Source organism: Benincasa hispida, chromosome 12 (assembly GCF_009727055.1).
Source record: "Benincasa hispida cultivar B227 chromosome 12, ASM972705v1, whole genome shotgun sequence".
Taxonomy (NCBI): Eukaryota; Viridiplantae; Streptophyta; class Magnoliopsida; order Cucurbitales; family Cucurbitaceae; genus Benincasa; species Benincasa hispida.
This window is the reverse complement of record NC_052360.1, coordinates 74,466,793-74,538,881: the sequence shown is the minus strand read 5'-3', so window position 1 is coordinate 74,538,881 and position 72,089 is coordinate 74,466,793. Positions and strand designations below refer to the sequence as shown.

General features: G+C 35.9%; 3 protein-coding genes and 1 long non-coding RNA gene across 7 annotated transcripts; all 4 read right to left on the bottom strand.

The window, feature by feature from the left end:
* Positions 1-2,737: 2,737 nt before the first annotated feature.
* On the bottom strand, positions 2,738-23,822 carry LOC120067079 (probable inactive histone-lysine N-methyltransferase SUVR2). 4 transcript variants are annotated; one of them, XM_039018469.1, is made up of 12 exons: positions 23,738-23,822; positions 23,383-23,455; positions 22,672-22,862; positions 22,336-22,547; positions 22,214-22,246; positions 21,681-22,122; positions 14,590-15,851; positions 14,190-14,455; positions 12,892-12,958; positions 12,571-12,621; positions 4,023-4,119; positions 2,738-3,202 (listed from the first exon to the last, which is right to left on the bottom strand). In XM_039018469.1, the coding sequence occupies exons 3-12, from the start codon at positions 22,688-22,690 to the stop codon at positions 3,174-3,176; spliced, it is 2,478 nt and encodes an 825-aa protein (XP_038874397.1). In that variant the 5' UTR covers positions 22,691-22,862; positions 23,383-23,455; positions 23,738-23,822; the 3' UTR covers positions 2,738-3,173. The 4 variants fall into 4 exon arrangements, with proteins under 4 accessions (XP_038874397.1, XP_038874401.1, XP_038874399.1 ...); XM_039018473.1 differs by lacking the exon at positions 23,738-23,822 and having other exon boundaries at positions 14,590-15,438; positions 15,643-15,851; positions 23,383-23,728; XM_039018471.1 differs by lacking the exon at positions 23,738-23,822 and having other exon boundaries at positions 22,699-22,862; positions 23,383-23,728.
* Positions 23,823-33,989: 10,167 nt separating this feature from the next.
* Positions 33,990-34,988, bottom strand: LOC120067637 (nucleophosmin-like). Its single transcript, XM_039019179.1, has 3 exons — positions 34,833-34,988; positions 34,542-34,712; positions 33,990-34,244 (listed from the first exon to the last, which is right to left on the bottom strand). Exons 1-3 carry the CDS (start codon positions 34,986-34,988, stop codon positions 33,990-33,992), a joined length of 582 nt encoding a protein of 193 aa, XP_038875107.1.
* A 5,905-nt stretch (positions 34,989-40,893) lies between these two features.
* Positions 40,894-45,991, bottom strand: LOC120092945. The gene is made up of 5 exons (XM_039051206.1): positions 45,584-45,991; positions 45,105-45,159; positions 42,466-43,396; positions 41,497-42,278; positions 40,894-41,414 (listed from the first exon to the last, which is right to left on the bottom strand). Exons 3-5 carry the CDS (start codon positions 43,382-43,384, stop codon positions 41,046-41,048), a joined length of 2,070 nt encoding a protein of 689 aa, XP_038907134.1. The 5' UTR covers positions 43,385-43,396; positions 45,105-45,159; positions 45,584-45,991; the 3' UTR covers positions 40,894-41,045.
* An 8,238-nt stretch (positions 45,992-54,229) lies between these two features.
* Positions 54,230-58,026, bottom strand: LOC120092946. The gene is made up of 4 exons (XR_005486229.1): positions 57,544-58,026; positions 57,079-57,454; positions 54,491-55,929; positions 54,230-54,369 (listed from the first exon to the last, which is right to left on the bottom strand). It is a non-coding gene; the product is annotated as an uncharacterized LOC120092946 (long non-coding RNA).
* Between the last annotated feature and the right edge of the window lie 14,063 nt (positions 58,027-72,089).

Below are 72,089 nucleotides of genomic sequence, written 5' to 3'. Positions count from 1 at the left end.
GAGCTTTTCTAAACGATCGCATACTAATTGCTAGACGATCACTTAGTAAAACCTACATGATCATGTACCTTTCTCTAAGCGACAAGCACCCAACTATACGATAGTCACCTACTATCTATCACTTGTTTGTCGTTCATACGATCGTCCTTTCCTCCTCCTCTACCAATTCTATCAAAGTCCACTCTTTGGATTCTCACTCCGAGAATATCAAAGGCTTCAAGTGGTGGTGGTCCTCGGTCGTGTTTGTTCGTGCACTACCGTTCGTGTAGACGATCATGTTGGTAGGCGATTGGTTGCTGGGCGATTTTGACCGTAGAAGAGTTGGTTCTGCTGGATTGTGTTTAAGTGAAGATAGTCTTCAACTGATACGTTTACTCAATATATTGTATTTTATTTGTCAAAGTATGCCTATAATAGTGCATAAATATTGTTAGAATGTATGTGTGGTAATTCGATCGAAATGAAATAGGAAAAATCTGATCACGCTCATGGATACTCTTGTTTAAGAGTTCCTTCATCGCACCCATGCAAATCAAAGGACCACCCTCAAAGGTAAGAGTTCCCAACTCACTCAGGATTAAGGTCATGTTACCTATGGTCATCCTAGTGAAGTGAAGTCTCTATCATGAACGACGTTATATAACGAGACTATAACAACACTTCGTAGTCCGGTCTTATACAAACTCCTTTGTATAGGACGCCCCCGTTCGCATGTCTCCACATGAATGATCTAGATCAGACTATCTGTAGCAAGTCACAACACTTGTAACTATTCTACAAAGCGGGTCGTATCCGTAGCGTTACCAAGATAAGGTTTCTCTCCTATATTCGTATACTACGGACCATTTTGGTTATCACTTAAGACATGATCCACTTGTATGTCTCCACATACATGCTTAAGTTACAAACGACAATCAGAGATCTTAGTTTATTAGTTTGTGGTAAAGCAATTAAAACATCCAATGTTCATAGACAAAAGTGAAGAAAAATATCATATATTATTACATCATAAGCGTTTGTTCAAAACTGTGTTTACAAACTACAAGACCCAACGAGAGTTTAGAGCATCATCCCTAATAGCTCCAAATTATCTGCATGATTTTTCATAGTTCGTAGATAATCACACATTTTCATTGAACCCTTACGAGTGGTTTGAAATACCTGGCGGATATAGTCTTCCTCAGAGCGAGATTGGATTCCAAATGGCTCCTGAATAGCATTCCACAGACTTTGGGCACTTTCATGACCCATAACTAGTGTTGCAACCTCCATGGTCATGGAGTTATAAAGTCACCCCTATAAAAGTTGGTTAATGGCTGCCCAAGACTGTTATAGAGGATTTACCGTGACAGAAGAAATGGAAGAGGAGCTTGATGCTCCATACCCAACTTCTTGTTGTGATTCGGCTTACGCAATGATTCTGGCGATCAGATTAGCGACTAATTCGGCTGCTACTTGCTCAGTCATCATGGGAGGACAAACATCCTCCCCAGTTAAGTGTCCTTCCAGTCGATAGCTTCTCAGAATGGGGAGAGTCAAGTTCTTTCAAAGCAAAAAATTGCTTCGATCTAGTTTGATCGTTGTGATTTGGTTCAAAAGTTGGTTCAATTGAGGACTGCTATAAGTACGGTTAGTGAATGAGTTGCTGCCGTTGGGAGTACTTGAAGAGACATTGGCCAGGACTCTAATACCGAGTCAACCTGCCAAAAAAGCCTATAACAGAGCTACAAAGGAAAATAGAAGATAGGGAAGCAGTCTGACGGAATTCCCTTTTTCAATATATTTTCAATATGTAAAATTACAATTGTAGAGGTGTGAATTTATACAAAAAGTGGGGAGCCCTAGGCTACAAAAAACGACAAGATAAAGGGGGGACCACATACATTTAATGGCCGCAATTGTAATAGATTGTACAGATGAAAGAATAATGAATAATAATATACCACCGGTTTGTTGGTGGAGTCCATTCCTCTTCCTTTGACAGTGAGCAAGAGGATTTGTTGTAATCCTTCATAAGAGCCCTCATTTTCTGATTTTAAGAGAGGAGTAAGTGAGAGAAAGAAACGTGGGATGTAGAAGAAAGGAAGAGGGCATCTCTTTAGGGTTTTCCATTATGATGCTTTGAGAAAAAAATAATAATAATTTAGTAATGGAGATGGGAGAGATAAGAGGAAGATGGAGGAGAGAGAATAAGAGAAATGAGTAAAAAAGAAAGTGTTTTCCATGTCATTTTGCCTTGTAAGCATCAATAGTTTTTTTAATAATATTAAATTTAAAGGTTTTATTTAGAAATTAACTTTTTAAACCTATTCCTAAAAACTCATGAATCAAATTGATCAATTTGAAACATTAGGGACTAAATGCATTTATTCTTCAAAACAGAGAGACCAAAAAGATATTTTTCTCTTATATTTATCTAAACATTATTATTTTGTTAACATAATTTCAAACCCTGAAAATCCAATTTCGTGCTACCAAATACATCTTTAATAGCACAAAAAACTTCATTAATCATGACTTTGTTTCCATGTTTTGGCATCACCCCTAATATACCTAGGTCAAATGATTCTAAAATGAGTTTGAAAATAAACATAATCTTGAAGGAAAGATTCAGGCATTTCACCTAGAAACATTTTTTTTATCAATCCAAAACTCTCATATGACAATAATGAATGATAATTATGTCAACATAAAATATATATATATATATATATATATNATAAAACTGGTAAAAATATTTACAAAAGATGATAAAATATCAGTCTATCGCAATTGTTGATAGACACATATAATAGTCTATCTATCACGGTCTATCTAAATTTTTTAAAATAGCCCAAAAACAAAATGTTCATTCACCTTTACCAACAAGAACAGCAGCAACCAGATCCAGATCATATCAACTACAATCTTCAAAACTTTCAACACCACTAAATATCATGGCCAGATATGAAAGATCTATGAACATTATTGTAGTAATACACAAACTAACAGCAAAAAAACATAATGTGAATCCGCGATCGATCCTCAGCTTTACTACCCGAACCGAACCATAGTCTTCAAAACTAAATTAGACAGTAGTCAGCTGAACCAAATTCATTGTGGTTTCAATACTTCCTGATAACTTCATCTTTGCATGATATTCAAAACAGAAACTAGCCCCATCATCCCACACTTCATCTTGTACTTGATGCTGATTTAGATCCTGAGTAAAATAGAGTCATCCTGAGTCAGCACAGCAAAATTTAGAGTGAAACTACAGGTAAGTCAGGTAAGCGTCCATTGGTTTGTGAATGTCACAATAAGCACAGCTCAAATATACTTGCATATAAAATAATCACACACACTCACACGGACATACACAAGAGATCTTTAAAGAAATCGTACAAAAACAAAAGCAATAATGGAACAAATTAACACTAAGCATCAAAAGAAAAACAAGACGATGATGTATAGCACATGGACCGACTAAATTTTCAACATTTGAGGCAACATTGTGCAGCAAACTATAAACTTACATTTACTAATCACCATAAAATGCATAGATAAAGCACAATCATCTACTCAAGTCATAACTTTGCATAGCACTAGAGATTTTTAATGTTTGAATCCCATAATGGTTGATCCGATGGCGTCATCTACCTAGGCTATAAAGGATCTCATAAAGTTTTGGTGTTTAAGAAGATTAGTCAGTTTGATCCGTTTTAATCAAGATTTTTATTCATCAGAATAGTAGCATAAAAAAAAGATAAACTACTAAATGCAACAATTGTATTAATTTATGGAGGAATTATATCACATTTATTTTAATTTATAGTTCCCCAAAAGGATGGAAAAAGTAGGACAGTACAAAATTTATCTCCAGAACTAAAGAAGCAATATGTTCATGAAAATAGACAAGATTATCAGGCCAATGACATCGGCATGAAATATTAAGAAACAAGGTTCACATGGTAATAAACAAGGATGCGCCAATTCTATCAAGATAAGAGTGGAAAATCTGGGCAAGAAAAGCAAGAACCTACTAGTAGATCGTTTCATATTTCTGCAGAATTTGCTGCCACATTGACAGAGAAATGGCTTAACATGATGATCGAGGTCATCAAAATCAATGCCGTAATCCTACAGGTAAAGCAAAATATCAGTAACGCCCCTTTGAATGGTCCAAGGAATCACATCACGTGCCAAGAAAAAATTCTAAACAAGCACTTTAAGCACCACTTAGTAACGACCAAATCTGCAATCATCATTCATTAAGAAAATATACAGTTCAAAGGAAATGAGAATGACTATACTACCGCATGCACCAAGTAGACAAAGAAGCTAGATTAACCGAGAGGTAAATCTGTAAGTTATAACCATAATATACATCAAGAAATGCTTAAATAGATGCTTTCTTCAGTGCCCTGTACTTTAAACTTCGCTTAAAACCAAGTAGTTGCTTTCTTAATTTATTACTAACTAATATGTTCATTATTAAAAAGAATTAAATTAAATTACACGTTCATAAATATTGTTCTCCAACAAAATAACCCTCCATCCACATTTTTCCAAACAAGAAAACCAGCTCAATGAAAATGAAATAACAGGCATACAAAAAACAGCCCAACAAAAAGGGAAACGCCCAGACCTACAACTAATCATTAAAAAAAGGAGGCCAATCCAAAATTTGCCAAAAGGACAATTACATAAAATCTCACGAACACATGCCTACTTCCATCGAAGCTAAAAGTACTGTTTTCTTTAAATTAATGAAGTAAAAAAGCAAACTATATCATACTAAATTTATAGACAAATATAGTATCTTATCCCCAATATTTCTGAAGAATCTGTTTTCTTCTCTTCTTCCCTTTTTTCCTTCTTGTTGAAAACGTCTTCCAACACATCCCTATCTATCTAGAGGACCAGTTCACTGCTCCTTTGCTTCAAAATATTGGGTGACTAATATGGATGCTTTTGGTTGGCCACTGACCATGCCTAATAACATCTTTGATCTTCTTTCCCTAGTGCACAGAAACTCTTATGGATGGCTCTCAATCGAGTCTTTCACTGGTTTTTTTTTTTTGGGAGAAAGGAATTGATGCATGGAGACACTTCCTATACCTTTGATTATTTTATGGATTTTCTGTTTTTCATTCCAGTGCTCTGCATTCATGTAAAAATAAACACGCTTTTACAGATTATAGTTTATCTTCTTTAATTTTTAACTGGTGAACTTCTATGTAATCCACCATTGGATGTTTGGGGTTAATACACTTGTATTTCATTCATCTATGAAATTTGTTTCTAGCTAAAAAAATCTGAAAAAAATTATCTATTCAAAGTGTTTTTGTTGTGTGGTTTTGGTTTGCATTGCCAGGTTTTTTTTTTTTTTTTTTTGGTGGTTTTAAGTTCTAGCAAAAGATTTTTGGCTCATTTAGCTCTTAGATCAAGCAAATTGATTGTGGTTTGCTTCTTGAATTGGTAATATGTTGTTTTTTCCCTGTGCTGCAGATTAATCGTAATTTTTTGTTTCATTGACATTTTGGAAAGAAATAAATAAATAAATATATATAGATCAACAGGCTGTCTCTCATACAGTTCAGAGTTCTGAAGTGCAGAACTTGACGTTAATATTGAGGTGTTTGTTTTTCAAATTCAATAGAAACTGTGGAAAGAAATTTTTTTTTATCTGGGATCTTCTAGTTTAGTTACTTTTATCAAGGAAGAATACAACGCTAAAGAGAGAAAGCCTGTGTACAACGAAATACCTATGGAACTTCTCTGGGGTGTGGGAACGAAACTACATGAAGATGGTTTAAAACCTTGAATAATGCCACAAGGAAACTAACGATAAAGATAGAAAAAAAATCCTTTAGTTGTCAGTTCGATCAACACAGCAAGGGAAGAATTTTCAGGGTTTACGGAATCACGCCTCAACGGAAAGTTCTCCATCACATGGGAAGAAGTGTTGATAGTTTGGCTGGTTGATTCATTGGAAGAAGTTCTAATCACTTCAAAACCGCAAAAGTTCTTTCGAAAATCCTACTGCAATGGTGGTTTTATCTGGGTTCAGAAGACTACAAACAAGAGGGGAAGTTTCCTCGAAATTACTCAGATCCTCAATTCGAGAAGAAAAAGTAACATCGATGTCCCCTCAGGGAAGATTTTAAAGGCTGGGCATCATTCAGATGACTCCTGGTAGATTTTTTGAATGGAGAAGAGAATGTGAAAGACCACAGAGACGATAGCAGAAGAGATCGATCTTATGCCAATGCTAGATCACAGGCACTGAACAAGGATGACAGGGCCCACCGTGAAGGGGAGGATGAGCGTGAACAAATGGTCACTGAAAGAGAACGAAGACAGTGGAAAAAAGAGGTAAGAAAGATTTGCTAGGATGACACTAGCATAGTCGCAAAGAGGGATTTCCACGATGACTGGAGCAGAATATTAGAAATGATTCAACTTCAAATGCAACAAAAGTTCATCATTAACCCGTTTCATCCTGATAAAGCTCTCATGAAATGCCCTGATAGTGAAATGGCCAGACTTCTTGCCTTAAATCAAGGTTGGGTGACCTTTGGCCCAATCACGCTGAAAACGAAACGATGGGATTACAAAAAACATAGTCGAATGAATGTTGTTCCCTCATATGGAGGGTGGGTGAGACTTCAGAATTTTCCCCTGCATTTATGGAGTGAGAAAGTCTTTATGGCGGTTGGTGAGCTCTTTGGTGGCTTCGTGGAATTTGCTTGTGAGAACTCCAGCCTCATTGAATGCCTTGAAGTGGCCATTAAAGTCAAAGGAAACTATTGTGGGTTGATTCCAGCAGAAGTTAGAATTAAAAATGGCAGTGAAGAATTTCTTGCTCAAGTGGTTATGTTCCAGGATACAAACTTGCTGATAGAGTTTCCAAAATCCATGGAACCTTCTCGTCGGAGGAGGCAAAGAGATTTTACAGAGGACCCGGAGACTCGGATCCAAATCCGGTGGACATCTGGCGCATGGAGAACAAAGAGGAGTGCCCAACGATTGATGTGAACGACTCAGAGCAGGGGGCAGATACTTCTCTGAAGCAGTATGAAAAAAGCCCCTTTTTTCTCCGAGGTATGTTAGACTCGTGTAGGGAAACGTCCAAAAGTGAAGTCTTAGTATTGGGCCAAGCCCATCAATTAGATGAAGAGCCAACTGCCGATTTGAAAAGCCCAAGGCTTAAATTTCAAAAAACATGGTGGAGACGGACCCAAGTGTTTACTTTCCTCAAAAGAGGAAAAGTTCAGTCCACAGTTGAATCAACGAACGAAAGCACGAAGAAGATGCTCGACCACCAAAGTACCTTGGGTTCTGAGCACCCGTCGAACACTTCCCAATCGAGCCCAATAAGTTTGACAACAGAAAATCCCTTCTCCCCTTTGGAGGATCAGGAAATTGATCTCCCTGAGGATTACCAAAACTTGCTTTTTCCAAGGGAAAACGAGAAAAGAATAGAGGAAGAAGATCGTCAGATGGTTAGTGTTAGAAGTGAAGCAATTCCCTCAAGATGCAAGCGGACATTGCCGAGATTGAAAGTGAAATGGAAACTGAGCCAAGTGCGACTCAACAAAAGCCTTTTCCCCTAAGTAAGGAGATAGTGGAATTGCTATTAGAATACAACCTATGTATAAGAGCTATTTCTAGAAAAAAAATAGGGCCTCTAATAAAAAGACGACTAGAGAAGTCAAAGCGTTGCTTAGCAGTTGAGAAAGAGCACCAGTAGTAGTGAGAAGTGATAGCAATCAGGGCCCCTCGGTTTATCCATGTTAGTTCTTTCATGGATGCTAGGGGTATTAATGCGGCCCCAAAAGAGTCTGGTTAAGGAGACTATAGTTGGATTCAATCCGGATGTGGTCATTCTTTAGGAAACTAAACTTAGCAAAATTGATAGAAGTTTCGTGAAATCGGTTTGGAGCAGTTGTCGTATTGGCTAGGTGGCCTTGGATGCTGCTATAGGCTCGTTTGATGGGATTCTAGTGATGTGGAAATAAGATACTATTTTGGTGATCGACTCCATCCAAGGTCTATTCTCTATTTCCATCATTTTAACTCCGTTTTTTACTTTAACGGGTGGATTACAGGGGTCTATGGGCCTTGCTCCTACAAAAAAAGAGATGACTTCTGGCAGGAGATTTCTGATCTTTACGAGTTGTGTAACGACTCTTGGTGCATAAGTGGTGATTTTAATGTTGTTAGATGGGTTAATGAGAAAAGTGTCGAAGGATGCATTACCAAAATTATGAAAACTTTCAATACTTTGATCGAAGAGATGGACTTAGTTGAAGTCCCGTTGAGAAATGGATCCTTCTCTTGGTCCAGATTGAGGACTAGGTTTACTGCTTCTAAGATAGACAGATTCCTTGTGATGAAGCCATGAAGGGATTTCTTTTGTAATGTGTTGGCTGATAGGCTCCTGCATATTACGTCGGACCATTTCCCGATCCTTCTTCGAAACTCAGTCTTGGGCTCCTACTCCGTTTAGATTTGAAAATACGTGGCTGGGACACCATTCGTTTAGCAGTAACATGGAAAATTGGTGGAGTAGCTTGAAGGTGGAGGGATGGTCGGGTTATGATTTTATGGAAAAATTGAGAGGTCTAAAGGGTATCTTAAAAAGCTGGAATAAGGAGGTTTTCAGTAACTTAAGCAGCCAAGAAGACTTTATTTAAAAAGTTTGAGAGCCTTGATAAAAGTGATAATTGTAAGGCTGCTCTTGCAGAAATTGTTACTGAAGAGAATTGTGCCTAGGCTCATAAAAGTAAACTTCAGTGGTTACAAAAAGGGGATGAGAACTCTAGTTTTCTTCATAGATGACGTCAGCTTGAAGAAACAAAAATGTAATTTCTATGCTTGAAAACAGTAAGGGGAACGTTCTCCTCAGGGAGGAGGATATTGTTGGCGAAGTGATTGCTTTTTACAACAGTTATACAAGAAGGAGGACAGCACTCGATTTATTGTTGAAGGGTTGGATTGGAACCCTATGAACTCCCAAACGAGCTTGGCTCAGGAAAAACCCTTTGATGAAGCTAAAATTAGGGTCGCAGTTCATGACTTGGGAAACCTTAAGTCGTCTGGGCCAAACGGTATGACTGAGGAGTTTTATAAAAAGTCTTGGAACTAGGGATGAGAATCATGAACCAATAAACCGAGTCAACCGACTAAAACCGACCGAACTATCTTCGATCGAGCAACCTAATATTATATACGGCCGGAGTCAGTTTTACACATAGCAAAACCAATAACCTATCAGTCACCAAGCCAATAGGTGTTGCATCGACCAAATCGACAAAAAATAAATAAAAAGGAAAGAAAAAAACAACAAATGCTTCCTTCCATTCCATACAGTTGCATGCATTAATGAATGTACATTGAGAAAGACCAAATGGTCTTTCACGCTTCCCAATGTTCGTAAATTAGGATTATTTATATATATATATATATCTCGTAGTCTTTCCACTTTCTAATGTGCCAATTATCATTACTAATTTTTTAAAAAAATGTTTCTATACTCCTATCCTTTCAACTCCCCTCTCCTTCCAACGTCTCCATAGTCCATATTCTTCTTTTCTTCCTTCCTATCTTCTTCTTCTTTTTTATCCTAATCCTATTCTTTCTCTCTTATTTTCTCCTTTTTTCTTTCTCAGTTTCTCTTCCCATTTTCTTTCTCCGTCTTTACTTTTTTTCTCTCCTTTTCTTTCTTTTTTCTCCATCAACACTTTTTTTTTTGTTCAGTTTATTGACTACATGAAGGCAACCAAAATTTTGTTCGGTTAGTTCACCGGCTACACGAAACCGATCAAAAACAACCGGTCGTCGGAGTGGTCGGACGGACAGCGTGTTCACTAGCTCCAAAATCAAATAGAACCAACCGATGGAAACCGATAAGTCAATGATCGGCATCGGTTTGAGTCCAAAACCGAATCCCAACCGATGCTCACCCCTACTTGGAACATTCTGAAAGGCGACTTATTAGGAGTGTTCCAGGAGTTTCTTAAAAACAGCACTATTAACAAGTGCTACAATGAGACCTACATTAGCCTTATCCCTAAGAAGAAGAAAGCGACTAGAGTCTGCGAGTAGAGACCAATAAGTCTGGTGACCTCCCTTTACAAAATCACCTCCAAGGTGCTTGCCAATAGATTGAAGAAAATCCTTCCTTTAATTATTCATGACTCCCAAATGGCATTTATGGAAGGAAGACAAATTCTCAATGTGATCTTGACAGAGTCTCTTGAGGAATGGAAGTTAGGTGGTAAGAAGGGAGCTCTTCTGAACCTTGATCTTGAGAAGGCATATGATAAAGTCGACTAAGCCTTCTTGTATGCAGAGAGAGGCCTTCAGCGGGGGGCGGGGGGGTTCCCTTTTCGCCCTTCCTTTTCACAATTCTGGGGGATGCTTTCAGCAATTCGGTTCGATATTGTCGGGAAAAAAGATTGAATAGAGGCTTCTTCTTTGGAAAACCTTCGGTTGAAGTCACTCATTTGCAGTATGCAGACGATACCTTGATGTTTTGCTTTTGGGATGATGGAAACATTAGGACTTGGTGGTCAATTGTGAACATTTTTCTTCTGGATCGAGCCTTTCACTAAATGTCTCTAAAACTTCCTTGATTAGGATTAATCTTAGCCGGGAGGAGACTGTTTCTTGGGCTTCATCTCTTAGGTGTAAAATGGAAAATCTTTCCTTCAACTATTTGGGGTTCCCCCCATTGAGGGATGGGAGGCTCTTGAGGAGAAGTTCCTGAAGAAGATCGATAAGTGGAGGGGGCTGGTTCTTTCAAAAGGTGGTAGGCTTACTTTGGCTAAGTCAATTCTCAATCGTTTACCGTGTTACTTCCTCTACCTTATGCTTGCCTCAGTGAGTTCTATTAATCGGTTGGAGAAGATTATTGGAGGCTTTGTGTGGAATGGGGGGCTTTGCAAACCGGCTACCCACCTTGTCGGCTGGATAGGACCTCCCTCCCTACAATCTATGGGGGGGGGCTCAGAATTGGCACTTTGTGCCAGAAAAATTGTGCCCTCTTGATGGAGTGGCTTTGGAGGTTTTGCCACGAGGAGAACGCTATGTGGAGGTGGGTAATAAGCACTATTTATGGGGTTTTTGATTGTGGTTGGAGTTCCCTTATGCCTAGATAGAAGAGAAAGTTTAGATTATGGGTTGGGATCATGCAACAGAATGAGAACTTTTTGAATTTTGTTGAGTTCATTGTGGGAGATGGCAGAAACATTAGGTTTTGGGAAGATGGGTGGTGTACTTCTCCATCTCTTGCTACCTTATACCAAGACATCTATGCTATCTCTAAAAAAATGTTGTGGCTGCTTGTTGGAATCAGTCGAACCAAGCTTGGGATTTGGGGTTGAGGAAAAATCACTTTTGACAGAGAAATTGACAGTTCCATGGCCCTCTTGCAGCCGTTGAATTCATGGGTGGTAAATGGAAGTAGGGAAAGCTTACGGTGGAAGATTGACTCCTCGGGCAAATTTTCTACTAAGTCTACTTTCCTAAATCTGACAAAAGGGGCTTCGAATTGTAAATTCCCGATGGTTGACCTAGTGTGGAAGCTTAGGATCCCCAAGAAGGTAAATTTTTTCCTGTGGTCCCTTGTTTTGAGAAGTCTAAATACTCATGAGAAGCTCCAACAGAAGTTTCCTAGATCATCCCTCTCCCTTTCCATATGCTGCCTCTGTCTTAAAGAGGCGGAGAATTTGGATCACTTATTCTTACCGTGTGAGTTTGTCACGAAAAGGTGGAGTCTCCTTTTTAACACATTTGAGCTGGCTACTTGTCTTCCTAAAAAGATTGACAACTAGATGTTTGATGGTCTTAATGGTGCCACGTTTTGGTGATAAATGTGAAATCCTTTGGAGATATGCAACGCGTGCTCTTTTGTTGTGTCTTTGGAACAAGAGGAATAGTAGAACTTTTGTAGATAAGTCTAATTCTTTTGATTCTTTTTGGCCTTCTGTTCAGCATACAGCCTCTTGGTGGTACACAAATTACACCGAACACTTTTGTAATTAAAGCCTTCTTATGATTATCAACAATTGGAAGGCTCTTATCGTCTAGTTTTTTTCCTTTTTTTTTCTGGGAGGGGGTTTCCTCTACCCCTGCCCTTAGGTTGTGCTCCTTTCTTTTGTGATTAATTTATTTCTCTGTTTCTTATCAAAATACACACATATATACAGAGATATATATAAAGGTCCATGAAAGCAAAAGGAAGAACGGGTACGTTGTTATACTATAACTCATGCAGAAACTCTTGCAGCCAAGACACGGTTTATTGTCTCATTGCTTTCCCATCTATAAGCCTAATATGCATAGAAAATGGGTTCATAAGCCTAGTTAGAACATGTCACAATGAGAGATACCACAATATAACCAATGCGGAAACTCTTGCAGCCAAGACACAGTTTATCACCTCAATTAGGTATCTCTCATTGTGATGTCTTCTACGTAAGGCCTCAGTTATAAGGACATGATTGGTAAAAGTCCACCAAGTCATAAAAATTTATGCAAACAAATAAACCCAAACAATGATTATATATAATATCCACTGACCCAAGTTAGCTCTTCCATGGCATCTATTTTTCTTGTAGTGAATAAGGCAAGCTGCAAAGACGGAAGGAACTGAATAAGATGATCGCTATGGTAGTTAATTTCTTGTTCCAGAAAAAAAAAAAAAAAAAAAAAAAAAAAAAAAAAAAAAAAAAAAAAAGAGGAGGAAAAAAACAAGAAAAAGAAAAAAAGGTTGATCACTATGGTAGAGAANAAGAGGAGGAAAAAAACAAGAAAAAGAAAAAAAGGTTGATCACTATGGTAGAGAAAGAACGGCTGACACAAAAATGATAAAGAAAAGGCAAAACTTGCGAGAGACGATACATGATAATTATGATGATCCGGAGTCTCTATCTCAACTGCAACGTCAACCAAGTTTGCATCAAAGCATCTGATAAATTTGAAAAGAGAGATAAATTAGATTGTGTAATAACTAGATCAGAATATACAAACGCCTGCCTAACAGAACAGGTTTTTGCATGAGCTACAGCGACAGTTTCAGAAATACATACACTAGGATAGCATAACTATCTTTGTTACAAAAAAATAAAATAAAAAAAAAAAAGGACTATAGATATGTTTCAGCTTGGTATTGGCACTTCTGGAAAACCTTAACCTTTTTTCACTCAGCCAGCTCATACACAATGTTCATTAAGAGAGATTTGTGTTTTGTTCTGGCACCCATTATATATACTCCCTTTTAATATCCAGACCTCTAAATGTTCATCAGGTTCTAAACTAGGGATAAACACATAATCATATAGATCACTTGAAACTCCAACCCGAGAGCCCCAAGAGGTGTCCAAGCCATGAAACATTAGTGAGTCCAAGGCCTTTTACTGTTTTTCCCCACGTCTCTTCATAAATAGAACTTCCATACATCAGATCCTCGTATCAACTATTCATCTTTACCACTTGAAGGCTATGACATTGACACAATCTTATTACAGCATAATACGCTGAAACCTTCTGAATTTGGAATGAACACAGATAACTCAAATAGTCACAAAACTTCCCAAGGGACGCCAATAACCACAACTCACATCTAACCTGTGCTATTGATCTAGTGATATTAGAATACAAATCATAGCCAACTAATTTGTATCTTGAATACTAGAAAGGAGATTACAAAGCCAGAAACATCAACATCACAGACAGGAACAATCTATTCGAGTTTCAAACCCTCATCAGTGTTATAACTCCAATCATTAAAGGGAGAGCAAATTCCTTCATCTGAATCCATTCCTTCTCACAAATTAGCTCTAACATGAGCTCCAAGAATACCTCAAGGTTCATTAGGTAATTGTCTTCAACGAGTTTTGTTATTTAACAGATATGATACTAGAAATCAGATTAATCAGTAAACACTATTACAGAAATATCTCAATGAAGTTAACACAAAAAGACGACGAAAATCGAAAAATGAAGATTTCAAGAGTAATGACAAAGGGAGCGATGAACAAAGAAGTTACAGTTCCCATAAAAATTTAAATATATATATTTTTTAAAATAGTACAAAGGGTATAGAAAGTAAAATCAGCACCAAATAGTAGATACGTGGGTAACATGGAGGAAAGTAGGAGACAAAGGAAGCTTCAATTCTATGAAGTTTAATCAAATACCTGTGATTGATAAATCTGGCAACATTCCCAAAGTTTGTTGCATCCAAGCAGAGAGCTTTTTCCTCCTTGAAAGGCCCCACTTTATTCCAAAAGCCATCTAATAATACTGGGTTGGTATGCTCCCCATTTTTGGTGCTTTGCAACTTTCTATGATACATTTCTGAAATGGTTAATATTTCTCCGGCATATTCACAAACAAAAGAGCCTTTAGGTAGGTCTTCAAGGGTTCGAAGGCCCCATCCTTTTCCTTCTGAAGTATAAAACACCTGAAACAGAAATAATTTTCAAATATATGCTATAGCCAAAGACGTGCATATTATCTGTTTCTACATAGAGACAGACGTAGAAAGTGGAGGGGAGGGCGGGAGAGAGAGAGCGAGAGGTATGATTTGAACTGTACCTGCAATTTGCAAGTTATTCCTCGCTGCACCACTCTATTACCACAATGCTTATTGCAACCACATTTACTCCAACATTCTTTTATAAGCTTCCTCTCTAAGTGGCCTTTGCAGGGTTCTAAACAATCATCATTCTTTGATCTTTCAAGAGGACACTCTTTGCAATAGAACTGGTGGTTACCTTGAGATTCACGAGCAAGAGAGATCCACTCTTCCAGAAAATCTTCCTTAACAAGACCTTCTGCTGTGTATGCATACTTATCCCCCCCGGTTACTCGTGCACAAGCACAAGGGGCAGAAGATGTAAGGCAATTTCCAAAACAAGACTGGCAACAATTATCATTACCAATCAGAGAGAGAGAGAAATTTACAAAAGCGCTTTGGAAAATTAGACTGCGAGGTATATAGTGAAAGAATGGTGGATGCTCTTTATTAATTTCATTCACCCAAGAAACTTGAACCCTTTCTTCTCCCTTGGTTATATCATCCACATCATGAGAGAAGCTTAATTCATCAGTAGCTTGTTGACTCTGTGAAACAACCATCAAATTGTGTGGATTTGCAGGCTCAAGATTATCAAACTCCTTTCTGGCTTCATCTTCAGAATGACCATTTGGTATTTCTTTGCTGCTTTTAGAGGTCTCATGGATAATCTGGTCATTGGAAACACTTGAAAACTCTACAATACTAGGAACGTGTGGTGCAAGTTTTCCATCAGAGATGGTACTGACTGGTTCATTCACAAAAGTGGGTAGATTCAAATTTTCTTCATTGGCAACAGTCCCTGAAGTATCCATTGGATCTGAATTCTCCATTACATCTAGAAGTGGAACTCTACTAATTGAACCTTCCTGTCGTTCATCAGGAGAATCAGTTCCCAATTCCAAGAAGCACTCACACATATCACTCAACAGTTTCATAACAGAAAATGTGGGGTCAATGATTTTATATGACTGCAGACATTTTTCCTCCATATATTTTATAACTGCATCACGACTAGGCATACGGAAATCTGGTCGTCCAAAAGTGGAGTCGCAGCACAAAGAAATTTTTACCTCTCCCAGGGGTGACGATGCAATCTCTAAGTTAGGATGTAATTCTTCCATGACAGTTGCAAGCTCACTGCCTGTAATCCTCTTACATGAGGTTTCTATACCAACACCTTTGTTACTTCCATCTGAAGGATATGATCCTTGAGCAACTTGGCCATCTGCCTTCCTAACTGAATCATTTGCAATGGAATGGTTTTCTTTTCTTGAAGAATCTGTTAAAGTTTTCACAAAGGAAAGTAATCCAGCAGTTAGAATTTAGAAACAATCTGCAGGTTGAAGATTCCACAGAATATCACTTTTGAATGATTGATTTCATTAGCAAAATGATCTTCTCATTCTTATGAGGGATTCACAGTGGTAAATATCAATTCATTTTTAGCAATCTTCATACTTCAGTAGTTTAAAGATTTTGTTCATTCTTGGAAGTAATTTTTACCATTTACTCAACTGGTTCTTTTATCTTTACATAATACCTTAAAATTAACCTTTTTATTTTTGTAGCTGGATTTTTACCACAACTTATATTAATTATTTATAAAAATAAAAGAAGAAGAAGAGAGAAAACACACTAATTTACGTGAAAAACCCTAGGCCAGGGAGAAAAAAACATGATCAAATTTTATTATTTTGTTACCCTGAAATACAAAAAGACTCCTTAAATAAATAGATAGACAGGAAGCCCTAGGCCCATAAGAGAATTACAAATAAACCCCTAGGGCAAACCAACCCTTTTTCGACACTCCCCCTCAAGTTGGGGCGTAAATATCAATCAAACCCAACTTGCTAACACAGTAATCAAAACTCCGTCTTAACAACCCCTTTGTAAGGACATCTGCAATTTGCTGATTTGAAGGGATGTAGGGAATACATATACTCCCATTGTCCAGTCTTTAACAAAATGTCTGTCAATCTCGACGTGTTTGGTTCTATCGTGCTGGACCGGATTGTTGGCAATACTTATTGTTGCTTTATTGTCACAGAACAATTTCATTAGAAGCTCACTGTCTTGTCGAAGATCTGTTAATACGTTCTTTAACCAGATCTCTTCACATATCCCCAAACCCATGGCCCTGTACTCGGCTTCTACACTACTCCGAGCAACCACTCCTTGTTTCTTACTTCTCCATGTAACCAGATTGCCCCAGACAAACGTGCAATATCCAAACACAGACTTTCTATCAACAGCAGATCCAGCCCAGTCTGAATCTGTATATGCTTCTATACCACCTTTACTAGACTTCCTGAACAGAAGACCTTTACCAGGAGTGCCCTTTAAATACCGTAGGATGCGTTCAACGGCTGTCATATGTTCCTCATAGGGAGCTTGCATAAACTGACTAACAACACTCACAACATATGATATATCAGATCTTGTGTGAGATAAATATATCAACTTTCCGACTAATCGTTGATCTCTCTCTTTGCTAACAGGAGCTCCATTACTAACATTACTCGGTTTGGCATTATACTCTGCAGGGGTGTCTACAAGTTTACACCCAGTCATTTTTGTTTCTTTGAGAAGATCTAAAGTATACTTTCGTTGTGAGATAGAGATACCTTTTTTCGATCGAGCCACCTCCATCCCAAGGAAGTATCGCAATTTTTCCAGATCTTTAATTTCAAATTCTTTAGCCATCTTTGTTTTAAGTCTCATAATTTCATCAGTATCATCACCGGTCAGAACAATGTCATCTACATACACAATAAGTACTGAGGTCTTTCTTGAACTCGACCTTTTTGTAAACAACGTGTGGTCTGAATGCCCCTGATCATACCCCTGAGCTTTAACAAACGTGGTGAATTTTTCAAACCAAGCTCTTAGCAACTGTTTCAACCCATACAGTGACTTCTTCAATCTACAAACCCGATGGTTAAACTAGTGTTCGAAGCCGGGTGGAGGGCTCATATAGACTTCTTCTTCGAGTTCTCCATTAAGAAACGCATTCTTCACATCCAATTGGTGCAAAGGCCAATCTTTATTAACAGCAACGGATAACAGTACCCGGATCGTATTGAGCTTGGCCACAAGAGAGAATGTCTCAAAGTAATCAATACCAAAGGTCTGGGTAAAGCCTTTGGCTACCAGTCTCGCCTTGTATCTGTCAATTGAGCTATCGGATTTGTACTTGACAGTAAACACCCATTTACATCCAACAGTCTTGTGCCCCCTCAGGAAGAGCAACCTGTTCCCATGTTCCATTTTTCTCTAGAGCTCTCATTTCTTCCATAACTGCAACCTTCCACTCAGGAGTTTCCATTGCCACTCATATATTACTTGGAACCATTACCGTATCTAGACTGGTAGTAAGAGCCTTGAACTCAGGAGATAGGTTACTATATGTCATGTAACTATGCATAGGGAACTTTGTACATGACCTAATCCCTTTTCTCAAGGCAATTGGAAGATCAAGAGACGCATCACGGTTTTCCTCTTCTTCACGTTCCTTACTGCAGCTAGTCATCTGATCTATGGATCTTTCGTTAGAAGGACTTCCCACACAATCACCTTCCCTTCCACTATTCTCGTTTGCTAGAGTTATTTCTTCAATGTTGTCTTCTCCATCAGTTTCTCCATCCTCCTCAATTTCCTCTATTTTCTCATCATTTGCATCAATCTCTATATCTCTGTCCACTATACAATTATTAGTCTCAACACAATCATCAGTATCACAAACAGGAATATTCATACCTGGAACGGAGACCGAGTCAGACTCATGAACTGGAGCCGGAGAAGCGACAGGCAGCACTGTTTCCTTCCTGAGATTCTTCCTGTAGTAAGTTATCCAAGGGACTTGATTAGTGGGAAGAACAAGATTAGGAAGAACAGGGCTAGGATGTTCAGNGAAGAACAGGGCTAGGATGTTCAGGTTCAGCCAACACCTCTAGGGGAATGGAGTACGTGGACCAGCTAGCCTCTTCACTAGTACGCTCCCCCTGAAGAGGACTAACGGGGAAAAACGGTTGATCCTCGAGAAAGGTGACATCCATAAACACAAAGTACTTCCGAGACGAGGGATGATAACACTTGTACCCACGTTGATGGAGAGGATACCCAACAAAGACACATTTCTGGGCACGAGGAGTGAATTTCGTACGATTGGGACCGTGGGTATGGACAAAGACAACACATCTAAACACCCGCAGAGGTACATCAGGAATTAATCGGGTGTTGGGATACAATTCTTTGAAACAATCAAGAGGAGTATGGAAGGATAAGACATAGGAAGGCATGCGGTTGATAAGGTGGGCTGCAGCGAGGATAGCATCACCCCACAGATAGGAAGGAAGAGAGGTAGATATCATAAGGGAACGAGCGACCTCAACTAGATGCCTATTTTTCCTCTCGGCTACTCCATTTTGCTGGGGAGTATAGGCACACGAGCTTTGATGGATAATTCCTTTAGATACCAGGAAGTCCCGAAATGAGTGATTAATGAATTCACGCCCGTTGTCACTCTGTAAAATGGCAATTTTTGTGTTGAACTGGGTTTCTACGGTCGCATAAAATTGTTGGAAAACAGAGGACACCTCAGACTTATCGGTCAAAAGGAAGACCCAAGTTAATCTGGTGTGATCGTCAATAAAGGTGACAAACCACATTTGCCTATAGAGGTAGTGGTTGGTGAGGGACCCCAGACATCACATGGATAAGACTAAACGGTTTGGACAGCTTGTAGGGTTGAAAGTGAAACGAAACACAACTTTGTTTAGTCCGGATACACACATCGCACTGTAAGGATGATATATTAATATCATAAAATAAATGCGGAAAAAGATACTTCATATATTGAAAATTAGGATGTCCCAGACGGTAATGTCATAACATAAAATCAGTCTCAACAGTAGAGAAATTCAAAGAAACAAAACTAGTCCTATAACCATCCTTAAAAGAAGTTTCAGCAACCAGGAAATAGAGCCTCCTATCGTGCTGGACAGTGCCAATCGTCGTCCCCGAGCTCAGATCCTGAAACAAAACAATGTCTGGTGAGAAAACAGTCTTACAGTTCAGGTCCCTTGTAATTTTACTAACAGAAAGTAAGTTATACGAAATTTTAGGAACATGCAGCACATCTCGCAATACCAAACCATCAAACGGAGAAAGATGTCCTTTCACTACGACAGGGGCAAAGGACCCATCTGCGATTCTAATCTTTTCATTGTCGGCACTCGGGTGATATGATATAAAATGATCAAAAGACCCGGTCAGATGATTTGTTGCTCCAGAGTCCACAACCCAAGGCCGTTTACCATTAATGTTAATAAAACCAAAAGATTGAGTCGTACCTGAGTGTGCAATTGCACTGACCCCAACAGCACTTAAGTTACTCTGACTGTCAGCTTGAGGCGGAGTCAAAGTCTTGTCATTTGCCGAGTCGCTGGCCAGAGCACGTCCAGAACCTGTCTCTTATACACATCTAGATGTGTATAAGAGACAGGGCCGGAGAAGCGACAGGCAGCACTGTTTCCTTCCTGAGATTCTTCCTGTAGTAAGTTATCCAAGGGACTTGATTAGTGGGAAGAACAGGACTAGGAAGAACAGGGCTAGGATGTTCAGTTATACACATCTAGATGTGTATAAGAGACAGGGATACACACATCTCAATGTAAGGATGATATATTAATATTATGAAATAAATGCGGAAAAAGATACTTCATATATTGAAAATTAGGATGTCCCAGACGGTAATGCCATAACATAAAATCAGTCTCAACAGTAGAGAAATTCAAAGAAACAAAACTAGTCCTATAACCATCCTTAAAAGAAGTTTCAGCAACCAGGAAATAGAGCCTCCTATCGTGCTGGACAGTGCCAATCGTCGTCCCCGAGCTCAGATCCTGAAACAAAACAATGTCCGGTGAGAAAACAGTCTGACAGTTCAGGTCCCTTGTAATTTTACTAACAGATAGTAAGTTATACGAAATTTTAGGAACATGCAGCACATCACGCAATATCAAACCATCAAACGGAGAAAGATGTCCTTTCCCTGCGACAGGGGCAAAGGACCCATCTGCGATTCTAATCTTTTCATTGCCGGCACTCGGGTGATATGATATAAAATGATCAAAAGACCCGGTCAGATGATTTGTTGCTCCAGAGTCCACAACCCAAGGCCGTTTACCATTAATGTTAATAAAACCAAAAGATTGAGTCGTACCTGAGTATGCAATTGCACTGACCCCAACAGCACTTAAGTTACTCCTGTCTCTTATACACATCTAGATGTGTATAAGAGACAGGGATTGGGTTGTCGTTCCGGCGGCACTCATTTGTTGAAGAAGGCGAGGTAAGGCAGTCTCTAGGTATTGTTGGACAGCTTCCTTAATCGTGTCAGCTATCTCAAAATTGGTCGTCGAAGGAGACTCATCAATGATGACCTAGGGTTTCGTCCCCTTGCTCTGATACCATGATAAAAATAAAAGAAGAAGAGAGAAAACACACTAATTTACGTGGAAAACCCTAGGCCAGGGAGAAAAAACTACGATCAAATCTTATTATTTTGTTACCCTGAAATATCAAAAGACTCCTCAAATAAATAGACAGACAGGAAGCCCTAGGCCCATAAGAGAATTACAAATAAAACCCTAGGGCAAACCAACCCTTTTTCGACAATTATAACAATGTATCAATCATCTAAAATTTTACACGTATTTCATTATGTCTGTCTTCAATTTAAACTTCAATGTTAAATTCCAATGTTTGATTTGAACGATTGAATTTGAGCACAAATTACTGACGTGCACTGTAAAATTCGTACCATGTAAGGTATTCCAGTATTTAACTTATGTTTTACTCCCTTTCCTGAGATGAGTAACAACAGCAATAAAATTTGCATATTCTAAAACACAGGTCTTATTTTAAAGCTTCTCAATTATGATTATTACATACTACAGTTTGATATATTTTAATTTCAATTAAACTCTAACTGCACCTATCAAATCTTGCCTCAAATTAGAACAAGTATGTTCGACCAAACAACATCATAATGCAATTTTGAAGCCAGTTATTGTTAATCTATTATCTAAAGAAAGTATCTAATGACCTGGATGAATCGCAGCAATAGGCAACTCATTTGTAAATGCATCATCAGTAATTGGCTCATCTTTAGGTTTGAGCAACGCATGAGTCCCAGATGCCCTCACTATGGAATTTTTTACACCTGCCTCAGCCCCTGGTTCCTTAATACGCACAGCAGCAGATGGTCTCTCTAAGCTAGATTTTTTCACTCTTGTAACCACACGGGGTGATGCAGGTTCCTTCCCTTTGTCTACACGACGAGAAGAACTTGGACCAGTTTCAGATCTCTTAGGCCCACTTAACTGCATTTGCTGTTGGGAACTAGTTTCAGGAAATGCATCCTCTTCCAATTTGGGCTTTTTTAAAGCCATCCCATCCACCTGGGTTTCTTGGCCTCTTAAGCGCAACCTTTTCAGAGGGCGTTCTGGCTCATCAGGCACCTGAACATCTTCCCCAAAATCTTCCACCTATTGTTAACAAAAACAAAGACAGCAAATATAAGCACAGCTAAGAGGGTCAGAATAAGACCTCACATCAAGCAAGATAATGAGTACGCACTTGAGAATTCTGACTTTTCTTCTCCTCTGTAACCTGAAAGATGATACATAACATATGTGAGAAATTGAAACAGAGCACATAAAAGGAAAAAGATACAATTAAAGGAGTTCGGTAGAATGTACCTTACTCTCTTCCTCATCAAATATAGCATCTGCAAGAACTCTATAGTTCTCTTCTTCAATAAGTTCCCAGTTCTTATCATACAATTTCAGGAGTTTCTTTAAGACCGGTTTTGTCTTATCTTCACTGATCCCAATCTCCTTCATTGCACGAAAAGCTTTTGTAACGCGAGGATTTGGAGCCATATTTATTCTGATCCAAAAGACGAAAGTGCCTACATTTTTTAGAAACACATCAAGACTTTTTACTTGAGCATTACGGAGGCCCATCTTATAACCACTTGTCAAAAACATTAACATAATTGCACATTCTAAGCTGAAGGAGTTAACGTAAAGTACCACTCCCGTCATAGAGCATAGACTTGCCTGCTATGCCGTAGGAAACATGAATACACAAAGCAAACAAAGCCCCTAACCACAAAAAGAATATTGCATCTGTCAATAGAGCATTGATAAGTTTCCTTCCACACTACGAGTATGCATCACATCTCCTTCCGGATCGTTCTCGGAAATTTTCTAGAACTGCCAATCTGTAGCATTGAAACATCAAGCGCAAAGCAAATTTCCATTCAATATATGAAGTTCTTATATTTTGTTTACGCAACAAGAAGAAAGTTCTATTCAACCATAAACTTTCCAAGTTAAAACTGAAATGTTCTTTATGTTTGACTAAGTGCCTACATTTGTTAGAATTACATCAACCATAAACTTCCATAGCTTGTCAGTTTTAAAGAATCGTTACATTTTCCACCAAAGGTTTTCTACTTTCCCCTCGTCTCCAGCTAAACTAAATACTTCAGGACAAGCCATTTGGCCAAAAGGGTGGAGGAGGAGGGTAAGTAGTAGAAAGCAGCTATGCTTAACCAGACAGTAAAAGAGTATAAAATACAAGAATGCATGCAAAATCAACTGGAACATCTTGATCATTACAGGTATATGACTAAACCCCATGTGATTCAAATAAGAAACAACATTTGTCAATAAAATCTTACCCGCGAAAAGAAAACCCTAAACCCCAATAAGGAAAAGAATCGAAAGCGAAGAACTTACCAAGTAAACAGAAATGAAGAGGGCAAAACCTTGAAGATCGATTCGACCCACGAAACCCCAAGAGACAAGAAAGCTGAAAAAGAAATGCAGGATGGTTTTAAGTGAGAAGTAGCATGAAATTGAGTGATGGGGTTTCTTGAAACCTCCCACATTTGGTAGGGGAGGAAGAAAATGGGGAAATGTGCAACAGAAATGGAAGAAGACGGCAGAGAAATTAGTAGGCGGGGAAAAGGGAAGTAGGAGAGAGAGTAAGAGGGAGGGAAGAGGAGAAAATCATTTGAAATTGAGCGCCCTGGCAGAGAAAAAAAAGGAAGGAGAGGGTAAAGAGAGAATAAAATGGAGAAATTTTACAGACCAGTGAAACAAATTCGTAATAGAGTCTGCACTTTGTCTGTCAGCGAAACAAGAAAGTCGCTTTTGTAACAATGGGAGTGGAGCGAGACGTACAAGTGTAACCACTAAGACGCACTGGTTTGAAATCCTAAATCTGTTAAAGCTTCCGAATTAGATTAGGAGATTTAGGTAGTCTAAATTTAAGAAAATTGTATTTTGGAGTGCATGTTTAGGAAGTCATTTAAAAAGTCTGTATTTTGAGTGTAGAATTAAGTAACTCGAGAATGGAAAAATTAAAAAGATATTGTTCTTTTATAAACTATTTAGGAAAATAAAGTTGTTTTCAAACTATCCGTAAAAAATTTTTTTTTTTCTTTTAATAATTCAAGGGTTCAAAATTCGACCAAGGTAGGTTGAATTTTGAACCTCGACCTTGTCCTTTCTTTTTTTTTTTTTAATTATCACATTTCACCTTCTTCTTTCTTTCTTCCTTTCTTTTTTTTTTAATTTTTCATTTTATAAAACAATTTCTAAAAATATTTTATTATTTTATTTAAACTTTAAAAAGAATAAATTAAAAAAAAATAATATCTCATGAAATAAAAAAATGTAAATTAAATATCTCATTATATGAAAATAATTACAAAAATCAATGTGTCCCACAAGGTGGATGTCGTCGATTTCGAGTTAGTTGTCGTCGTCGACTTCGAACTTGAGGTTGCTCGGGTTCTTCTTAATGTTGCTCTGATACCTCTGCAGGTGCTTTATAATATAAATATTCATTATGCTCTTCACGACCCCGATTATGTCCATGCACGTATGAAGACGAATGACCAGCCTCTGAGTCATAATGTCTTGAACCAGATGTTGGCATCATCATCGGACTAACATAGTCAGTTTGACTCTGTGTCTACATCATAGGGGGCAACTCTTCCACATTATGTGCAACCTCATCAAACTCATCCTCTTCCCGAACAGGTCCTTTACGTCTAGGAGCTGGTGGAGGAACAATAGGTATATCGTACATATAATGAATTTCCTCCATATAGCTTTGATTGTCACTACATATAGCAAGAACCTGGTTCGGATCATTCGCAACGTCATGGAGTCTACGGTTGTATATTCAATTTTTTTATTATAATCAATAAAGTTTTACATTATTCTTTACCCTCACACATATCTTGAGTGAATTTACCCTCACTCTTCTCTACTATTCTATTTACTTATTTCGCCTTTTTTTAATTCACTTGATAATAAAATCAAGGTTGACCATATTTTTTCAGACTTATTCAATTATAGCCAATTTTAATATATGCACTTTCATTAAACTTACTCAATTATAATTATTAGTTGTAACAAAATTTTGTTATTGTTGTTATTTTTTCACTAATGATTATTAGCCTTTTTTTCTCACTGGTCATGTATATATATATTTCTATGGAAAGTAAATAAAGGGAAGACAATTATGAGCGAGATTCTCATGAGCGAAATCCTCAACGAGATCAAGCATTTCTTTAACAAACTGTCTTCCTAGCAATACTCACCTCACCAGCGAGATTCAGCCCACATTTCTAACGTGATTCCCTTATAGAGCGAGATCCTCATCACAAAATTAGCAAGATTTCCTTCTAAAGTGAGATCATCATCACAAAATTAGCGAGATTTCCTTCACCCACTTATCTTTATTGTCGGGGGTTGAAGTTTCGACTTATGTATGTCGAAACTTCAACCTTCAACGATCCTAATATACATCATCACAAAATTAGCGAGATTTCCTTCACCCACTTATCTTCCTTGTCGAGGGTTTAAGTTTCGATTTATGTATGTCGAAACTTCAACCTTCGACAATCCTAATATACATCATCACAAAATTAGCGAGATTTCCTTCACCCATTTATCTTCCTTGTCGAGGGTTGAAGTTTCGACTTATGTATGTCAAAACTTCAACCTTCGACAACTCTAATATACATATTGTTTTCAACTTTTTATTTGTTTGTCGAGTTTCAACGTTCGACCTCTACATTAATCGAATCCTCAACCCTCGACTTCTAGCCTCGAACTCTCAAAACAACAATATTTCTCTAATAAGATTTGAAAACAACCATATTAATATTACAGGTCCCTCGAGAATGAAGGGTAGATTTATAAATATTTAGTTTGTGAAATATTTTTTGCATTTAATCACTAGTTAGATTTTATATTAGCTTAAATTTATCATTTTAACAATGTTAATATAGTTAAGTTAAAAACAAACTAAAAAATTTAGAATTATATTTAAACAAATTAAAATAGAGATTTTGACTAAAATTATAATTGTATTTAATCTATTATTTTAATAATTTTATATATTAATCTTACTTGATTTTGAGATAAAATATCAGAGACTTTTGTCACTTTAACTAATTTGAAAATGATCAATTCTCTTTTACCATAATACGCTAACTTGAAATTGAAATAAACTAGTACTAATATTAAATTCAATTATTGAAAAACTACACTTTTTTTCTTATCAAATTAAATTTGAGGAATAAAAATCATAAATTTTGAGTTTTAATTTCTATTTGATCACTAAATTATTTTAAACATTTTAAATATTTACGTTTAGAAAATGATTCTAAGTCTTCGAACTAGTTAAATTGACCAACAAAAAAATCAAAATGTTATTAAATTAAATTAAAGCTTTTAAACATATATAGTAATAAATATAACTATACAATTGCAGGCATGTTTGGAATGACTTAGAAAAAAATATATTTCAAAATTTTATTTTTAATTAACTTATGATAGAAACTCATTAAAATAAAATAAAAAAAAAACATACATATATTGCAATTTTTTCTTAAAATTGTTTTCATATATAAAATTGTCTAGTTTGTTATATACTAACAGTCTTTTTATTAATGTTTTTCAAGGTTGGTTGGTGGTGGTCGCCGAAGATGGTGGGAAGAAGGGGTTTGGTTGGTCGATGATGGTTGGAGTTGGCCAGTGGCGATTGGAGGTTGGCCGACGACAGTCACCAAGGTGGCAGCTAGAGTTGGTCGGTGGCGGTCGTAGGAGGTGGCGACCGAAGTTGGTCTATGATGTTCGATAGAAATGGTGGTCGGAGCTGGTCGGCGTCGTTCGCCAGAGGTGGTTACCAAAGTTGGCCGCAGTGATCGCCGAAGATGATGTCTGGAGGTTGGCCGACATACTTTCTAGATTAAATTAGAGGGAAAAAAAAAAAGAAAAAAAAAAGAGGAGGGTAACCTATGGGTTTGAATAGTAGACACTATTTAAACCCATGAGAAATGGACGTAGGAAGTCAAGGCTTCCTAAATCCATGTCCCAAATAAGGGTTGAGCTTAGGATGTCTAACTCATCCAATCTCAACCCTTAAAACAACCACCCCTTAAACCTTATTGCAAATCTTCCCAACACCGGATTAAAATATAGAACTAGATATATCATACGGATATTTCTGTAAATCAAGAATTTTATAAAATTTATTTACATTAATAATTAAGTTATTTTTACTCCCAAATTAAGTTATGAATATCGTTATCGGTATTCTTATTCATATCATATTAAATAAGTGATTTTTTCAATGTATGCAAGCATTGATAAAAGATATTGGAGATATCTATCGATATTTAATATAGATATTGAACTTTCGGTTTACCAATATATCAACAAGTCGATAAATATTTTCATCCTTGCCTAACACTATCCAAACCTATTGTTTTTTATCTTTTTAGGGTAAATTATAGAAAATAGGTTTCAACTTTGTATTTGTTTCAAAAATATTTATGTAATTTTAAATGTTTGGTTATATGCTTTTTTTATATCGGTTAAATGGTAAATTTGGTCCTATGATCTAGAGACCAATTTTGTTAACCTAAAATTTTCAATAATAGCCTTCAATTTTTAAAAAATGTCAAAAATGTTTTTAATTGTTTTTTTCTTATAAAAAAAATACTTTTGCTCTTAGTTTTTGGATAGAAAAGGTCAGTCTACCTTTGAACTTTCATAAGTTTCAATAATATTGTTAAACTTTAAAAAATATCCTTATCGTTAGTGTACCTTGTTTCAAAAATATTTGAATTATCAAAAGTTGCATGAGTACTCTTATTCTTGTATAAAATAGTTTTGAAATGTTATTATCGTAAGGAAATTTGTATTGAATAATACAAATGGGAAAAAAAATATGATTATATATACCACATTTTTAATATTTGCTATTATAGCAAACATTGACCGGTCAACCTTTCCTTTTTTTTTTGGAATTCCAAATTTACCCTCTCTTTCCCTTTATTAACTTTCCTTTTTCATGTTCATGTCCTCCTTTGAACATTGTCGTTCGTGACCTTCTTCTTCTTTCACAGTGAAATATCTATCATCTCCATGAAATCATATCAATGAAGCTCCGTGATACTTTTTGCTTTCCTTTTTGCCGGTGAAATATCGATGAATTAGTCTCCATGAAATCCCATTCGTGAAGCTCCGTGATACTTCAGACAATTCCAATTCGTGAAGCTACGTGATACTTCGATCAATTCCAATTTGTAATTTTTCTTTTTTCGATTTCATCTTTGATTGGGAGTTTTTTTTTTTTTTTTTTTTTTAACATTCTTGTTTTTTCGATTTTGTTTTCAATTTTTCCTACATAGTTTTCTGGTCATTTAATCTTTTCTTTCTCTTTTTCTCAAGAACCTAATGATTTCTTCAGCTCACTGTGAACATAATGGATTGTGAGCAGAGTTTGTGTGCTTTCATGAAATTTTGCTTTGTTCATTGCGTTGATATTTTGAGTTTTGATTGATTAATTAAGTTAGGGTTTGTATTCTTCACTGTTTCATTTGATACTGTATATTCTTTCTATAGACATATAAGTGGATTTTATGTTTGATATTACAGCTACATTGACTCTATGTTTATCATTGATAATGTCTGTCAGTGTATTGGAAGATATCAGTGGCTATCATTGATAATGTCTATCACTGATAAAATGTGTGGTTGCTATAATTTTTTATTTGTTCATTAATGTTTATTGATATCCATTGAAAGACATGCCTAGTTTTAGATTGGTATCAATGATATTGATAGATTTATATTTGCTTTTGATAGCTATTAAAACCTAATGATATTGTTATTCAAGAGATTTTGTTTTACTTTTGCAGAAATTTTAAAACATGGTTATTCCAATAGTTGTTTTTCATAGTGGAATATGGAATGAAAAACACTGTTATGTGAATTACAAATCTATTGGAGTTTTAGTAGATTGTATAATGGTTTTTAAAGATTTTATGGGTTTGATAGTTAAGGAGATTTGTTTGGATGTGTCTACTTCTTCCATAGAACTTTCAGTTTTATTAGATTTTTTTATGAATGAGGTTCAAAATGTAGTTCAAATTCGTGAAGATAAGGATATAACTCGGTTTTTAGCTTTAGTTAAGGAACACGATACACGACATCCTTTGGTTGCTCTTGCCAGTAGTCATGTTTGGAAGTGTCTTCTAATGTTGTTTCTAGTGGAGTTGAGAATTATTTGTCTACCGTTCCTTCTTATAAGCCTAGGATTGATGATGGTGATTTCCAAGTGATTATGGATATACATATTGTTCGTGATTTGAAAGAAAAATATGTGTTTGCTAGTAAAGAGATTTTATCAAATTGTTTTTACTTGATAACGGTTAAGAAGAATTTTGAATTTAAAACTGTAATGTCAAATTCAAGAGCAATTGTATTTCGATGTGTTCAAGATGGTTGTCAGTGATATGTGAGGGCATCCCGTTACAAGCGGAGTGTTCTATGGATGCTTAGGAAGTTTGTTGATATTCGTGATTGTTCTAAAAAAAGCATTCAAACTTGTCATAGGCGAGTTTCTTCATCCTTAATAGCTGAATGTTTGAGAAATGATTTTAGGTTTACTTCTTCTCATACCTCAACTCCTAGTGATATTGTGAATAAAGTCTGTAAGGAATTTGGAGTAACTATTAGCTATTATAAAGCATGGAGGGAAAAATAGCAAATAATGAAGTCTTTTAAAGACAATGCACGTGAATCATATGCTTTGATTCCAAAGTTTTTGATGAAGTTAGAAGAAAATAATCCAGGTTTCTTGTTTCTGACTTATTATATGATCTATCAATGATAGTTTCTATCACTGATATCTTCCATCACTGATAACATGAAAATTATGGAAGCTATTGATGATGGATTGCAACTAGTGATAGAAGCTATTGGTGGTAGGCACCAATCAATTATATACCTTTTGTAATCTGGCTTAATTGTTTATTTTCTTCTTTTAGGTACATTTTCTGCCTATGAGGCTGACATAAATGGGCATTTTAAGTATTGTTATATGGCTATTGGAGCATCAATTGAGGGTTGGAAGCATTGTAGTCCTAATATATCAATTGATGGGACGTTCTTGAAATGTAAATACACTGGGACTCTTTTGACGACTTCAACAATTGACAGTAACAATCAAAAATTTTCTCTTGCTTTTAGTATTGTTGACTCTGAAAATGATGCATCCTGGAGATGGTTTTTTGAGAATTTAAAGACAAGTTTTGGTGAACGAGAAGGATTAGTCATTATTTCTAATCGGCATTTTAGCCCTCCAAAAGGTGTTATGAATATTTTTCCAAATGTTGAGTATTGTGTTTGTCTACGATACCTTTTGCAAAATATGAAGTTGATTTATAAGAATTCTTTAATTGATGACATATATTATAGTTGTGCAAAAACTTATACAATTGATACGTTCGAGTTTTATATGAAATCGATGGAATCAATATATCCTACAATTCGGGAATATATCAGTAAAGTTGGTTTTGAGAAGTGAGCACGTGCACATTCTAGGAGAAGAAGGTATAATATGATGACTACTATATTTCAGAGTGCTTGAATAATATTTTGAAAGAGCCTAGAGAGTTCTCCGATGCATCATTACTTGATTATATTAAAGAAATACTTCAAAATTGATTTTATGAAAAAGGTCAATCATCATTATCCATGAAGACTGTTTTGACTAGTTGGGCAAAATATGAGTTGCGAGAGCAACACAATCGGTCAAGAAGCTTCAAGGTACATATACCTTAACTATAAGAAAATATCATTAATAACACGTTATCAGTGATAGCTTCTGTCATTGATAACATGTTATCATTGATAGAAGTTATCACTAACAGTTTTTGTTTTCACTGATAGCTTGAAAATATTTATTCAGGTAGGAATAGTATCACTTACATTTTGTTTATATTTTAGTTTTTAGTGACATTCCATTAGTCCACCTAGTTGATTACATTTCATTGACTATATTATTTTTCAGGTTGATCCTATTAACAATGAAGAATATAAAGTAGTTGATGGGGACAATCACTTTTTGGTAAATTTGGCATATAAATCATGTAGTTGTCGTGTTTGGGATTTGGTGGAGATTCCATGTGCTCATACTTGTGTTGTTATTCGTGAGCTAAATTTAGACATATACTTTTGTATCGGACTACTATTTTTGCAGTACATTGTTATCAACCTATAAAGGATCAGTTTATCATATTGGAAATCATTGTGATTGGAGATCTGTTGATGTTGGTGTGAATGTATTACCTCCAATAGTTAAATGTCCGGCTAGATGACCACGTAAACAAAGAATATTACCAATTGGTGAAAAGAAAAGGAGCTCGAAGTGCAGTCGATGTCATCGCCGTGGCCATAATTGTATGACACACAAATTTTTACCAGTTGTTTAATGAAGAAGCTTGATTTGTAATTGATGTTTGTAATGAAGAAGCTTATTTTGTAATTGATTTTTGTCATAAATTTATCAATGATAGTGAGACAACCAATGTTTTTCACCAATTTGTCAATTAGATTGTAGTTATTGCTTGTTGTCATCAATTTAACCATTAGATGGTGAGACAATTTGTTATTGATGTTTGTCATAAATAGGGGTGCACATGGGTTGGGTTGGGTTGAAGGTATTTTTTGGATCAACTCGAAAATTCGGGTTGGTTTAATTGGTAACCCAAATGATTCAAATAAAGTTTCCAACCCAACCCAACCCAACCCTTAAAATTCGAGTTGGGTTGGGTTAAGTTAAGTTATCGGGTTATAACTTTTCTTTTTTAAATTTTAATGAAAAATATGTAAATTTATATACAACACATGATTAATAACTAAAATCTCATAAAATTAAGATGCTAAATACCAAATATCTATGATATTTATTGTAAACTTTAAACAAAGACAAATATCATAACAATTTTAAAAGAAAAATATTAAAAATTCAAAAATTAATCAATACAAAGAAATCAAACTTTAAATAAAGGGGAATGTGTGTGTATATATATATAATTCGGATTGGGTTGGGTCAACTCATATTTTTTTTAGCCAACCCACAACCCAACTCAACCCAATAAAAATAGAAAAATTCAACTCAACCCAACCCAAAAACAAAACTAACCAAACTCAACCCTTACATTTTGGGTTGGGTAGTCCGGGTTGTTCGGGTTGTCGAGTTATTTGAACACCCCTAGTCATAAATATATTAGAGACCTTGTTACTAATGTTTTGTTAGTGGAACAAACTTTGTTGTTGATATATCCATTCTTTAGTCAATATGATGCTTTTATTTATAAAGCTTTCGTTTTCCTTTAGCCACAACAATTGATATCAAGCTACATGTAATAGCGTATGTCAGCAATTAATACAATTAAGTGATAGATTCTATCACTGGTAGTAGATAAGCATTTTTGCAGAAAATCCATCTATGATAAATTCTATCACTGATAGAATCGCCAACCAAATGCTACACGATCGTATAGCATTACTGATACCATACTATCAGTGATAGAAGCTATGCAGCTTGTGTTTAAAGTTTGATCAATGCAACAACTCTGTTGAAGAACACTGAATAACCTGTTGAAGAATCGACCCAGAGACTAGACGATCGCTTAATAGGTCCAAATGATCGTTTACAAAATACTATACGATCACCTACCAAATGCTACACGATCGCTGAACTCAGCTACACAACACTAAGTAACAAAATGCTATACGATCGCCTACCCAATGCTACACGATTACCAACTAAATGTTACACGATCGCTTAGCTCTGCTACATGATCGTTGAGTAACAAATACTATACGATCGCTTAAATTATCTACACGATCGCTGAGTAACAAAATATTATACGATCGCCTACCCAATGCTAGATGATCGCTTAGATCTGCTACACAATGCTGAGTAACAAAATGCTACACGATCGTCTACCAAATGCTACACGGTCGCTTAGATCTATTACACAAAGCTGAGTAACAAAATGTTATAGGATCGCCTACCCAAAGCTATACGATAACCTACCAAATGCTACATGATCGCTTAGATCTGCTACACAACGCTGAGTAATAAAATGCTATACGATCGCCTACCCAATGCCAGACGAACGCCTACCAAATGCTACACGATCGTTTAGATCTGCTAAACACTGAGTAACAAAATGTTATACGATCTCTACCAAATGCTACACGATCGCCTACCAAATGCTACACAACGTTGAGTAACAAAATATTATACGATCGCCTATCAAATGCTACATGATCGCTTAGATCTGCTACACAATGCTAAGTAACAAAATGCTATACAATCGCCTACCCAATGCTACACGATCGCCTACCAAATGCTACACAATCGCTTAGCTACTGCATAACGTTGAGTAACAAAATTTTGTACGATTGCCTACCAAATGCTACACGATCGCTTAGATCTGCTACACAACGCTGAGTAACAAAATGCTATATGATCGTCTACCAAATGCTACATGATCGCTTAGCTCTGTTACACGATCGTTGATTAACAAAATGTTATATGATCGCCCACCTAATGCTAGACAATCATCTACTAAATGTTACACGATCGTGTACTAAATGCTATATGATCGCTGAGCTCGGCTAAACATTGCTTAGCTATGCTACACGATCACTAAGTAACAAAATACTATACGAAGTTGCAACTATATCAATCACATTTATGAATTAGTCACATTTATACTATACGATCGCCTTTTTTCCCTCCAACCAAACAACCCCTAAAATAAATTGAAAGTTGCAACTATATCAATCACATTTATGAAGGATTCATGTTGATTCAATCTAACTATCATTGATCTTGTAAAATAATAATGTAATTTCCAAAATCATAACAATCACTATATATTGTCAAAATAATTTCCAAACTATTATCAAACAGAAGTCTATTGTCAATAAATAAGTCTATCTATTGTCAATCAAAGTTATGATATTTTGAGATCAAAGCTTGGAGCGCCGTCATTCCACCTTGGAGACTGCCTTATAGCTTTGCTTGGAGATACCTTGGTAGACACATTTGGAGAGACCTTTTTTTTGTCTTTTTTTTGTTTCTTTGCATTCTCCAAAATTTTATTGGTTGGTTTTGCTTGTCTTTTTGGTCTCTTGTTGTCCTCTATATTTTCGTTGACAACCTTTGGTCGATATTTATTTGGACTATTTTTAAGAGTCTTTTCAATCACCTGAAATCATGGAATCAAATATAATATGACATCAATGTGCTATCAGTATCAAGTTGTAATTATATAAATTCTCTCTTGATCTTCGGAACTTCGAATGACACAAACTTTGAAAAGTCTCATTTTAATAGAGATGTAACTTAGTCAAAAGTAGATAAAGCTTCCTATTATTTATACTATCATTGATAACAAACTATCAATGATAGCGTGTTAGCACTGATAGTTGGTTATCAATGATTTCAGATATCACTGATAGCATGCTGATGTTATAATTGAGATCGTCAATCAACTAATACTTACCTTCTTTTTCGCCATATCTTCTTTATATTTTTCTTCTTGATCTTCCTCTTCATCTTCAGGATCATCATACAATTGTACTTGTTGGTCATTCTCTTGATCATCTTGAGCCTCCTCGTCCTTAGCAGTGTCAATTTCAGCATGCATGCATATATCATTTTTGTTATTGTACTTCTTTACAGAAAAAGAAAATCACAAGTTTTACCTCTAGAACTTCCAAACTTGCATCTAAAAGCTCCATACTAGATGATGACACTTTGTTCTTCTCAAGAGATTCTTGAGATTGCTTTTCACCACCTTCAGTTTATCACTGATAGCTTCTTTTATGTGGCCCAATATATCAAGAATCTCCTTGTACTTTTCATTGATGTCCTTCTTAATATCTTCTTGTCCTCTTTTTAATTCTTCAATTGCCTCTTGTAATGATGCAATTCTTCTCCCGATCGACATTTGTTTTTCTTCTTTGTCTTTTTTAATATCCATCTCATTGGTTTCCAGCTCCATAAAATAGGCATAATAGTTAGATTGCAATTCTTGTTCAGTTGTGTCAAATGAAGCAACAGTAAAAAAAGTTTAATAAAGATGTTAGTGATACAACTAATTTATAGAAACAATCACTGATTGCTTCTATCTACAATAACATGCTATCAGTGATAGAAGATATCACAATAGTTCCAAATGACTGATAGAAGCTATCACTGATAGTGGTATCTTCTATGCGATAAAAGCTGAAACATCAGTTATAGTTTCTATCATTTGATAGCATGCTAATAAGATATATAAATAAAGGAAATAACAGTGATAAAAGACTTACACCAGTGGCTTTGAAAATATTGTTGTTGATGTGTTGCCAATCATTAGGTTCTTGAGACTCCCATTGAGTAAGTCTAGGTCTTCACTTTTTATTCTTCGTGCAAATCCAATAGTGGGGGTTAGATAATCTTGGTATAATTTCAAAAGCCCAATATACCAAAGCTAGTGGAAATCCTTGGAGGAAAATGGAAGATGGCTTATTGATGACAACCTTCTTAAAAAACTCTATAGTTAGTTCAAAGGAAACCCTGCCCCATAGATAAGATCTAAACCTTTCTTCGTCATCCAACATTTTTAGATGCTTCCAACTTACTTTGTTATGTCCTTGTGTAGGAATTAGGAAACTTTCTAGAAAATACAAGTGTGCAAGTTTGACCTTTATATCAATGGGTATGTAGGCATTGGAACCAGACAAATTAAAAGTAGGTTGGAGCTCTATTCTTATAATTTTTGTATTTGTTTTGAAAAAGAAGTTCCTAATTGTGTTGTCCATTGATTCCTGTTCACTATGGATACCATCTATAGGGTAATCATCACAATTTTAACATGTTACTAAATAAAAATCCTTAAGGCCAAATTCTGAAATATGTCCTTCTAAATGAAAGGCCAATATATTTTGCTTGGTAGTTGTGCATCGCCTTCTAATAAGGTGTGATATGAGTTGGTTGGGCACCCTTTTCATTTTCATATCTAAGAAGTACCCAAAAGGACCTTCTCTAAATAGTTGGAGTGATGGCCCATCTAATTTTACTATGTTAGACAAAACATCTAAACTTATGAAGGAGCTGACTTTTAATGGATTTGTCCATTCACTTTCTGGAACAATTAATACATTTTCCTGTATATATAACAATAACATAAATGTAAGAAAAAATCAACCAAAAATCTATATAAATTTATAAAATATCATTAGATTGTGACCTTGATCTTCTTGTGTTTTTTCCCAGATGTTGATCCTTCCATTGTTTTTCTATTTCCTTTCTCAATTTATCCTAAAAACAAACACGTGGAACCATTACATTCATATAATTGATAGCAATAATAGTGATAGATACTTTTCCTAGGAATAAACAATCATCAAATCACGTACAGGGAACTAAATTAGCATCAATGATAACATCTATTAGTGATGGTCTGTTGATAGATAAATCCATCAATAAACTATCAATGAACTGTCAACATATTCCCTAAAGTATCAGTGATAACTTCTATCCTAAAAACAAACACGTGGAACCATTACATTCATATCATTGATAGCAATAATAGTGATAGATACTTTTCCTATAAATAAGCAGTCATCAAATCACAGTACAAGGAACTAAATTAGCATAAATGATAGCATCCATCAGTGATAGTTTGTTGATAGATAAATCCAACTATCAATGAACTGTCAACATATTCCTTAAAGCATTAGTTAAACAACAATAAATAACTAAATTAGCATAATATTTACTGAAACATCAACAAATCACAACGAAACATAGTATTAATCTTCACATAATCAGTAATCAAGCACAGTCAACAATAAACTATCAACATATTCCTCGGAAAACTAGCAAATCACAATCAACATTACAAATAATCTACAGATAATCAACATTTTGATGACTATTAGTCTATGATGATTACGCTGTGATGACTACACTACTGTGACCAAAATGCATAATAAAACACTGAATGGAACACCTAAAAATGATGGAGAATGCATGTAGCCCTAATTTGAAATAACTATTTATCTTCTTATATAAACTGTCAATGGAAGAAGAATGAAGCCCTACATTTTCAAATTCTTGCCATTAGTGATGAAGAGATGAAAAAAGGAAAAAGAAGAAACGAAGAAATGAAGAAGAACAACGTACCTTTTGAAGTTTGGAATGAAATCAATGGGGAAGAAGAAGGTACTGTCGGAGCGGAAGAAGACAACATTGTCAAAATCGAAAGGTTGAAATCGGAAGGAGATGACACTGTCGGAGCTCGAAAGGGTTGGAAGTGTTTTTCGCGTTTTCCGAAAGAAGATGAAGGTTTGAAATGAAATTTATAATTAATAAAATAGTCCTTTACATTGTGGCCAAACGGTTTTATATGGGCCCATGTCCATTTTAGTCTTTTCCTTTTTCTAGGCTAAATCTTTAATATAAAAAATCCATATTTTATCTTATTACATAAACTCTAATGTTTATTGTAAAATAAATATTCATGCAACTTCCCCATAATTAAAGATTGTGGGTCGACCATTTTTTATTTTTTTAAATTTTGTTTGAATTTCGTTTTTTATCTGGGTTGGTTATAATTCGTGGGCTTTGGGCTTTGGGCTTTTTAGTCTTTTCAAATATAGGTGCTATATTCAAGGTTGGAAATATCGATGTTGATGGAAATATTGAGATCTCGATTTTGTGGAAATATCATTGACAATCTAGATAATGATGAAAAATTTGGAAAACTTTATAAAAATTGTTATAATTAGGTAATAAAACTTTGATTGTGACTGAATTAGACTATAATTAACTATCTTCAACAATCATTTTTATAGAGTAAGACAACATTTATATGTATATTGTAAGATATCTGTGTAATGTCGATGCGATAGCATAAATTTAAAAAATAAATGAAAAAATAACTACAAAATAATATCAAATATCAAAACTAATTACAAAACTAAAGAATATGAAATATTTGCATAGGAAACAATTGTAAATTGTTTGTTATAAAATGAATTAGATACAAAGGTGAAAAATCATAGCATTAAACTAATATAATATAATAAAGATAGAAAATTCGTAACATTAAACTTAAGAGAGATATAAAAAGCATAACATTAAACCTAACACATTAGAATGGAAAAGAATAGAGAAAAAGAAAACTCTAAAAGTGGATAGACTTTGAGAGGAATATTAAAGAACTCACGTCCATTCAAGTTTGAGGTAAAATGATGTGAAAATTCAATGAAAAATATTAGAATGAAAAATATGAGTTTTTTTAACTTAATTTTATTTTTTATTATTTTTTGATGGTAAGAGAGGGGAAAAAACTTCTGTCGAGCTAGCGTAGCTAATTATAAAAAAATCGATGAAAATTTTAAAAGTTCGAGAAATTTCAAGAAATTGGGGGAAAATCGAAATTTCCCCTACTGAAATTTCAAGCCTATCTAAATCTCAAAATTTCAAGATTTCGATCAAAATTTTAAACTATGGCTATATCTACAATATTTTTATCATTGTGCTACATATGCTAATATTTCAGGTATGATTGCTATTTATGTAACCAACCCTTAAGAAAAGAAAGAAAAATAAGCATGCTCGAACAAATATTTCTTATCCACACCGCCACCCCTCCTTCCATTTCTTTTCTCTCCCCCGCTTCAATCTGTTACCTAACACTTTCCTTTCTATTTTTCCCATATCATCTTCAATACCCTCTTACTACCAAAGAATGATAGGACTTAAATGTTCTTACAATATTATACGTTAGTAGTTAAGTATGTGCTAATATTTCGGTTAAGTTTAGTACACAAAAAGAGACATATGTTGATTATTATTATTATTATTTTGAGAAGGAGATATGTTGATAATTCAGGCCATAACTTTGACAACAACCAGGAGGGAAAAATACATGTGCATTACCAAAGTTGTAGTGATGAAAGATTTTGTTGATCCATTTTTTCAGTTTAAGTTAGTTTATTTGTTATAATCAATTAAGATCAAAGATGATATTCTTTTGTTGGTCATTTTTGTATTTGGCAATTCATCATTTCGTTGATTCTTAACGAGAGATTTTAATTTTGAAAATTTGTGAAATTTGTGAAATTTTATGTTTTAACTTGAAGTATTGGAATCTGTTTGGTTTCTGAAAATGAAAAATGGTGCAAGAATTGAATAAAGGAATGAAAAATAAGAGTGTCTATATGAAAAAAACGAGGCTATCTATACAAGTTTTTTTTTTTTTTTTTCCTCACAGTGGTTCTTTCTCAACAAAAGGTAACTTCAAATAAATTAACTATAGTTATGATAGGAACGTTTTAAAACTATTTGTCCTAAATGAAAAAGAAAATTGAGAATATTAATATTTATTTGCCAAAACATGTATTGATTAAATTCCAGAAAAGTCCTATGAAAATACTTCTTACATGGATTGTAGTGTTCTCTGACTTTACATAAAAAGAGAGACTACCTCAATGAGTATTACTATTCACAATGTTTATTTTATTTAAATTTTTATTGTTATTGGTTCAGTTGGGTTTCTTTTGATTTTTTTAACAAACCAAATCATGAACCAAACCAAACCAAAAATAATGATTTTATCACTTTTTAAACCGAGCAAACGAAAATTTTCAGAAAAATCGGACCAAACCAGTTGGTTCGGCTCTGTTAGAGCTGGTTCTTCAGTTTTTTCGATTTTATGCACACCTCCATCGTTTTCAGATATCTTAACTTTAGAGTTCTTATGATTAGACCACAAAAATGAAAGGTACACATTTTTCATATAGATAGTAACTTTGATTTCTTTTAAGCTTTTCTTAACCATACTTTCATATACTCATGATCCTTCTCATTAGGATGTAAGCTCAGTTTATTCATGTCCACTCTTAAACTCGGGGCGTTACATCACAAAGTGGGTAACATGTTAATTTGGAGGGAAAAGTGCTCTCACAAACTTTAAATGGAAAAACTATATTCACATTGGATGATTAAATTATTACTTCAACTGCATAACTATGGATTCCAAAAAGTGATCTACTGTGAGAATATAGAAGTTTTTTCTGGTTTCACAAAGGGACATGAGAGTACTTGCAGCATCACATTCCTTTTCTCTCAGTCTTCTTTTTGCAGGTCCCCAGTCTTCATCTTTACTAACTTCTTCTTGTTCATGTGGTGGAGCATCCTTTCCAACATTTAGGGAAGAATTGAAACCTCAACTAACAGAAGATATCCTTAAAATTGATTCTGGAGGATTCCACATGACAGTATTATTATTATTATTATTAGTTGTAGTTTGATAATTACATGACCATATTTAACACCACGAACCATCCTTCTTTCTTTTTCTTCCCAATTAAAACAGAATTTTGGTTAAAGATTAATCTGGGAATCACTTAATAAAGAAATTACCAGGTTGAAGATATGAAACAAGTGCAATACCATTCAACTAGTAAAGAAAAAATGTCTCCAAACAAGGCCACAAGACATTTTCCAAGGTAGAAGAATGATACTCAAACCCTTGATCTTAAAATATTGCAAGCTTAGTGAAATCATAGATTACTTTAATCATTAGGTATTTACATTAGAACTTGTGTTTGCCATTGACAACTTTTATCTCCAAGTTTCTGTTTGACTGCTAATATCAAAATTCTAGTGTTCAAATTGACAGTTCAACATTTTCTTGAACATTCATAAATTCTAATGTGCAAGATGCTTATCTGTTAGTTCAATAGTAATGACTATCATCGATAGTCGTAACTATCACAAATAGATTCCAATAATAAACGATAAAGTTATCATAAATAAATTTCAACAATAAGCAACAAAAGAATAAAACAATATTAAGCTATCACTAAAGCTTTCTACAGACAATTAACAATAAGCAATAAAGCTTCTCTTACAATAAAAAATTGACAAACATTAGTGACAAAACTTCAATATATTATACATCGTTAAACAATTGGTGAAAATTCCATGTTCTATGATCAACACAATGACATCAACTACACTTCATGTGGCTTCTCTCTTCACCCATTGACAATATTCTTTGTTTTCGAGGTCGTCCGACTTGACGTTTAACAATTGGAGGTAATACATTCCCATCAACATCCACAGAACTCCAGTCAGAATGATTTCCAATAGGATGAATTGATCTTTTATAGGTTGATGAGAATGTATTTGAAAAATAATAGTCAGACACAAAAGCATAAGAATCTAAATTTAGCTCACTAAGAACAGCACAAGCATGAGCACATGGAATCTCCTCCAAATCCCAAAAACAACAACTACACGATTTGGAGATCACATTTACCACATAATGATTGTCTCCATCAACTACTTTATATTCTTCATTGTTAATAGAATCAACCTAGAAAACAAAACATAATCAATAAAACATAATCAACCATGTGATCAATAATTATAAATAATAACTTGTGACTATTTTTTACCTTGAAGTTTCTTGACTGATTGTGTTGATCTCGCAACTCGTTCTCAGCCCAACTAGTTAAAACAGTCTTCATAGAAGATGCTAATTTACTTCTTTCATAAAACCAATCTTGAAGTAGTTGTCTAATCGAATCAAGTAATGATGCAATAGGGAATTCTCTAGACTCTTCCAAAACAGAACTCAATGACTCTGAAATATTTGTAGTCATCATTCTATACCTTTTTCTCCTAGAATATGCACGAGCCCACTTCTCAAAACCAACTTCACTGAGATATTCTCGTATACTGGGATATATCGACTCCATCCATTTCATATTCAACTCAAAGTTATCGATTGTATAAGCTTCTGCACAACTATAAAATATCTTATCGATTAAAGAATCTTTATATGTCGTCTTCATATTTTGCAAAAGGTGTCGTATACAAATACAATACTCAGCAGTTGGACAAACACTCATAATACCTTGCGGAATGCTCAAATGTCGATTAGAAATAATGACTAATCCCTCTCGTTCTCCAAAACTGTTCTTTATATTCTCAAAAAACCATTTCCATGATGCATCATTTTCTGAGTCAACAATACTGAAAGCAAGAGGAAAATTTTCATTGTTACCGTCAACCGTTGAAGCCGTCAAAAGAGTCCCAGCATATTTACATTTCAGAAACGTGCCATCAACAAATATATTAGGTCTACAATGCTTCCAACCCTCAATTGATGAACCAATAGCCATATAACAATATTTAAAATGTCCATCTATGTCAGTTTCATAGGCCGTGAATGTACCTAAAATAAGATAAATATGAAAATAAGCAAGTAAGCAAACTTATAAAAGGTATATAACTTAATGATGTCTATCAATGATAGAATCTATCACTGATAGACTCCTATCAACGATTAATGTCTATTATTGATAGAAACTATCATATGAGCTCATTTCCTTTAAAACATAAGTTTGAAACAAAAAATAAACCTGGATTCAATTCTTCTAACTTCATCAAAAACTTTGGAATCAAAGCATATGATTCACATGCATCGCCTTTCAATGACTTCATTATGTGCTCTTTTGCCCTCCATGCTTTATAATAGCTGATATTTACTCCAAGTTCCTTACGCACTTTATTTACAATATCTTTAGGAGTTAAGCTATCAGAAGAACTAGACCTAAATTCATTTTTCAAACAATCACCTATTAAGGATGCAGAAGCTTGCCTATGAGAAGTTTGAACATTATTCATAGAACAATCATGAATATCAATAAACTTCCTAAGCATCCACAAATCACTAGCCTTGTAACGAGATGCTCTGACATACCATTGACAACCATCTTGGACGCATCGAAACTCAATTGATCTTGAATTTGATCTTAAAGTCTTAAATTCAAAATTCTTCTTCACTGCTATATAATAAAAACACTTTGATAAAATTTCTTTACTTGCAAACACATCCTTTTCTTTCAAATCACGGGCAATATGTATATCCATGATCACTTGGAAATCATCATCTATCATAGGCATAGAATAAGGAACAATAGACAAATAATTCTCAGCTTCACTAGAAACAACACTAGAAGACCCTTCCAAACACATACTAGTAACATGAGCAACCAAAGGATGTCTTGTACTTTGTTCCTTAACTAAAGTCAAAAACCAAGCTACATCCTTATCTTCATGAATTTCAACTATATTTTGAACTTTATTCATACCAAAATCTAATAAAGTTGAAAGTTCTATAGAAGAAATAGATGCATCCAAACGAATTTCCTTCACTATTAAACCCACAAAATCTTCAAAACCCATTATATCATCTACCAAAACTCCAGCAGTCTTGTAATTTACATAACGTTTTTCATTCCATATTCCACCGTGAAAAACAACTATTGGAATAACCATATTTTTAAATTCCTGCACAAGGCAAACAAAAAGCTATGAATGACAAAATCAATGAAATTGACACAAGGCTGTTAGTCATATGTTCTAATATCTTACTATCAATAATAAACTAAGGAATATCAATCTACCACTGATAACAGTCTATCATTTGTATTATTAAGCATGTTTATCAAGGGATATCAATGACAAACAATGAGCACATAAATAAATACATAAACTCATTCCACACAAACACAACTTTCAGTGGCTATCATTAACATATTTCGATCAATGATAGCCACGGATAAGTTTTATAAGTTTTAGACTTTTACATATTTATAAACTTGATAACTAATAGATAAGCTTCATCAGCTGAAAATTCCAAAAACCCATGAATGACAAACAAAGAGCACGATAAACAAAATCTGAAATTGCCTATATTTTCCAATATAGTTATTAATATAAATAATATGGAAACATAACCGTTATAAACTTTTACAACATACACAAATCAGCGAAAGTAATTTATTATAAACAAGTTCTAAGTCAAACTATCAAATTCTATATAAACATCCTTTGATGTTCTGCACCAGAACTATCACCTGATCCCTCATCTGAAAATATTTTGGTAAAACAAAGATGTACAAAAATACTCAATAAACAACTCCCATATCAAGCTTCAAAATTCATTTTCTTTCCGAACTTTTAGAATAAAATTTCAAATCATTGCAAAACTTTCCTTCAAACTTTTGCTACAAACAATACTTTCAAAATCAAGACCTTTCAAGCAAATAAAACTTCAAAACCAAATGTTTTAAACTGAAACTTTCAAATAGTCTTTCAAGAAAACCAAACCGTTCGAACAAACTTTTAAAACTTATAATAAATAGAACTTTCATACTTTTTAAAACACTAAACTTCCAATACTTTCAATTAGTCAATACTTTATATAATAAAGCTTTCACTCATTCAAAACTTTCAAATGTAGAGTAGGAAAGATGAATAGTTTTAGTCTAGTAGATATGGTTATTCGTCAGTAACACCAACCATAGATTCAGTCGGAGATGTCAGAACAACATAGATGTCTATTAGCAATCAACCATAACAACAGTCAAATTACTTAAGTGTGAGACTATGTGAGTGCAACACATACATGAATCTTCATTCCAGAGAACACTAAACCACAAAAATGTGTCTTCTCACAAATAAGCATCAGTCAAAACACATAACGACAATTCCAAATTTGGCTACAACAAAATACCACACAATCCCATAAACACAGAAACTAGCATATCCAGATGGCCCCAATTGAATCATTCAAAAACATTTGAAACAAAACATGTAGTTTTAACTAGCAATTTTGACAGTAAAACTCATCAAATCAAACCATTCAAACTTTTCAAAAGTTTTCAAAAGTAACAAAGTCAAAACATAAACACTTTCAATTCAAAATCAGTCTGAAACACTTCCAACCATTATTCAAAACATCCATATACTTTTATTTGACAAAATCAACTAAACATATACAAAATACTTTCAGTCAATTCTCAAATCACATAAAACATGTTTTCTAATAGGAAAACATTTAGGACATCCAAAACATACTCAATCAGTTTCAAAAAAAGTACAAAACATATTTTCAAGCATCCAAAACATATTTTCATCCAATGATCAAATCACAACAGTAAAAAATACATCATTATCAAAATTTAAATTGTGGAAGGGATTTGAAACTGCTTACCTCGCTCTCAATCTGAAAATCCACTTCCTTGAACACCCATCAATTTTTAGAAAGCCTAAACAACAAACATCATGTTTAAGTGTTATAACTTAGTTCGACATCCTTAGTCCACGCCAAGAGATTTTTCAAAATGAAACATTCTTATCCAAAATCCACCGAAACCTTTAATTAATCACTCCGAATTAACCCAAAACTACAACCAACAAACTTTCACAAGTTAAAGATTGGTCCAAGATACACTAGTCGAGTCCGAAGTAGCCCGAAAAGTGTTCAGCCTTGCTGAACCTTAATCAATTACTTAGAAATTTACCCAAACAAAACAACAAATGAGTTCCAAGAGTTCATAATAACCATTTGAACACTTAAATCCGTTCCGAAAAGGAAATTAAAGTAATAATCCCTAGAAAATCTTGACCTTAAACGTTATGGATAAACTGATTTGAAGCCAATCGAAGTGTGGGTAACAGCCGAAAGCTTACCCCCAAGTCGAAAACGCTGTTGCAAGACACTCGGTCGTCTAAAGCGTGATGCACAACTTGTTGTTCACGTTGGACTCTTAAACGGAGAAGGAACGATGCTTCGAAAGCCTATTCGAAGCCGTTCGGTGTCGTGCTCACAATGCAAGTCAGATTCGCGAGTGATCGTACACCATCGTCCACTACAGAGCTGGGCGTTCGCGTGGGTGTGGGCTCCACTCGTCGCTGCCTAACGCCTGTGGCTGGTGGAGCGTTGCCGGAGAGGATGAATGAGGAAAGGGGAGGTCGGCAGCTGTTTGACGGAGGGAGAGGCGATTGAGGCCAGGGCTTTTCTTCCTCTTTTTCTTTCTCTCTCTTTTTGCTTCCCCTTTTTATGAGCACATATTCTTTTTAATTTTTTTTTATCCAACCTCCTACTAAAAATTGCAACAAAAAAAACTATTTTAAAGGTCCAAAATGGCAAATGAAAATATAGTATTGTCGATCCTTTTCTTTTTCCTCTTTTCCATCAACGCTATCTCGTCTTTCTCCCTCTTTTTTTCTTCCTTTACGTGCATCTTTTTTTTCTTCGGCTTCTTCTCCTCTACGTATGTTCTTCTTCGATATGAAGAGTCCACGCGATTAGCTCCGACGCAACTATCTGGTGAGCAAGAACGAGAGAGAATAGTGATTTTGTTAGTGAGGAAAGGAAGAGAGAGATCGAGACTATGAGAGAGCAAGACATAGAGAAAGTAGCTATTTGTGAATGAGAAAAATAAGAGAGAGAGCAAGAGAGTGAAGGGTCATTCGACATTTTTTTTAATTAGGTCATTTGATATTTTTTGTCCGATTTTTATGTGTCATATGTACAAATTTCCCAATTAAGATCAAATACAAAAATGCAGCCTAGAAAATATACCTGATAAATTTTGACAACTCATCTCGATGATAAAATCTGGATAAAATACATTTAAATTCTCAAAATTATGAATTTGAGATTTAATTTAAAATCTCCCACCTATAAAATTTTAAAATATCTATAAAATTAAAAAAAAAAATCTTAATATCTTAATTTAATCTATTTTAAATTTAATTTACCAAAAATAGATTTGAACAACTCAGATAAGCTAATTAATTATGTCCGATAATGTACTTCAATTAACAAATTGATTCAATCTAAATTAAACCACAAAATTATTGGATCTAAAAATGTGGTGCATTACAAATTGTAGACAAATAACCTAAATATGTCCATGATTATCTGTCTATAAATGGTAGATCGAAATATATCTTTGTTAATCAATGGATCAAATCTCAAAATAATATTTATTAATCATGAAAGATCAAGATCAAAGTTGTTATCCGTGAATGTAGTTTTTAACCCAACCCACCAATTGCTTGTTTGGCGATCTAGAAGAAATCCTAAATATCAAACCCAAACCATCACCATGAGCTCTGTAAATGCAGCTACGATTTGGAAGAGAACGAAATTGTTGTAACTATAGCGATATGGTAGGAATAAAATAGCGAAGAAACTTGAAGAAGGCGAACGATATCGTGAAGAGCGACAAACAAAACTAGTAAATCGGGAAAAGAAAAAAATTATAATCAATTTGACAAATCAACTTTTGCTCTATCTGCAAATATTTAAAAATGGGGGGAGGGGGGGAGAAGTATCATGGCTCGAAATCTTAAACCTAATATTGCCACAAATTACCCTTTTTTTAAATGGTTTTATTGTAAATTTTGTTTCACCCTATGAAAGGTAAATACATGATCTTGAAAACCTAATGCATCCTTTTCAACCTTCTAGTGTGACAATAAAGCTCCGAGTGTACATGGGTTGGGTTGGAGGATTTTCTGGATCAACTCGAAAGTTGGGTTAGTCGGATTGACTGCTGAAATGATCGAATTAGGTCTCGAACCCAACCCTTAAATTTCGGGTTGGGGATTTATTTGCTTTTTATAGTATATTTTTTATTAACTTAAATGTTTGTTTTGTCTACAACTCATACTAATAACTAAAATTTCATAAAACTCAAATTTAAATATCAAAATCCAATATATCTATTACAAACTTCAAACAAACATCATGAAAACATATGTAAGTGATAATCTATTACTATAGTAAAAGGCATCTCCACATTTTGCCTCTGTTTTTAAATATATTCTCATTTTACCCTCAACTCGTATTTAAGGGTAACTCACGAATAGATTCACATTTTTATAATATATTTTCAGTCAAACATGTCTTCTGAATAACTACCCTGGTCCCTAGAAATCTACAATACAATTTTTTTCACATTAAACGGTGAAAAACTTATCAATCCTCGATCTTATCTTAATCCTTCTAATGGAATTCTATGGTAGAACACCTTTGGTAATGACAAACATAAGAAGGTATGTGTTGAAGGATAAATTTTTGGACTAGTCACAAATTTCCACATCACTTCCTAAATTAATGACAAAATTACAAATCATCAAATTTAGGACCGATTAAAAGTTGACAAGTATCCCAAGTTGAAATTGAAGACATAAATTGGTAGATTTCGATGATGTCACCTATTTTCATCATGACTGTTGGATTGAATAAAATTATTTTGGTCTAATTTGATATTATAATTTGGGTTAAAGTTCAATTGAGCCCAAATACCAATTTAGGTTTGAATCCAATTAATTGGGTCTAAAAATACCAAATTAGGTTTGAATCCAATTAATTGGGTCCAAGGGTCAGGACCATGAATCAACCAAGTCCAAACCCACAAAGCCTACTAGAGAGTTCTATAAATAGGGAAGTTCTCTTCATTTGTGGGACAAAAACTTTACACTCCAGAAGGCCTAGAGAGAACTCTCCCAACAATCAGAAGACTTTCTAACTCTTGAAGCTAACCATACTTGAAGATTGAAGTTTTTTAGAGATACAAAGATTCACCAAAAAATTCAACTTCAAGAACATGACGTGTTCCACTTCTCAAAGTCAAGCATAAGCAATCAACTTAAAGAGAATCAAAGGAACGAGTATTAGAGATCGAACCATATCCACATCAAATCAATATCAACTCAAGTTTGACTCCTCGAAACAAGTTTATCTGGAAATCTCGTGCGAACAAATTGGCACACTCGATGGGACCTCTCTACCTCTCATTTCTCCCTCATCATTCAAATCAACAAGTCAACAAATGGCACCAAAGAAAGTTCCATCCAAATAAACTGCTATAAGCGGCTCATGTACAAGACATGTCACTTGGAGTAACTCAAAGGGGATCTTGCATATGCAATAACAGGGCTTTGTCATCACGAAGAAAATCTAGGAACAGTTGATGGAGTTTCCTAAAGGCGAGATCATGACCAGAGAAAACCCCTTATTCAACAATTTATGCTCCTATTTCTGTTCGATCAGAGAAAGAATCACACTTGGTATAGTGTTTGTCATTATGGCTGACATAATGGTTGAGTTGGTCATGGCAGAGATGAAAATGAGGATAAATCTCTTAATGAAAGTTGTTGAAGAGCAAGACCATGAAATCGTTGCATTAGGAGATCAAATGTAGGCTCAAGAAACTATTGAGACAAGTCAAACTCTAGCTAGCAAAGCCAATGACAAAGGAAAGATTGTCCTACAGGAAAACCAGTCGCAGTAATCTACCTTTGTTGCCTCCCTGACAATTCAACAACTACGGGATATGATTACAAACTCCGTAAAGGCTCAGTATGGAGGATCGTCACGATATTCTTTTATGTATTATAAGTCGTACACCAAGAGGATCGACAACCTGAGAATGGCAACTAGGCGCCAACCTCAAAAGTTCCAATTGTTCAATGGTAAGGGCAATCTGAAACAATATGTTGCTTACTTCATTGAAACCTACGAAAATGCAAATACAAATAGGAGACTTGCTAGTCAAGTAATTCGTTCGAACCTTGAAAGAAAATACTTTTGATCAGTTTATTTGAAGCCAGAAGTGATTGGCAACTGGGACAATTGGAAAGAGAGTTCTTGAACCGTTTCCATAGCACCAAACACATCATTAATATAATGGAACCGACAAATGCCAAACAGCGAAAAAGAGTGACAATCATCAACTACATCAACTAATGGAGAGCTCTAAGTCCGGATTGCAAAGATAGACTCATTGAATTATCTATAGTGGAGATGTCCACCCAAGGCATGCACTAAGAACTTCTCTACATTATGCAAGGGATAAAGCCTCGCACATTTGAAGAGTTGGCAACTTACGCCCATGACAAGGAGTTAAGCATCGCCAACAAAGGGAATTAAAGATTTCCTAGTCCTTGAAGGAAAAATGGATAAGCAATAAATCAAAGGCACTGAAAAGATAGTGAATAGTGCCATAACAGATCTATGATCGTCAATACAACCCTGCTAAGACTTTCCTCCAAAGGAAAAGAAATAAAAGTTGAAAATAAGCATGATAGAGGCGAGAAATGTTGTTTATCTCTGAAAGAAAGGCAGGAAAAAGTTTATCCATTCTCCGATTCTAATGTCGCAGACATGTTAGAGTAACTGGTAGAGAAATAACTCATTCAACTGCTAGAGTCCAAGCAATCAGAGCAGTTAGGGAAAGTCAACGACCCCAACTACTACAAGTATCACCAAGTTGCCAGCCACCTAGTTGAAAAATGTTTTGTGTTGAAGGAGCCGATCCCTAAGTTAGCTCGTGAAAAAAAGATTGAGCTAAAGTTAGATGGAGTGGATCTGACTAACCACACTGCAGTTACAGCGACTTCAAGTGTTCCAAAACTATATGTGTCTTATGATCAAAGAGAAAGCTTGATCTAGTTTGAGACCTTTGAGTCTATGGTTGTTCGGTTCCAACAAAAGATCCTACCGATAGACTCCCAAAACATAGACGAGCCTGTTGAATATGACGGTGAATGATGGATCCTTGTGACTCGAAGAAATAAAGGAAAGTTAGGTTCCACCCAAAATAAGTTGCACTTCCGATGAAATTTTAGAAGATACAACAAGAATTGGAAAAGAAAACAAAAATAAGGCACAAAAGTTTAAGCTTGTTAAGGAATAAGACGATGACTCCCCTTAATTTCTTGGCAGATTTCTTCCTAAGAAACTTCATTGATAATCATTCAGAGGAACTATTAGAAGTTATTGCATGTCATGTTGTCGGCATAGCAGAAGTCGACAGTAACCATATAACTGTTGAAGAAGTTGACAACTCCAAAGAAATAGAGTAAATAACTTCTGTCTTCGATCATATTAAGCCTTTAAATGCTCGATCTTTAGTCTTCTAGAGATTGAGTATGGCTACAAGAAGAATAAAACCCATGTTCAACATCTATTTCCACTCGAACGTCAGCTTTCAAATGGCAAAGTATCTCCACATCAAAGAAAGATCGACCTTCAACTTATGCTTTTGATCGTCTCAAAATGACAAGCGATCAACGTGAAAGAAAGATTAAAATCTTGAAGGCAAAACCATTTCGTGAAGTAAACAATGACGATAAAATTCACAGTCTTGTCCCTTTAGCACAAATAGAAGGTTGTTTGTTGTTATAAGTATAGAAGATTCCTTGACAATATAACCAAAACTCATCGTATTGACAAATCCTACAGGTGAAGAAGAGGATCGACGCCATGATGAAAGTAAAAGGTTTGAAAATATAAACATAATATTAAAAAAAGGTTATAAAATATAAATGTAATAACAACTCCTTATCATATGCGTATAAACTGCATGGTGCTCTTGGCCTGCATGAACTTAAAAGGTGAACGACCCAAAAAAAAAATTGTATTGAACTATGTTGTGACTTGATCCCTATTCATTATAGAAGGTACATAGGCAACTTGAAGGAAAATTCAAGCTCAGTTCAGTAAAAAAGAAAAAAAAACTTTGTATCGAACTACGTTGTGACTGAACCCTATTCATTACCAAGGGTACGTAGGCAGCTTGAAGAAAACTTCAAGTTCAATCCAGTAAAAAAAAAAACCAGTTGAGCCATATTATGGCTTGATCCCTTTCTTAAAGGGTATGTAGACAACTTAAAGAAATTTAAGTTCAATTAGAGGAAAAAGTCACCACCACCTAAAGTGTGACACTAGAAGATTGATAATATTCATCTATGTTAAAGAATGGGACTAAGAATTGAAGACGTCCATCCTTACTAGGGGCAATCCAACAAGTCAAAGAAGTGCAACACTAGAAGTAAGACAGTGCAAGTTAAATACTCATAAGAGCATTGCTCACTTGAAGTTCAACGCTTCATCTTCAAGTCTAAAAGTTCTTCAAAGTCAAGTTCGGAAGTTCAATTGATGCTTCCTCGAATTCAAGTTCGAAGGTTCCACAAAGGATTATTTAAATGCAAGCTTGGAGGCTTCGCTTAAGCCTTATTCAAAATCAAGTATGGAGGATTCGTCGATGTTCCATCTTCATGATCAAGTTTGGAGGCTTTGTGATGCCATCTTTATGCTTAAGTCGCAGAATCAAGCATGACGCGAAAGGCGAAAAGTCAAGTCCAATGCGGAAGGTAAAAAATCAAGTTCAGTGCTCCCGGCTTCACCTCATATGTGAGATTAACTCTGGTTTGCCTAGCTACGCCTCATACGATAGTTCAAATATGGTTCATCTGGCTTCACCTCATGTGAGAGATCAAGTCCGATCCATCTGACTCCACCTCATATGCAAAATCAATTTCGGTTCTCCTAGCTTCGCCTCATATGCGAGATCAAGTTCAATCCCCCTAGCTTTGCCTCATATGCGACTCATATGCGAGATCAAATCCAGTTCTCCTGGCTCCACCTCATATGCGAGGTAAAGTCTGTTCCTCTTGGCTTTGCCTCATATGCGAGATCAAGTTCGGTTCTTTTAACTCCGGCTCATATGCGAAATCAAATCCGATCCTCCCGACACCATCTCACACCCGGCTTTGCCTCATATTCAAGATCAAGTTTGGTTCTACTGGCCCCACCTCATATGTGAGATTAAGTCTGGTTTACAAGGTTCCACTTCTGCCTGTTGGGATTGATGCTCTAAATCTCGTAGGGTTCTATAATTTGTAAATGTATTGAATAAATTTATTGTCTATTTAATAAAATATTTGATATTTATTTAATAAATATATGATATTTTATTCAAATTTTAGTTGCATTAACCACAAACCAATAAACTAACATCCAAGGTCATCTTTTAACTTAAACATGTACGTAGAGACATACGGATAGATCATGTTTAAGTGATAACCTAAATGGTTCGTAATAGATGGACAAGGTTGGGTACTTTATCCCCGTGACACTACAAGTATGGTATGTTTTGTAGGTGTTACAATTGTTATAAAGTGCTACAAATGATCTAATCCTAATCATTTATGTATAGACATGTGAGCAGGGATATTCTATATAAAGGAGTTTGTATAAGATCAGACCACGAAATGTTTAGTCTCATTATATAATACCGTTCATAATAAAGACCTACATTTCACCAGAATGACCATAGGTAACATGACCTGAATCCTGAGTGAGTTGTGAACTCCTACCTATGAGGGTCGGTCCTTTGATTTGTATGGGTGAGAGTGGCCAAATCGTCGATTCAACAAGCCTACCATTTTGGGGATTCGTCTGATTGCAGAGTTGGAAACACAGCTACACAAGAAGAAATTCACTTTTTCCCCGAGGTCAGGGTAAGTAGATAAATTGCTCCCTTAAGGGCTGATTCAAGACTTGAACAATGTAGCGTCAAACCCTCTACTGGCCCGAGAGGAGTTTAGTCATAGTTAGACTATGATCTATTGTTCATTAGAGAGATCAGTGATACTTAATGAGGTAAATGTAACCACAGGGGCAAAACGGTAATTTTGGCCTAGTTGTACTTACGAGCAGTTTGTGAAGGGTCATCGTACTGTTGATTGGTTATATCCAATGGACACACAAATATATCTATAGTGCAAATAGTGCAGCTTTCGGTCTTTAGTAGAATGTTCGACAGTTAATGAATGGTAAATAATTTAATTAAAGAGTTTGGTTAATTATTCATGTACTGTCGTGGCTTCAAGCTACAGGTCCATGAGGTCTCATTGGTAGCTCAATAGGATTAAATTAGAATCAGTTTTTGGATTAACTTGAACTGTTCAAATTAATAGAAGGATTTAATTATATATGATATAATTAAGTTATTTTAATTATATGTGATATAATTAAGTTATTTTAATTATATGTGATATAATTATTATAATGATTTTGATACATTGTAGTTTCAGTGAGAGAAAATAAATATTTGAATATGATTCAAATATTATTAATATGAATTAGATTCATAATTATTAAATTTAATATAACTATGATTTATATTAAATGTCATATGAGAGAGAAAAGAAACTATAGGTTATATTGTATATGATACAATACTAAAACTATAAATTATATGTTATATTTAATATAACATATAATATAATATATATCATGTGATAAGTTAGTTATCACACACACACGCACACACACATATGTATGTATATGTTATTTTTAAACGAGTGAGGGAGTTATAAACTCCCTTCCCCTCTTTTCTCTCCACCTACGTAAGTAGATATATGGATCTTTTAATTATAGATAGGAGATAGTCTAATTCAACCTCACTTACTTGATCTTCATCATATTTTTTTTAGTGTGAAAAAGACAGAAATAGTCATACAAGTTTTGGGTTGGTAAACGATCTACAAACTTCTTCCTCTACGCTCATCTAATTTTCCTCATTCCAAAATAGTCAGAGCCCATCACTCCTGGGTTATCTACCTGAGAATACCGAGGAAACCATTGTGGTTGTGTTCGTATTCTGTTTGAATACCTAAGAATACAGAAAGTCTTCAAATGTATGGTTTTCTAAAACTCTAACTTTTTCTTTTGTTAAAACATGTTGTAGTTTATGTAAATGAATATCTTGTTGTTTATTTACTGTAAAAACTTACATTCAATGAAAAAGGGAAATGGGTTGATCTTGCTTCCGCTCATGGTTCCCTTCAATATGAGATCCTCCACTTTCTTATCTTTGAGATCAAGTCTGGTTGTCTGGCTTTGCCTCATCTGCATGATCAAATTTGATTTATCGTGCTTCACTTAACTGCATGAGCAAGTTCGGTTTACCTAGCTCTGTAACTGGTTTGCCTAACTTCGCCTTACCTACGAGATCAGGTTTGGTCTTTTCTAGCTCTACATCATCTGAGATCAAAGCTAGTAGAACACCAAGGTCAAAGTCACTAGAACACTGGAATCAAAGCCGATAAAACACTAAGCTCGAAGTCGACGGAACACTCAACTCAAGAACTTAAGCCAAAGTTGATGGAATCCTCAGGTTGCAGACTGAGATCGAAGCCAATGGAACACTGAGATCAAGCTAACAATAAACTAAGATCAAAGTCAATAAGACACCAAGCCTAGCAAAAGGCTTGAACTACATCACTATTACGATCATATATGTGCAGAAAAGCCACCATTGCACCAAATAAACAAACATCATAAAGGAATCACTCGTTTCAATCTACTACGAACTCAAGCCACTCCCAGTAGAAATCAGTAAAGCTAAATTCCCCAAGGACATTCATTATGACGTTCTAGCAAGTCTGACCCTCATTTATACAAAGTTCGAGAGTTAAAACTTGATCAGGATTAGGGGCCTCATCGTGAATAGAAGATTGTAAGATCCACACGTTTTTCCCCTGAGTCAAAGGCACTTTTGTTGATAATTTAGGAAGAATCATGTTGTCATCTAAACTTGGCCCACGACCTACAAAAGGGCCAACCAATGACTTTTCCACAAGAAATCCAAGTCCATCTTTTATTAGTCGACCTCTATCTACAAGAATCACGATGTCTTTCACCAGACGACATGCGTTCAGTAAAGTGAACCATCATTCAAAAATTACCACCATAAAAGAACGAGTCTCAATGGCATAATCCAAAGGAAATTAGACATGAAAGACTAAAAATATAGTGAGCTTCACGAGGTTTTATTTTATTCTAAGCCTAAGTGGATGGAGAGTGCTAATTGATGTGATGTAATGACCCGACCTCCTAGCACTCAAGTTAGACCGTTACTAAATACATGCATGCATGGAACTTAAAACGACGCCATTTTTTTTTTGTGAAATAAATGCTAAATAAATAATGTAAGTTCAAAAGTCCTTCATTAAATTTAAATATTAAAAACAAACAATAAGGCACCCATAAATCATAAATGTTGATAAATGAGTCGAAAAACAATTCTTTATAATAAATTTCAAACATCAAAACTGAAAGTTAAGCAAAACATGAAAAGAAATCTAAATCTCATGAGCGGAAGCATAAAACTGGTCCCAGTGGCTCGATCACGGATTCTGTTTGTCAATCACCAGTGCATCTCTACCTTTACCTGAAACAATAACATGAGAAAGGATGAGTATAAAATACTCAATAAGTAACCCCACTACTGGGATCGGGCTAGGCATCTATGTCCTCTAGATGCCTACCCCTAGTGGAACATAAAACTACTCTAGTCCTCATGGGACACATACATAGATGAAAAACTGATTTCTATCCTACTGTTGTTAAGTATGCCCACTATCTCTAGTAAGTCCCGTAGGACCCACAACCTCTGGTGAATCTCGAAGGAAACACAATCTTTTACATCCACATGGTTATGTATATATCTCTTTCGTATACATATAACCCACTTGATGTGGACCTCTTTCGTACACATGGTTATGTATACACATAACCCACTGAGTGTGTACCCCTTTCGTACACCTGGTTATGTATACACCTCTTTCGTATACACATAACCTACTGAGTGTGTACCTCTTTCGTACACCTGGTTATGTATACACCTCTTTCGTATACACATAATCCACTGAGTGTGTACCTCTTACGTACACCTCAGTACCCTCTAGGTATGTATCACTTTCATATACACCAGCCCTAGTACATCTCTTTCATGTACTAGCGCCCTTGGACGTGCATCACTTTCATGCAGTCACATAGTATGGAAAAGAAAATAGATTGCATCTAACTTCATATTACATATAACCCACACCATCACGAGTCCTTTAAAATCTCCTCATTAAGGTCATGTTAATTAACCTCAACATACGTAATTAATCTAGTGTTAATGGATCTACACTAGTACATCACTTTCATGCACTACACTATGTAAACAATCAAGTATTCGAGATTCATAATATATAGTACGGTCTACACATTCTCATAATAAATCACATAACTATATGAATTAGCAAATGTCGAATCCTCATCTAACTTTAAGACATTACAGTAGGAGTGCCACTTAATCTATATTCAAGGGTCATGCTCAATCATCCTTTTTAATATAACTCATAAAATTCTAAACCATGCTCATACATTAAAATGCTTCAGACATATTCTCACATGCTCATATATATTTTCTAAACAGCCCATTAATCGCAGAACATTCAAAATTATTCTTGTAACTAGTCTTAAAATCCTCAAAATAAATCATAAATTTATCGTCCTGCACAAAGGCGATTCCAGTAGTAAGATTACTTACCTTGATGACAAATCTAACAAAAAGTAATCCACACCCTCCTTTAACTTAGTAAAATTCTCGAATCACACCCTAAATCAAAAATAAAAATTAAGTCCGACATTTAGAACTAAATTCCAAATACAAAAATACCTCAAACGCCACAAAACATCTTACCCAAAATATGTGATAATCCATAAATTTGTTCCAAGCTTAGCATAGAGATACCAATCTATTCATAACCCAAAATTAGGAATTTAAAACCAAATTTCCAGCATATTAATCCATTCCAAAGAGCTCCAAGTTCACATTACCTACCATTCACGCTCCAAAATTCCCTAAAGCCAAACTCTAATCTTACTGGACAGTGGTTCCTGACACCTCGAAAGCTCAATCCAAGCTTCACAACATAATTGGTATAACTAAATTAGACCAAAATTCAATGGGTGACCAAACCTATTCAAGAAACACACAAACCTTAGATCTTACCCCAGATTACAAGTTTCCGACGAAAACCCCACGGAAAGGCAGCGGAGAAGGATGAACCGATAACTAGTAGCTGCTACGCCGGCGGACAATGGCTGTAAGGGCGAATCGGAACAGCGCAGGCAGATTTGAACGAATGGTGGCGTGCAACTGGAGGCATGGCGTGGCTCGAGCAGACGACGCAGGGAGAGGCGGTGGCGCGAGGCAACTTCGCGGCTGGGGCGGCGGACGCACGAGTAGAGGGGATTTGGACGAGCGGCTCGGTTGGACGGAGTGATCAACTGGAAGGGGCGACGCGACGGTGAGCGGCGTGGGGTGACTGGCGAGATCTGGTCGGCCGAAACCCCTGAACGGCGAACGACATGATTTGAGAGCAGATCGGTAGCTGGGCGGCTGGCGGCACGCGAGGGTGGGGTTTCAGGCGATGTGAGGAAGAGAGAGGGATTTTTTTTTTAATAAAAGATAATAATAATAATAACAACTTAAAAGAAAATATAATAAACTTTTATTTTAATCTCTCCCTTATTCTACTTTATTTTATTAATTTCTTTTCATTCTCAAAATGAAATTAATTCGTGCCATAAAATCTAAGTTGAATAATTTCAACATCAATCCATTAAATTTTCGTAATTACACTTAAGCCCAAAAATTCTAAAAATACCCTCAATTAATAAAAATTACTGAAATTACATAAATAACAAAAATTCGGGGTGTTAAATGTGATCACCAAAATATGCATCAATCTTATAATATCACCATCCTTAGTACATGATATAATAGGTTGTTTAGACCTTTCTAGGGTCATCCATACATGGATCAAGGAGTGATATAATAGGGTTGTTTAGACCTTTTTGAGGTCATCCCTATATTGATTAAGAGGTGTTATAGTAGGATTTTTTGGACATTTCTGGGGTCATCCCTACGGTGATCAAGAATTGGTATGATAGGGTTATTTAGATCTTTCCAGAGTCATTCCTATGTTGGTTAATAACTGATATAGTAAGGTTGTTTAGACCTTTCCAGAGTCATCCCTACGTTGATCAATAAGTGGTATGATAAGGTTGTTTAGACCTTCTAGGAATCATCCCAATGTTGATCAATAAGTGATATAGTAGGGTTGTTTATACCTTTATGGGATTATCCCTATGTTGATCAAGAAGTGGTATGATATGGTTGTTTAGACCTTTATGAGGTTATTCTTGTGTTGATCAAGAAGTGTTATAGTAGTGTGTTACGACCCTGCAATTGTCTCGAGTATTTCCTGCAAATTATCTCTTCCTATAAAACAGTATTCGCCCACAACTATATGAAATAGGAAAAATTCCAGACAACTCACAAACAATCAAATATGGATATATTCTCATTCAATACGAAGATACTTGAGCACAGAACAACTTAATGATAAAGCTTTCACAAGAAAATAAAATAAAAATGTTGAAAACAATGAAAAGAACATATAACCCTTCAAGGAAGCTCGAAAGCCCTTCCTCTAGGAAAAACTTCCTTATTTTTCTACCTGCCCTTGAATTTCTTTCTTCTTTCTTTTTAAATCCGCAGCTATGGGCCCCACCTTAACCGTTTTCATTCCCCACTATCTCCTTTGCCATTCTAATTGTTGATTCATCACCATCTCTAACCGTATTCTCTCTCATTCTTCCTATTTTACCCCTCATCTTATATGTGTAAACATTTGGAGGTCTTACAATTCCTTCCCTCTCGAAACACACCTTGTCCTCAAGGTGGAAAGTTGAAAACTGTTGTCTTATTGCAGGTGCGGACTCCCACGTTGCCTCACTTTCGGGCAGACCCCTCTATTTCACTAACCATTCTTGCATAGTTGTTTCCCCATTCCATCTTACTCCCAGTACAACTTCCGGACTGATTTGGAGTTCAAATTCTTCTGTTAAAATAGGCAGAATATGGTGGACTTGTTGAGTTTGGCCTAACTTCTTATTGAGTTGTGACACATGGAACACGTTGTGAATGGCTGCCTCGGCTGGTAAATTCAAACAGTAGGCCACCTCTCCAATCTTCTCTACTATTATATATGGTCCATAAAATTTAGGGGATAACTTCTCACTTCTTCTTTTAGCTAGAGTTCGCTACCTGTATGGCCTTAATTTGAGAAATACCTCATCTTTCACCTCGAACTTTAGTTCTTGACGATGTAGATCCGCTTGTTTCTTCATACGATTCTAAGCAATCACCAAGTTTTCCTTGAGAGCCTTCAAAGCTAAATCTCTGTCCTTTAGCTGCCTTTCAGCACAGTCATTAGAGGATTTCTGATCTCCATAGTGTAATATAAGGGGAGGGGGACGACCAAACACTGCTTGGAAAGGAGTGGTTCTGATGGATTGATGAAATGTCGTGTTGTACCATAATTCTGCCCATGCTATCCACTTGTTCCAACGAGTAGGTTTTTCATTACAAAAACATCTTAAATAAGTCTCTAGGAAACAGTTGACTCTCTCGATTTGCCCATCGGTTCGTGGGTGAAATGTCGTGCTCCTTTTAGGTTTTGTTCCCAAGGATGTGAACATCTCCCTCCTGAAATTACTTAAAAAAATTTTGTCCCTATCGGTTGTGATTAATTTAGGAACACCATGAAGTTTAACTACCTCTTATATGAACAGGTCTGCCATTTGTTTCACAGTAAAAGGGTGTTTCAATGGCACAAAATGGCCATACTTGCTAAGTCGGTCGACCACTACAAGGTTAGAATTGAATCCTCCAGCCTTTGGCAGCACCTCTACGAAATCCATAGTCCATTCTTCCAATGTCAGCTCGGGAATTGGTAGCGGATGTAACAACCCAGCCGATGAGAGTGACTCTGCTTTGTTATGTTGCCATATCTCACACCCTTCAACATATCTCTGGACATCAGATTTCATCCCTGGCCAATGTAGCTCCCCATTCATCCTCTTGTATGTCCTTAGAAAACCCGAGTGGCCACCCAATACGAAATCATGAAAGGTGTGTAATATTGAGGGGATAAAATATGACGTTTGTGGGATCACCAACCTACCTTTGTATAGCAACCTTTGATTCTTCCACTGATAAGGTGGTTTCCCTTATGGATTCTCCTTAAGTGTAGGTATGATCTTTTGGAGTTCTTCATCCTCTTCCACTTCCTTAAGGATCAAATTTACATCCACTACGACCGAAGATATTAAACTCTATGATTCAAGTGCCTCTTGAACCCTCAAGTGAGCATCTACTGCTTTTTTGGTCAATCCCGGTTGATATAGATTCTCGAAGTTGTACCCTAGAAGCTTGGTTAACCAACGTTGAAACTGAGGCTGGACCTCTCTTTGTTGAATAAGAAACTTCAATGCCTTCTGATCAGAAATGACGGTGAACTTCCCCCCAAGTAGATAGTGTCTCCATTGCTGGACTGCTAATACCACGGCCATTAGCTCCCTTTCATAAATAGACTTGGCTTGAGCTTTTGAGAAAAGCTTTTGGCTGAAATAGGCCATCGGTTGGTCTCCTTGAGTAAGCACTGCCCCTAACCCTATGCCGGATGCATCAGTCTTTATGATGAATGGTTTGTTGAAGTTAGTAAGGCTAACACTAGGCATGATATCATCTGTCTTTTGAGATCCTCGAAGATTTCGGTGGCTTCCTCTCTCCATCTAAAGTAATTTGGTGAGAGGGGTAGCTCGGGTGCTATATCCCTTCACAAACCGATGGTAGTTGGTCCCAAAAACTCACGTAATTCAGTTATGTTCTTCGGTTGTGGCCAGTTGACCATTGCTTTAATCTTGTATCCATCCGCCTCTACTCCTTGGGAAGAGATTAAAAGTCCCAAATACTGAATTCTTTCTTGACAGAAGACATATTTCTTCTGGTTGGCATACAATTGATGATCCCTAAGGATGCTGAACACTATCCCCAGGTGTGATTCATGTGTAGACATGTTCGGGCTATAAACTAAAATGTCATCAAAGAAAACAAGGATAAATCGATGTAAAAATGGTTTAAAAACCTGGTTCATAAACGATTGGAATGTGGCTGTTGCATTTGTGAGGTCAAAAGGCATGACAAGAAACTCATAATGTCCCTCGTGTGTGTGAAAGGTTGTTTTTTCTATGTCTCACTCCCTCATTCTGATCTGATGGTATCCCGACTTGAGGTCTAATTTTGAGAAAATTGTGGCCCCATATAATTCATCCAATAGTTATTCTATCACCGGTATAGGTAACTTATCAGCTACCGTGGCTTGATTGCTTTCTTTAATCCATACAAAAATACCATCCTCCATCCTTCTTTTTGAATAATAATACCAAACTCAAGTAGGGACTTCTACTAAGTCGTATAAAACCAGTCTGCATCATTTCTTGAACTAACCTCTCTATTTTTTCATTTTGTGTGTGTTCGTACTTGTAGGGCCTTACATTGATGGGGTTAAGTTCCTTCCTTGATAAGAATGTGATGATCTATTGATCTCTGAGGGGGTAGGGTGGATGGAAGCTCGAAAATGTCCTGATTCTATTCCAGAAGAAACTGAATCATTAATAGTAGTTGAGAGTTCATATCAGTCCCTCTCGGCATACTGTTCTGTCTCTTGCTCGATCTTCAGCTGCTGGAAGTCTACTAGGAATCCCAAATCCTCTTCTTCCCACTACTTTTTCAACATTTTGAAGGATACTTCAGCCTTGGTTAGCGATGGGTCCCCTTGCAAAATTATATGAGAACCCTCAGCCCAAAAATCCATAGACGGCCAGTGTATTCCCATAAATCATGTGGAACAAAGCCACGGTATTCCTAAAACTACATTCATCCGACCCAATTCAATTGCCAAAAAGTCTGCCTTCACCTTCAACCCAGGCAAATTAAGTTTTACCCCTTTGCAGATTCCCTTTCCTTCTATTTCACTGCCATTTCCGATCACAACCCCAAACCTTGTGTGTTTCTCTGTTGGAATGTTCAGCTCTCTGGCCATATCTTGGTGGATGAAGTTGTGTGTCACCCCAGAATCAATGAGGACGAGCACTTCTCTTCCCTTGATTTCCCCTTTCAACTTCATGGTTTCTTTTGCTGAGAATCCTAGCAATGAGTTCAGTGCCAACTCTGGCTTCTCTCCTACTTCTGCATTGTTTAGCTCCAGCTTTTCTTCTCATTCTTCGCCTTCCTCTCCCCCTGATTCCTCCTCTTCATTACTAATGAACAACATTAGTTGGCGATTCTCTCGAAACTTACATTTATGGCCGGTGAATATTTCTCGCTACATCTGAAACAAAGTCCCTCGTCGAGCCAATCTCTGAATTCGGCATCAAATAGACTTTTCACAGATGCTTCCTTCTTCGCAGGAAAAGATTTAACAGGTATTGTAACTTGTTTCATCGGTAACACTTCATTTCCCTTCATTTGGGCCTTCTCGGTCAGTTCTCTCTTCCCCTGATGGGCCTCACGTTCGCTCAGCCCATTAACTCCCAGATCCTTGAGCGCGATTTTAAGAGCCAAATTCTTATCATTGACCAGTTGGGCTTCTCTCATACAATCGTCCAACATTTTCGGGTTGCGACTGATGACTTTAGCTTGCACGGTCGGCTCTAACCCATCCAAGAAGGCATCTCGTAAAACCTATTTAGATAACTCCGGCAGCGGCGCAGAGTAAGTTACAAACTTCTTTACACAATCCGAGTAAGTCCCTTCTTGTTTGATTTTTAGTAATCGGGCGCACAAACTTCCTTCTTCCACCTTCCGACAATGGTCGAACAACCTTGTTTTCAGTTCTTCCCAAGTGGTTATTGCTTGGCGATTGTTACTCCAATGAAACCAATCCACTTCATCAGGAGCGAAGCTGACGATGACCACTTTCACCTTCTCGGCATCGGTGAATTTGTGGATTTCAAAATAATGTTTCGCTTGATAAACCCAGGACTTGGGGTTCTCACCTGTAAACATCAGAATTTCAAGGCGTTTATACTTACCTTTGTCTGCTCTGGTTGCAAGTCCTGCGTGGGATGGCTCAGTCTCTTTCGCTTTACCTTTCGCCTTGGTCACACTACTATCAGCGAGCGTCGACTCCTCTCTCTTCCTGGTAGTGTTTCTCTCCCTCACTTCCTCGGTTAAATCTCTCTAAATTTTTGCACAATCCACTTAGCAACTCTCGTATTCCAGCCATCTCCTTCTCGGCCGACTCCATCCTTTCTTTGAATTGTTTTTTAGCCATTCTTCGTGTCTTCCCCAAGTTTACGGCTCTGATACCACATTGTTACGACCCTGCAATTATCCCGAGTATTTCCTGCAAAATATCTCTTCTTATAGAACAGTATTCGCCCACAACTATATGGAATAGGAAAAATTCCAAACAGCTCACAGACAATCAAATATGGATATATTCTCATTCAATATGAAGATACTTGAGCACATAACAACTTAATGATCAAGCTTTCAGTAGAAAAGAAAATAAAAATGTTGAAAACATTGAAAAGAACATATAACCCTTCAAGGAAGCTCGGAAGCCCCTCCTCTAGGAAAGACTTCCTTATTTTTCTACCTGCCCTTGAATTATTTTCTTCTTTCTTTTTAAATCTGCAGCTGAGGGCCCCACCTTAACCGTTTTCATTCCCCGCTATCTCCTCTACCATTCCAATTGTTGATTCATCCCCATCTTTAACCGTATTTTCTCCATTTCTTCCTATTTTACCCCTCATCTTATATGGGTAAACAATTTGAGGTCTTACATAGTGTTGTTTATATGTTTATAGGGCTATCCCTATGTTGATCAAAAAGTGGTATGATAGGGTTGTTTAGGCCTTTATGGAATCATTCGTGTGTTGATCAATAAGTGTTATAGTATAGTTGTTTAGATCTTTTTGATGTCATCCCTATGTTGATCAATAAGTGGTATGATAGGGTTGTTTAGACCTTTACAGGGTCATCACTATGTTGATCGACAAGTTTTATAGTAGGGTTGTTTAGAGCTTTATGAGGTTATCCCTACGTTGATCGAGAAGTGGTATGATAGAGTTGTTTAGACCTTTCTGGAGTCATCCCTATATGTGTCCAGGCAACAGTCACGTATCAAGGCAGGAAAAAAGAACCACCCACCTTTTGCAAGATATGCGGAAGTTAACAAAGAAAAGTTACTCATTCAAATGCAAGTTACCAGTAGCCTTAATTCCTGTTATAAAAAGGGGGGAAGTAATAGGGGCAACTGAGCAAACTTAAAATAGAAATCCTCCAAATTTAGAAAATGAGTGAGAAGTAAATAATAATAATAATAAAAATAAAAGAGTTTAAGTGTGAAAAAAGGTATAAAAAAAAAGAAATTAAAAGAAAGAGAGGAAAAAAATAAGAAAAAGAAGAAAACATAAAGAAAAGGAAAAAAATAATAAAGAAAGAGAAGAAAAATAAAAAATAAAGAAAGAGAAGAAAAATAAAAAAAAGGTGAAAAAAAAGAAGAAAAGAAAAAGAAAAAGGGAGAAAAAGTTTTTTTAAAAAAAGAAAAAATATTTTTAAGAAACCCTCAATTTCATTTTTCCCCCTCTTTCACCGAGTTGTCGCCTTCCTCATTCTCTCTCCCATCTCACACACACATTATCTCTCACTCTTAGCCATGACCAATGCCTGTAATGATTCTCAATTGTCACACATCAGTCGCCACCTGTCTCATTCCCCCCCCCCCCAACTTTTGCCAATGTGCGTCTATCGACTGTTTGCTTTGTTCACTCAAGCCAGCCCCCGTCGGTCATTTTTCTGCGTGAGGACTCATTGTTGCTCGATGTCAAATTGAGCCAAGCCTCCATCTTCGTTCCAGCTTCTGGTTGCGTGGGCAATCGTAGCCCAGTCACGCTACTCTGTCGTCGTTCTCGTCCAGTCACCATCCTCTATACGGTCGTTGCCCCTGTGGTCGTCCAGCCGCTTGACACTCCACCTCTGACAGTTGGCAGAAACTCGAAAATGTCTAACTTCGATGAGACCTTACTCCTTACCCTGACAAGTTGAATAATTTCCAACATAATCGCAGTGAATGTGGAAGGTAGAAAAGCGGAGAACAACAGGTGCTATAGACACAGTATTTGGTCAGGCTCAATTTTTAAAAATTACGTTTTGTTTTGTCTTTCTTTTTAATAGAGTTTTTTTTATTAAAAAAAAAAATCTAAAAGGATAATAATTTTTTATATAGAGAGAGAAATAAAAGATAAGTAAAAAGTGTTGGGATCAGTGTTCTAATTATCCCGGAGTCTTGTCTTTTGTAAATTGTACACATTATTATGAATAAAATCAGAGTTATTTTATTTTGCATTTACTCATATCCAATAAACAAAGCTTCATGGTTATTGTATGTAAACTTAAGCATGTATATGAGATATACATATAGATCATACCTTAAGGGATGACCTAAAAAGGTTTGTAGTATAAGGATTAATAAGGGATACCTGATCCTGGTGACACTACGGATACAGCCCATTTTGTAGAGGTTTGCAAGTGCCGTGAACTACTACAGATGGTTGATCCTGATCATTCATATGAAGACATGCGAGTGGGGGTGTTCTATACAAAGAGTTTGTATAAGACCGGACCACGAGATGATTCGTCTCTTTATATAACACCATTGATACTTGAGACTTACATCTCACCTAAACGACAATAGGTGACATGACCTTAATCCTTAAGGTTTTGGGAACTCCTGCCTTTGATGGTGGTCCTTTGATTGGTATGGATGAGAGTGGCCAGATTGCCAACTCAACAAGCCTATTTTATGGGGATTTGTTTGTTTTGGGAGCTAGGAACTCAATTACACGAGATGGAATTCACTCATTCCCCAAGTAGGGGTAAGTAGATAAATTGCTCCCTTACGAATTGATTTCAGATCTTAAACATTGTGGCCACAACTTATCTTTGGAAGAGATGACTCAGTCATAGTAAGACTATGACTTATGTTCATTAGAGGGATCAATGGTACTTAAGGAGTTAGATGTAACTACAAGGGCAAAACAGTAAATTGGCCCAACTGTACTTACAAGCGATCTGTGAAGGGTTATCGCACTGTTGATTGGTTGCTATAGACACAAAATATATTTGTAGTAAGGAGAGTGCAGTTATCGATCTTTAGTGGACTGCCCGACAATTAACGGATGGTAGATCCCGTGACTAAAGAGTTTAGTCAGTTATTCACGTACCATTGGAGCTTCAAGCTACAGATCCATAAGGTTCCCTTGGTAGCTCAATAGATTCAAGTTGGGAATCAGTTTTTGGGGTTGATTTTAAATGTTCAAATTGATAAGAGAAAATTCGAGTATATGTGATATAATCGGTGTGATGTATGAGATATATCAAATGGAGGATTAATGTAAATATGATTTACATTAAGTATCATAAAATAGAAAAAGAACTATGGTCTGTATATTTCATGAGATGAGATATTAAAACTATAGGTTATAAATATAACATGGTAAGTTGGTTATCATATTTATTTATAATAATAATAATTATTGGAAAATTATCTACTTTTCTCCAATAACTAATTGAGTGGAAGGTTATTGGTGGTGTTATGGTAACCGTGAGTTAAAAGAAAAAACATTTTCCTAAATTTAGGAGAGTTGCTTGATTTGAAAAAATAACTCACATATTGCTATCAAGTGAAATCGTTTCACTAAACGATAGCTTATAGAGAGACTAAACGATTGTGGAGTGTCACTATACGTAGTTCATTCAGCTGACCGTAGCTAAACGATCGCAGAGGCATTGTCTATACGATAGACTGCCTATAGGATTGTATCAATAGCAACGGAATAACTAGGATCATCTAAGCATTCAAATTCACTAATTTTGGCATAATATAATGCATGCTTTTGCAGGAAAAATGGATTTCGAGACATACCTCTTGTAGAACTTCTTCAAAGCTCCATCTTCAGCTGCAATCTTCTCCATATCTTGTTGTAGACCACCTCAAGATCCTCCCCACTATTCTCTTGGTGCTCTAGATTGAGTTGTAGGACTCAAAACAAGCTTAAATCAAGGGATGAAGGAGAAAAGCTCACTGTAACAATCTTGTTGAAGAACCATTCTTCTAACCGAATTTTCTCTCAAAATTCTGTAGATTGCATGCCCGATTTTCACTCCAATCTTCTCATTATATTGCAGATCAACATGAAAATAGAAGAGCTGCATGAGTTGCAGCTCATGCTTGGAGAAGACAAGGCAAATATGTTGCTTCATGTGTGAGCTACTTTAAAGATGGATAATGGAAAAACTCATTTTTCCATTTTGTGTTTTTTTTTTCTTTTCCTTTTTCAATTTTATCTAAAAATCAAATTTTGATTTAAAAAATCTATTTGATTTTTAAAATGAAAAATTAATTAATTTCATAAATTAATTATTAAATAAGACTTAATTAATTTAATATCAAATATTAAATTAATTTTAACACATATCAATCTTTATATATTTAAATCATATTTAGATATATAAATTTTCCTATTCCGTTTAATTCTAAAATTAAACATGATTATATCTCATATAATTACTAATTCCCTTAATTTTAGTTTGAACGTTTCAAATTAACTTATCATGTTATTCTAGAGCTAGTCCGTTATGAGCTAGTAGGGGGACCTCGCGGACCTATAGATCATGGGCTCCAACGATCCAAGATTAAATGGCTAAACTCATTAGACCAGATTAATCTCCATTTGTTAACTAATGGGTCATTCCACTAAAGGCCATAGTTGCACTCCCCTCACTGTAGATATATTATGTCCACATGATTTAACCATAATCAGCAAGTCGACCCTTCACAGATTGTTCGTAATAATGGCTGGGTCAAATATCTATTTTACCCCCAAAATTACGTCTTATTCCTCGAGTCCCTACTGATCTTCTAATGAAAAACTGGTTTGTGATCCAATCACCAAAACAAACTTTCTCAGCCTAGTGAGAGGGTGGAGCCCCTTGTTCAAGACCTGGATTCAATACTTGAGAAAACAACCTTTCTCTTATCCCTAAATTGGGTAAGCGGGAACTCTGTCTTGCACCTTATGTCCCCAGCTATCTATCCGGTCTTACCCCTAAAATGGGAGTCTTATTAAGTCGGCGATGTTGAGCGAACCCTTAACTATGCAAATCTAAGGGCAATCCCGAATAAACAGGAATTCATAGTTAGCTTAAGATTAAGATCGAGTTACCTAGGTCATCTAGGTGAAATAGTCAGTCTTAAACAGTAAACAGCGTTATAAAGTAAGAGTGACTTATTTATTGGTCCTGATCTTATGTAAACTCATTGTATGGAACGCCTCCACTCCTCATATCATAACATGTACGAATTAGGATCACGCGTATGTAGCACTTTACAACTCTTTGTAACAACTACAGAGTAGGCCGCATCCAATGATGTTACCAGAATAAGGTACCAACCTCATTCATGTACCATAGATCATTTTGACTATATACTCGAATGCGATCCACTCTTATGTCTCCACATAAAGTTCAAATCTCATATAATAGTCATGGGTCTTAGTTTATTGGATTTAGACTTTCATACAATTTATGATATCAATAACAAGTATATTGATAATAGAAAATGTTTATCATTTTACAAACTGCGAGTTTTTAGGACATAAAACCCAACACTGCCTTCTTCTACACGATTGAGCATTCGTCTATACGATAGACATTTCTCATCTCCCACTTGCTTAATCATCTACATGATTGTTGTTTCTCCAGTCTCTTCCTCTAACCAAGTCCATACAGAGCCCACACTTATGGATTCTCACACAAAAAATCTAAGGTAACCATTGTGGTGATGTTCTCACTCAACTCAACGAAGGTTGAGGTTTTGGAGGCCGTTCGTTGTGTGTTCGCGTTGTTCGTGTGGTGGTTGTTATTGATCGTGTTGTGTTACGGTCATTGTGTTCGAGCGTTCGTGTATTGCTATCTTGGAGACTGAACGAGCGTTCGTGATCGAGGGAGTTTGAAGAATGAGTCTTCAAAAGTATATGTTTTAATTTCGTGATCGTGTTGTGTTACGGTCATTGTGTTCGAGCGTTCATTTTATAAGCATGTTGTAATTTCGTATTGTGCATGACCTGTTAGTTTATGTTTTGTGACTATAATTGTTTACGCTCAATTTTGAATGGAAGTTGGAACGATCATTCTGTTGCTCATGGAAATATTCATGTCTGATTTCCTTTAATTAGTATCAGAGTCAGGTTGTTCTGATGTTTCAAATTTCATTTTTGTTTTGAACTTCTTTTACAGTCGTGGTGGGTTTTCTGCATTGCGGTTAAGTGTTAAATGCGTTTGTAGATGGATGTTGATGAATGTTTACGGATTACTTGCCTCTGTTTAAAGCTTTCTTTAAAATTACAAAGTATTAATTTGTAAGGGGCCCCTGTGTTTTTTGGCATAATTAACAGGCAATCAAGTTTTTAATTCAAAGTGTTTGAGTTGGTTGAGTCATTTGTGATGAAGTTTCGAAGCATGGAGATACGATTCTTAGTGAGGAAGAAGACCAAAGTTGGTCGTATCGTGTAGCCTCAGGTAAACGATTGTTGTAGATTTTTCTGCACGATCGTATAGTACTTACTAACAATCATTTAACTAATGCTAAATGATGGGGTAAAGTGTTTGCTCTATCATGTAGTGTTGGTTTCCCGATTGTGTGGACACTGGAGGTAAACGATCGAGTGGGAGCATTTGATGCTTATTGTTTAATAAAAGGCGTGCACTAAATGATCGTGTAGTTAGCGTGCTTTATTGCATAGGCACTGACTACACGATCACATACCTCGCGCTTGCTTAGCGATCGTTTAGACAATCGTGCTTCACCGCATTGTTGTCCTTTAGATGATCGTTTAAGGCTTGTGTTGCACGATCGCGTGCCTCATGCTTCATCGCATGGTAAAGGTATACGATCATTGCTAAATGATCGTTTAGCTAAAAAAGGGTAGGTAAATGATTGAGTAAAGCGTTTACTCTTTCGCATAAGCAATCGCTCAGAGTTGGTACACGATCAGTGGAGACGCGTTTCTTCGCCCGGACGATTCAAGACCCGGTTCGCCTGTTTGAACCGATGACTCTTTGCTATATGTAATAATTAGCTTTAGTTTTGGATTTGAGGCTAATTATCCCGATTCATCAACCTTTGCTTAATATACACGTGATGTATGTGGATTATATGACATAATGTATGACATGTAGTTTTTGAAACTCACCTTAGGTTGTGCAATTATTCATGCATCATATACTATAAGTGTTATAATATGGCATGATAAAATTACAAGAGAGCATGCGCATGCATCGTGAAATATAAGAGTTATATTTATGCATGCAATAAGCATATTCATGCATCATTTTTATATTATAAGCATTATAGTATAAGGGTGAATGGAAACATGTTTGCTTGGTTCATTTCTTGTTTGTATAAGTGTTATATAAAAGTAGTATTGAATGAACAATGTATGGAGCATGACACTTAGGCTTGTTTATAAAAGTTATTGATGCCTTGTATGTGTTTGCTTCATGTTGTGGATGGTTTTGGTTGTTTCTGTTATAAGCGTTATAATGGAAATTAGAACTAAAATCGATAAATCAGAGTTGCATGTGGACTTAGATGAACTCATTTTTTAAAAGAGTTTTAAAATATGATTGAGATTGAGCAAAGTTCAAGGTTCTAATGGGATTAGCAACCTAGTTTAATATTTTTAAATCGGTTTAATAGGATTAAATTGATTGGCATAAAAGATTAAGATTGTATTAAATATATCGATAAGGACCTTTTATCTAAGGTAGGTTATGTCTAGGCTGGGGTACTTAAACTGACGGAAACGGAACACCCTTACCTGGGAACCTACCTAGAAAAGTGAGTTAGATAGATTTTCTACAAGCATGCAATTTTTGGTCAAAAACTCCGTTAAAGAGTTTAATGGATGATGATTAAAAGTTGTTCAACTATCAATGGTAAAAGTTACTCTTGGGCAAACCTAAAAATTCACTTAATTAAAATTCATAGCCGTGTTTTTTCTAAGTAAACTAAACCCTAGGTTATAAAATACTCAGTGGGAGGAAGAGATGTATATGATATGTCAATGATTCCACTCACATTTCTCCCTAAATGTTCACACTGCAAGATTCATGTTTGGCCTCGTTGTGGCCTGAGAGCATCCCCCTTCGGATGGTGTTTACATAAGTCAATATCAAGGTGGATGGAAAGAGTGTTTATAGTAAGTGGGTGAAGGGTGTGTGTCAATACATCCGGCGGTCTCCTTCACTTGTTCGCACTGTGAGATCATTCTTGCACTCCCTCGTGGCACCCTGGGAGCGTTCCCCTTCTGATGGCTTTTGTGTAGTTGGTCAATATAAAGGTGAACTCCATAAATGGATAGGGTCACTTTAGTTTATGCCCCAATTAGATTTTTTCCCCTTTGTATTGGCTGCTTGAGGCGGAACTCTAGGGCCTAAAATGATGGATCACACTTACGGGAAATTATTAAGTAAGTTAAAGATTTATTGACCAAATCAATGATGGCTAGTTGTTATAGAAGCAAGAGTTGTTATGGTATTAATGGCTAGTTGAGAATGTCTCAATTCACAGGATGGAT

What these genes read in the sequence shown, in the direction of transcription:
- LOC120067079 (XM_039018469.1), bottom strand. An exon ending in CGGATCATCATAATTATCAT is followed by an intron (nt 12,622 to 12,891) that starts GTATCGTCTCTC and finishes CCGTCTTTGCAG; the next exon opens with CTTGCCTTATTCACTACAAG. An exon ending in AAATATGAAACGATCTACTA is followed by an intron (nt 3,203 to 4,022) that starts GTAGGTTCTTGC and finishes TATTTTACTCAG; the next exon opens with GATCTAAATCAGCATCAAGT.
- LOC120067637 (XM_039019179.1), bottom strand. Translation starts at nt 34,988, where the DNA reads ATGTCGATCGGGAGAAGAATTGCATCATTACAAGAGGCAATTGAAGAA. An exon ending in TCAGTGATAAACTGAAGGTG is followed by an intron (nt 34,713 to 34,832) that starts GTGAAAAGCAAT and finishes TTTTCTGTAAAG; the next exon opens with AAGTACAATAACAAAAATGA. An exon ending in AAGATATGGCGAAAAAGAAG is followed by an intron (nt 34,245 to 34,541) that starts GTAAGTATTAGT and finishes CCATGATTTCAG; the next exon opens with GTGATTGAAAAGACTCTTAA.
- LOC120092945 (XM_039051206.1), bottom strand. Translation starts at nt 43,384, where the DNA reads ATGGTTATTCCAATAGTTGTTTTTCACGGTGGAATATGGAATGAAAAA. An exon ending in GTTAGAAGAATTGAATCCAG is followed by an intron (nt 42,279 to 42,465) that starts GTTTATTTTTTG and finishes ATCTTATTTTAG; the next exon opens with GTACATTCACGGCCTATGAA. An exon ending in ATCAGTCAAGAAACTTCAAG is followed by an intron (nt 41,415 to 41,496) that starts GTAAAAAATAGT and finishes TTTGTTTTCTAG; the next exon opens with GTTGATTCTATTAACAATGA.